Source organism: Nicotiana tabacum, chromosome 19 (genome assembly GCF_000715075.1).
Source record: "Nicotiana tabacum cultivar K326 chromosome 19, ASM71507v2, whole genome shotgun sequence".
Lineage (NCBI taxonomy): Eukaryota > Viridiplantae > Streptophyta > Magnoliopsida > Solanales > Solanaceae > Nicotiana > Nicotiana tabacum.
Window position 1 is genome coordinate 116149949 of NC_134098.1, and position 72089 is coordinate 116222037.

Consider the following 72089-nt stretch of genomic DNA (forward strand, 5'->3'; position numbering starts at 1 on the left):
TTATATCGGGTTCAGAATCCGATTCTAGAAATTTAAATAGCTTCGTTATGCTAATTATGACTTGTGTGCAAAATTTGAAGTCATTCCGGATTGATTTAATATGTTTCGACACAAGATATAGAATTTGAAAGTTTAAAATTCATAGATTTTGATTTGAGGTGCGATTCGTCGTTTTGATGTTGTTTGATGTGATATGAGGCCTCGAGAGAGTCCGTGTTAAGTTATGGAATTTGTTGGTATGTTTAGACCCGTCCCGGGGGTCTCGGGTGTGTTTCAGGGTATTTTCGGATCATTTCGGGTTGTTTCGGAACTGTTGTATCTGGTATTTGATTTCCTTCTTCGCGAACGCGAAGAAGAAATTTTGGGGGTGCTGGATTTGGCCTTCGCGAAAGCAAAGGAGGGGTCGCGAACGCGAAGGTATGTCTGAAGAACTTACGCGAACGCGAGGGGCCAGTCGCGAACGCGAGGGGCTAGTCGCGAATGCGTAGAAGGAAGAGGGGACTGGGCCTGGAGTCATTAGCCTTCGCGAACGCGAAGCAGTAGGACTTGAGGGCATCGCGAACGCGAGAGCTTGAACGCGAACGCGAGAGCTTGAACGCGAACGCGATGCTTTGCATGTTAGGCCTTCGCGAACGCGACGCTGGTCACGCGAACGCGAAGAAGAATTTGAGGCAACTGGGTTTTTGGCCTTCGTGAATGCGAGACAGATGTCGCGAACGCGAAGAAGGCCTATCTGGGCAGAATTAAAAGTCCCAAAAATGGGGGTTTGAGTTCATAACACAAAATCAAATTGAGAGCTCGGTAGAAGGCGATTTTTGTAGAGATTATTGCGTGGGTGTTTGGGGTAAGTGATTCTTATCCAGTTTTGATTAATTTTCATGATTATGCCTTTGAATTTATCATTTAATTCAGATTTTTATAGAGGAAAATCAAGTTTTTTGTAAAATCTTCCAAAAACAAAAATATAAGATTTGGAAGTCGAATTGTTATTGGAATTCGATAAAATTGGTATGGTTGAACTCGTATCGGAATGGGTGTTCGGAATTGATAAAATTTTGTCGGGTTCCGATAGGCGGGCCCCGTGTTGACTTTTATTGACTTTTTGGAATAAATTTTTAAGTCGATGTATTATTATTCGGAATTATTTTCGCTGAATTTTAATGAAGTTATGGAATTAATTTGGATAGATTTGAGCTATGCGGAGGTCAATTCAAGTAAGAAGGCGATTTTGGAATATCGGGATAACTTTAAAAAGGTAAGTGTCTTGCTTAACCTCGAGTAGGGGAATTACCCCTTAGGCATCGAGTCTTATGTGCCATTTGTGAAATGTGAAAAGCCGTGTACGCGAGGTGACGAGTACGTACTTGGGGTTATATGTGCAAAATTCATTGAGTTAAAGTCTTAGGCATATTGTGTAGTAAATTGGATAATTGTTGGCATATATTTAATCATCTATTTGTCGTGCCTAAATCCTTGATGTTGAATCTGTTATTATATGACAATTTGATGTGATTGTTACTTAAAACATTTATGAATTTTCGTGGGTATTGTTGGTTTAATATTTCTTGAAAATTTATTTTAATATGAATTTTTCCTATGTAAATAATTAATTAAGCAAGTTTAAAAAGAAGGGTTAATATAATTATCTAATTTTGGATTAATGAAGGTTTTGCTTTATGGTGAGTAATTTCTATCTCTGCTGATTGTTTTGGGGGTGTTATACACATTTTGTGGAGCCTTCGGCTATCTGTTATGAAATTAATTAATTTGGTTGTGTCTTTGGAATTTTTGTTGTGGCCATCGGGCAATTTGTGATATGAATTGATTTTGTTATGTTACCGTAAAATTTTCTCGTGTAAATTGTTGTGTTGTGCGAGTTATTATTTTGAGGAGATAAGGGAGAAATTTTACCGTTTGTATTATGTGGGTATAAGGGTGGCATTTCACTGTTGTTGTATTTGTTGGAATATTATCTAGGCGGAGCGATAAGGGTGGCAATATGAGCGATAAGGGTGGCTATTGGTATTGTCTGGGCGGAGCGATATGGGTGGTAATATGAGCGATAAGGGTGGCTATTGGTATTGTCTGGGCGGAGTGATAAGGGTGGCAATAGGAGCGATAACGGTGGCTATTGTCAGGGACGATATGTGATGATGTGGAGTTGTGGTGTTGGTGATTTTCATGTGATGTGATTTTCTTGTGTTTATTTTTATACCTTGTGCAAATTGTCTTGTTGTTGGTAAATTGATAATAATCTGATTTATGTTAAAATTGAAAGCATGTGGCTATTGCGAGGCGAATTATAAAATAAAATGTGAACACGAGGTGTTGTGAGTAAATAATGAGGATATTGGCATGTGAATTGTTTGTGCAGTTGTGATACGAAATGTGGGCACGAGGTGCTGTGATTAATTGATAATGATATCTGGCACGTAAATTGTCCATGCAGTTGTGATTAGATTAGATAATAATCTAATCTAATATGTATATAATAGTATTCATAATCTACAATATTGCCGGGCGGATTACAATATGTATATAATCGTGTGTGTGTGTGTGTGTGTGTATATATATATATATATATATATATATAATCATATATAATTAGTATATAATCTACATATATCGGCTAGGAAACTAAACGATAAATATGACCGGTTATTTGCGTAAAGATCCCTGAAATAATTGGGCAATTTATGCTATATACCTGCCTAATATAAAATAATTACCCGTTATTACCTACTCTCAAACTAATTACACTAAATACCTATCCGACCAAAAATATTTACCTGCATACCCAACTTTATAATTTATTCTTATACTGCAACTGCCCTGCACTTATCCCCATCTTTTTCTTCTCCTTTCCTCTTTTTTTCCTTTCTGGCTGAAGCTTATATTTGGTTCCAAACGTTTATGTCCCCTATATTCTTTTTAAAAAAATTCAAAGTAGGCGTTCTCTGTACTTAGTAGCTATGCTGATTTTTCATCTTAATTTACCGGTGATGATTTAGAGTTTTAAAAAGGTCAAACGCATAGACAACCCTCTAAATATGTGCGAATATTTATTTTAGCCATCCATATTAAATTTATAATCATTTGAACACTTAATCTTTATTTAAATTGTGCCATTTAGAGCATGTTTGGCTAAGCTTCTTGAAGGTTAGAAGTATTTGTTTTGCTTATGAGTGTGTGTTCGAAAATTTGGTATTAAAAAAATCCACCATTGAAGGACCTTGAAGCTTGAAATTCATAAATTGAGTTTGATATTATGTAGTTGTTTCGTCTCACTGGAGTGTCTTTGAAATGTCAATTGGAGGTTGTGGCAAAATTTTGAGTCAATTTGATAGAGATTTTGGAGTAGATTTTTCAATTTTGAGTTGAACTAGTGAAGAAGATGAATTTATATTGTATACTAAAATGTTATACTATACTATTTTGGTATAGATTGTGTGTTGAAGTTGGATTTGTTGAGTTTGTGGTTATTTTGATCCGATTCTGACCGAGTATGTTCGAAATATTAATTGGAGGATGTGGCTATATTCTGAGTCAATTTGGCGGAGATTTTAGAGTAGATTTTTAAATTTTGGGTTGAAATTGAGTTGAACTAGCAAAGAAGACAGATTTGTATTGTATACCAAAATGGTATATTATATACTGTATTGGTATACAATAATTAATTCAAGAGTATATAATTAACTACAATAGTATACTGCTTTTTTTTTTTTGAAGGAATGAACCAATCCTCTATATACCAAAATAACATATTATAAACCATTTTGGTTAGTTCAATAGTGTATAATTTATTGCGTTGAACTGGCGAAGAAGAATTTTGTATTGTATACCAAAAAGATATACTATATACCATTTTGGTATACGGTTCATTTCAATGATATACTATTATAGTATACTGTATAATGTAACGGTATACTCTTATAATTAGGTCCTTTTAGAATTTTTTTAATTTTTTATTGACAACTGATATTATTTCAGTTTAATAATTGAATTAAAAAAAATTTAAACTCTTTGCGTACAATTGTATACCCTATTGGTATAGTTATATACTATACTGGTATCATATGTTAGTTGGAATATTTTTGTCACGACCCAACTTCATGTTAGACCGTGATGGCGTCCAGCACCGTTGCTGGACAAGCTAAAAGTGAACAACTTAGTGATTTTCCATTTTTTTTTTGTTTATTAAGAAATTCCAACATTTAGCTTTACTTACCTTTAAAGCATTTAATGAATAAAGAATTTTAAAGGCAAAACAAACGGAAACAACTAAAAGCAGTTATAACTATTGAATTATAACCCAAAAATCAAAGTCCACTAATATGTGCCAAGATCTGGTATCACAAGTGGGTGGGCAACTAGTAGAAAATACAAATGATGACTATCCTACTGTCTGAAACAGAATAGACAGATAAAAACAAAAGACAAACTCCGGTATGCTGGTGAACGGCTCATGAGGGCAACTCACCGTGAAGTCTCGGTCCAAAATCAGGTATGCGCGCCAGACGGGTAACTAGACGCACCAGCCTCAGATCATGTACAATTAAGTACAGAAGCATAGTATGAGTACATAAACAATATGTACTCAGTAAGTATCCCGTCTAACCTCGAAGAAGTAGTAACGAGGGGTCGACTTGACACTTACTAGGCCAATAATAATGTAATTTAAAGCATTATACTAAGCATGGATATCATGAATGATACTGCCAGTTCAACAACAGGAAGAGATAAGTCCTTCTTTCATAATTATAACTTAATTTTAGTAATACTGGTTAGCAACTTACATTTCAAGGCATTTAAGCAGAATAAACCATGGAAAAATTCCAAATAATTAGCATGCGCAATTATGCCGAGGTCGTACGGCCCGATCTAACAAAATATTTAAATTGTGCACTGCCGAGGGTCGAACGGCGTGAACCATAGATGCATCTATTTTTTCGCTCGCGAATCATACATGCGACGCGGTTACACAAAGATTTCATAAATTTTTATAGTGCTCTCCTCTTTTTTTTCTTTCAAAATACGACATTCAAATGAAATTTTTTAAGATCCCATTATTTTTCCTCAATTCCAAATTTCCTTTTGAAATATTTAATAAGCACATTCCATTTTGCCCTTCTCAAGGCAAACAATATACTTAAAACAATAATAATATCAACAAGGCATGGTGTAAGCCTAATACTACTCGGACATAACAGGAATAGTAGCTACGTACGGACTCTCGTCACTCCGTGCGTACGTGGCCCCCCACAAACAATAACACATATTCATTTAGTTTACATATGGGGTAATTTCCCTCTTACAAGGTTAAAAGGGAGACTTACCTCGTCTCAAAGCCTACTTTTCAATTCAAGAACGTGCTCAAATCTCCAAATTTGACGCCAAACGACTCGAAGCTAGTCAAACATTACATAAACTAATCAATCTATGCTCAAAGGTTCATAATTCTACCATTTAAGTGATTACCCAACTTAAATTGCAAGATTCCTAAAATTCACCTCGGGCCCACATGCTCGAATTTGCGAAAATATTTAAAGAAAGTTGTTACCCATAACCTTAGGAACATAAATATATAATTTTTACTAAATTCCATAACGAATTTCGTGGTTAAATCCCAATTTTTATCAAAAAACTAGGTTTTTATCTAAACCTGTAATTTTCACTAATTTACATGTTATAACCTACCCATTAACCATGTATTTAACTCACACTTGATAGAAATTACTTACCTCAACTAGTTGATGGAAATCAACCTCTCTAACCAACTCCAAAATCGCCCCCCAAGAAGAGTAAGAAGTGAGCAAAAGTGCTCAAAGTCCGATTTAAAACATATTGCCCTTCAGCGACTTCCGCACCTGCGGTTAAATTGGCGCACCTGCAGCTTCACTTCTGCGGACAACTCGTCCAGGTGCGGACCAAATCCAGGCTGCCTCATCTCGCTTCTACGCCCAGGTGATCGCACCTGCGGCCATGCATCAACGACAAACGGCGCGCATCTGCGACACATCCCGCTCCTACGATGCCTGTCTTCGCACCTGCGCTTTCGCAGGTGCGGTCCTTCTTCCGCTTCTGCGATGGATGGGCAGCCTGTGCTGGGATGCATCTGCGATCATGGGCTCGCACCTGCGGCTGACCAAGCGCAGGTACGATTATGACAGAAGCTGGAGCTTCAGCTTTGCCTTCCAAATTCCAACTTAGCCCGAGCCTCATCCGATTGACACTCGGGGCTCCCGGGCCCCTGTCCGAACGTACCAACAAGTTTAAAATCAGAAAACGGACTCGCTCGAACTCTCGGAACGCCCCAAACAACATTAAAACTAAGAATCATACCCTAAAACCAATTGAATCAAACTTAGGAACTTCAAGTTCTTCAATTTACTTCTAATGCGCCGAAACGTACTTATACTACTCGGAATGACATCAAATTTTGTGTGCAAGTATTAAATGACACTACAGAACTATTCCTGGTCTCGGAATTCTGTTTGGACCTCGATATCACCAAAAACTGCTCCAAACCAATTTTTAAAGAACTTCTAAAACCTTCAAGAACCAACTTTCACTATTAGGCGCCAAAATGCTCCCAAGTCATCCAAAACCCGATTCGAACATACGCCCAAATCCAAAATCATCATAAGAACCTATTGGAACCGTTAAATCCCGATTTCGAGGTCTTTTACTCAAAATATTGACCGAAGTCAAACTTGGCATTTCAAGCCAACCTTAAGGAACCAAGTGTTCCGATTTCAACCCGAACTCTTCCAAATCCCAAACCAACCGTCCCCGCAAGTCATAAATCAGTAAAAGCATGTACGAAAAGTCTTATTTAGGGGAACGAGGCTCTAGAAAGTAAAATGACCGGTCGAGTCGTTATAATTTTTTGGTTGTATTAGCTACATTTAATTTGTACATTATTTGATTTTTCTTTAGTAATAGTAGAATAGTACATTATCTTAATTTTTTTTTAATTTTTCTTTATGCATGTGTATTATGCAATCATTTTGATTTTTTATTTATGCGTTTATTTTATATAATAGTATTATAGTACAATATCTTAAAATACATTATTATACTAATATGGGTACATTATTTTTTGATTTTTCTCTTTATGCATGCGTATTATGTAATACTAGTATAGTTATATATAGTTGTCTAGAATTAACTAGTAGAACTGTATACCCTATTGGTATAATTATATGTCATATTGGTATCATATGGTAGTTGGAATTTTTTTTGGATGTTTTAGCTGCATTTTAAGTGAATTCTATTCTGAAATGATTTATATGATCATGTTTTGTTTTGTTGGATTTTCTTGTACCTATGGACATAGATTTTGTATATTATGTAATAGTTTTTATAGTTATATGCAGTTGTTGGAACGACCTCGTACAACTATATACCATATTAGTATAACTATATACTATATTGGTATCATATGCTAGTTGAATTATTTTTTGGTTGTATTAGATGCATTTAATTGGTACACTATTTGATTTTCTTTTAATAATAGTAATATAGTACAATATTTTAAAATAATTTATTATATTAATATGTGGTACACTATTTTTTTTATTTTTCTCTTTATGCATGTGTGTTATGTAATAGTAGTATAGTCATATAGTTTTCGGGAATTAACAAGTAAAATTGTATACCATGTTGGTATAGTTATATGCCATATTGGTACCATATGATAGTTTGAACATTTTTTGGTTGTTTTAGTTGCATTTTTAAGTGAATTCTATTATAAAATTATTTATATGAACATGATTTGCAGTGCTGGAATTTTTTTGTGCCGATGGACATAGATTATATGTATTATGTAATAGTTTTTAAAGTTATAGACAATTGTTGGAACGACCCCATACAACTATATACTCTGTTAGTATACGGAATGAGCAAGTTGCTTTGCGAATATTTAGCTTGCAATGCGAGCATATAATTTTCTCATACTTTTATTGTATCTTTTAATGTTTTGGTACAGTAGTATAGTCGTAGATAGTTGTAGCAATATTCTAGAGCAATCATATACTTTGTTGGTATACATATATACCATATTGGTATCATATGGTACTACAAGTCTTTTTTGCTACTTATACTTTTATTGCATTTTCTAATATTTTATTATCATTTATATTCTAACTATTATATATATAGATTTAGTGGCCATAGATTATGTTTTTTTGCTCCATAACTGGTTGTGTTACTGCTAATGGTAGAGTGTGTACTGACATTTGTAGGGAAGAAGATCAAGGTTTGCACGACAATCACGTGTTAGGTTTTTAGAGTCTGATTATGTAATTTATGGTGCTCAGCAGCAGTCAGTGTGATATTCAATGAATTAGATCAAGTGACAACTGATATTATTTCAGTTTAATAATTGAATTAAAAAAATGAAAAAAGACAAAAGGTATATTATACTAGTTATATTAAAAAAAAGGTGAACAAATATTTACTATATCAGTTATTTTTTCTTATTGTATAAAAACAAGAATAATAAAAAATAGTGAAAATAGTAAATAAAATTAGATTATGAAGAGAAAAAAAATATAAAAAAAGAAGTTAAATGTAATTAGACAAGGAACAAGAAATAAAGAAAATAAAAGAAAAAAGAGTTAATAGAATTAGAAAAGGAACAAGAAATAAAGAAAATAAAAATAAAAATAAAAAAATAAATAAAGAAGGAGTAAAAATTGAGTGTGAAATAAGTTATGGTAAAAATAACAATAATACGATTTGGGCAAAAATAAATGAATAGAAAAAGAGAAAAAAAAGAAGAAGAAGAAAACGAGAAAAAAGAAAAGGAGAAAAGAAAGAAAAAAGGAAAAAAGAAAAGAAGAATAGAAATAAAAAAAATTGGAGAAAAAAGAAAAAATTTCCCATAAAAACTATTATGGGTAGGAAATATAATTATTTTAATGGGTAAAAAAATAAATGAGTAGGTAAGGGTAAATAATTTTATTTTTATATATAACTGTGTCATTCACCTTAATTTACATACATTAAAAAAAGGAAAAAACTTCTTTTATATAATTCCCTTTTGAAAAGAAATAATAGCTTTTTAAGATACACTATTTGTGGTGTCCCATATATGAGCGTGAAATGTAAAGTTGAAAGAATATATAATGTTATACGTCTAAAAATAATAATGGGTCAACTGACCAAAAGAAAAGAAAAAAAAAACAATGAAGAAGAGTTCTGTATTGGATTAGAATTAGAAAAGTAGAAAAGAAGAAAAGAAAAAAAAGAAAGAAAAAGGAAGCTCCAAAGGAAGATCAGTTCATCTCAAACCCCAAGCATTGAAAGCATTAAACAAACACACCTCTCTCTCTCGAACTCACAGACTATAACCACACCGATAATTCCCTACAATCTTCTTTCACTCTCAACAGCGAAGAGAGAGAAAAGTGCCCTAAATAGAAATCGGAGCAACCAATTGTATCCTAAATCGTTAAAAGGGGTTTATTTTTCACACCCAAAGCTTCAGTCTTTGTGCAGATTTTAATGAAGTAGGTTGGTTTTCTATCTCTATAATTTTCACTTCTTTAATTTTTTACCAAATCCGAATAGTGACCACACCGTTATTCTTTTTTTGGGTATCTGAATTTAGATAAATTTCTGATTTTTAAGTGTTTGACTTGTCTATAATTGGGAAAGGTTCTCGTTGTTTGATCCGATTTTGTTCTATTTATAATTGAGTAAACAATTGCTTTCGTTATTGATCGTGATATTTTTTGAATTGGGTTCACGGTGAATTTTTTTGGGTGTTTATGGAAATTGATAAAAGATTATTTTATTTGGAGTTGAAAGAAATTGGAGAAATATTGAGGTCGAGATTAAATTCTAAGGCTATAATCTGCTTAGAATAGAGTTGTTGTAAGTTGCAGGTTGGTTCTTGATGAATATTTTGGATATTTGTATGGTCTAAATTAAAGATTTCCTTTTTGGGGTTTAGAGTGATTGGAGATTTTGTCCCGCATAAACAGAATATTAATGCCTACACATTTTTTTGGTTAGGGATTTCTGCAATGCACCGTGTAGCAAGTGCAGGCAACACATCCAATTCGGTTCGGCCTAGAAAGGAGAAGAGGTTGACATATGTTTTGAATGATGCAGATGACACTAAGGTTAGTGATTGTTTGAAAGCTGTCTTTTTTTCTGTGTAAACTATGGTGACTAACTTTTCCGCTGATGTTTATTGTTTCCCTTAGTGTCCTCCGCCCCTGGTTCCCTCACTTTCATCCTTCTCTTATGCGCATTATGTTTTATTTATCTATTCTGAATAGCCGGGAAGCTGAACTAAGCGGAGTGGAAATTGTGATTGCTTCGTTTTTGGTTCAAGCAGCACCATGTGATTGGACAGAAAAGAGAAATTATCTAGTATTGGAATGAAATTGATGTGCATAGAATGAAATGAATAAGGAGAATTCATATGCGGACCTAGACAAATTTGAGATGGAAGGTAGTTAACTTTTTTTATTTTCCAAGCGTCAGTTCTAATAAAACATTCTCAAAGTGTTCCACACTCCCAAAAAGGCCGTTATTCCCTTACTTTTACTGATAATGGTGATATCCAAGTTCGTTCGCGTGCATTTTGATTAATCCACCTATTCTTGCTACTTCCCACTAGCACAATGACTTGGTAACTTTCATTAAGGCTTAGATTGATGTGAAGAATTCACCTGGCATTGCCTCGCCTGAGATTTGAAGCTTGTTCCCAAGGTTGTTACTCCATCTATTCAACTACTAAGGCACCCATTGAGGGCACCCTTACTCCCTGATACCATTGGACGTTCTTTGTTACCTCTCTTTTGGGTGCCTAAGATTTGTATGACATGTCCATGTGCGGGGTCCAAAGATCATAAAGATAGTCAACCGCTTTTCAGGTGGTAGTTTATTTGAAGCAGCCATAAGCTGCATTTTGCTAAAAAAAATGGATGTCCTTGATTTGAAAGTTCAACTGAGCAGAGATCAACCAGCAACATAAAGTGTTCACGCCATATCTTCTTTTGCTGCTAGGAGTTGCTCATTTTTTTATACTTCATCTCCTTAATTTTAACATACAGCCAAAGGTACCGATATACATATGCTAAAATGGGAAAGGATAAAAACAATATGAGGTGTAGCATATGGGATTGGGCTGCATTTTAGTTGGTGTAGAGATCAGATGAGATGGTGCCTCTTTTACTGTACTCGGTTGGAGTGAATGGTGGATGGTTGTATAGAAGCGTGTGTGAGAAAGGGCTGTAGAAGAGTATATCTGGGTTATTAAAGTTACGATATAAATTCCTTCTCAGAAAAAGAAGTTAAGATATAAATTGAATGGCGAAGAAGTATGCTAGCTAGGGATGGAATCTCTCTCTCTCTCTCTCAAGGGCTGAAGGGTGTGGTTGTTTGTACATTGCTTCTACTATTAAAGACAAAAAAAGCTGAGAAGGCTTATCTAGTCCAGCTCTGCCTACGTTGATAACCAAATTTTAAGTGGATGCTCAGTGTACCAGTTATACTTTGACTTGTTAAATATCTTGTACGAATGCCTTAGCATGGATTCCTAAATTATACAATGTTACTTATTTATTGGCGGAGAGCCGTTACACATCCCAAAAAAATAAAATAAAAATGGAGAGCTGTTACCGATAAAATACCATTCTGTATCAAAGTTACCATGTGTTTTGGGGATGTTAAAAATATAAAGTAGTGATTTAAAATATCAATATTAGCTACCAAAATTGTTATCCTTTCCTTTTCTTTTCTGATGATTTCATAGCATCAAATAGGTGCACAAAAACAGTGAAGTACAAGATTTATATACCACGAGTCAACAGGGCTCTTAACTTGTTATCCATCCAATGCAAGCTACGTTAGCTTGTGCTTTAATTTACAAATCATCTTCCAAGGCCACTGTCCTCTTCTACCCCCTTTAGCCATAAGTACATTGTAGCATGAATTCTCTGTAAACATCACATCTTTTCTAGCTTTCTAGTGTAGGACATACTTTCTCTTACAATTTTATTGTGCTTTTGTCTATAGATCAAACACAACTTAAGAGAATATGTGATTCCAACAGTATTTTCTTGTCAATTTTATTATTTTAAGTTTTTAATATTACATAAGTACTAAGTTAGAAATAGTAATTTTCCAATCAAGCTTTCTAAAATACATTGACGCCTGCTCTGAAGAAGCCTATGTATAGTGTAAAATGTTTTAAGTTAGGTAGCAAATTGCAAGATCACTCCCATCTACAATTCAAAGCAATGTAGCATTAGCTGACACTTTCTTCTGTATTAAGCTGAAAAGTTTCTATGCTAACTCAGATTCATTCCTGTGACTTAAGTCATTAATATTTTCCCTTTTTACATCTATATCTTTGAAAGGTTATGCTGTCTCCGTCTTCTCTGTCTATCTTTTGTTGTTTGTTATAAAATGTATTCATGTGAAGGATCCATCTCACCTCCTGTCCTGGCAACCGAGAAAGAAATGAACTCCTTGATGTAGTTTGACTTAAATTAATTTAAGTTCTATTACAAGGTGGTTATCTTGAAGATTGTTCATCTTTCTTTCACTACTTTTTGCAGGTACACTATATTAGTATATATCCATTAAATGCATCAGTTTTGCATGTATACCTTTCATTTTTTGCAGTTCAACAAATACTGATCAGTTACTTTGTTTTTCATCTCTGCTAAATGATTTATAACCGTTGGTTCATGACATTTTTCTGTTTACAGCATTGTGCAGGTGTAAATTGTTTGGCTGTATTGAAGTCATCAGCAGCTGATGGATGTGACTACCTATTTACTGGGAGTAGAGATGGCACATTAAAGAGATGGGCGTTGGCTGAAGATGGTGCCACCTGTTCTGCTACATTTGAGTCACATGTCGACTGGGTACTGGCCTGTCTGGCTTGCTAGTTTTATTTCCCTGGGCTCCTGCTGAAGTTTAATTTCATCTAGTTTTCAATATATATACTCGAGAAGAATATGTGTTCCTCAGATGAGGATCACCAAGTATTAGTTCCTAGCTTCTGCAGTGCTCCATTTTGGCGTGGAATTCAGCAGATTAGATGAGTGAATCTCGCAACCTGGTGCACATACCAGGATGTGTTGTTGACTTGTCCTTGAGATGCTTAATTTAATATTTGGTGATGTAACTATATCCTGTTATATCATGTTTATTGTGAATATCACAGACGTTGAGTTGTTCTTGGGGCTCATTAATTGTGCAGGTAAATGATGCAGTTCTTACAGGCAGTAACAGATTAGTGTCATGCTCCTCAGACACCACAGTCAAGGTTTTATTTCTCTTTTGAACTTTTTATTATATAAATTTGTGTACAACTTTTACAGTTTCTATATAAAGCTAATTTCGAAATTTCTTTTGCTCTGCAAAATTTATGTGGATCATTAGGTGTGGGATGGCTTATCGGAGGGCTCTTGTATTAAGACACTCCGTCAGCACTCTGATTACGTCACCAGCCTAGCTTCAGCAGAAAAAAATGTACAATTTTTCTACAAAACCTTTTAGTATTGATTAATCGTTTGATGAATCAAAGTTATGGCCGAATATTTCGGGTTTAATGTGAGTATTTCCCTGTAATTTCTGATTTGTTGTTACCATAATAACAGAGTAATGTTATTGCATCTGCTGGTCTTGGTGGTGAGGTATTCATATGGGATCTTGAAGCTGCACTTGCTCCGACATCTAAATCAGGTGATGCAACCGAAGAAGACTGTTCAAATGGTGTCAATAGTTCAGGAAGTTCATTGCCCATGACAAGCATCCGTCCTATTAGTTCGAGCAATAACATTTCCTTGCACACCCAGTCTCAAGCATATATTCCTGTGGCTGCAAAAGGCCATAAGGAGTCAGTATATGCATTGGCAATGAATGAGAGCGGATCCCTTCTTGTTTCTGGTGGAACTGAGAAGGTATATTTCTGGTTGTTAGGTTAGTTTTTAATCTTTTGGAATGTGCAGTTAGCTTACTACCAAAGCAGCTGTGTGTATGACTGTGTTCTGATTTTCTTCTAGGTTGTGCGTGTTTGGGACCCAAGAACTGGTTCCAAGACCATGAAGCTAAAAGGTCATACAGATAATATTAGGGCACTACTGATAGATTCTACTGGCAGGTATGTTGGATAAGCGATGCTGTGAAGGCATTTTGACTGCTTTTAGCTCAAGTTGCAATATTCTTTGTTCATCTAAATACCATTGCTTCTAGCTGCAAAAAAGAAGTGGCAAAAGCTAATTTAATTGTCTAGGCATAATAATATATTAAGACTCACAAAATCTTAATAGTAAAACAATATACTATATAAGTTATTATCAAATACATAAAATAAATGTATAAATAAACTGTGATCTCTCAGGCGGCATTGTTCTGTCTCCCAACATGAAGTTATATTATTGGTCCATGTTCCACGTAGCTTTAGAGAAGTACATTTTGTATCCATATCTAGATGTTTTGCACTTGGGTTAAGTTCCTATATTGGTCGAGGCATCCCTAGTGCCTTCAGAGTATGGGTAGTGCGACCCATTGAATTCTTTTGAATAACGATTTTACTCCATTTTTGTAGGTTCTGCATATCTGGGTCATCTGATTCCATGATTAGGTAAGTATCTATTGTTCCATTACCTAGTTTTCATAGACAACGGCTTCCTTTGCGTGGTAGGTGGTTTGGGATTGAATCCTTAAAATCTGGCAAGTTTATGTTAGTGTAGTAAACAGCTTGGCTATGCTATCTGCATTGTTTTGTGAAAGGAGGTCATACATATTTTCCAAATCATATTTTGTGTTCACACTAGTCTGTTTTTCATCTGATTAGAAACTTCACTTTGCCTTCAACTCTTCAGACTGTGGGATCTAGGTCAGCAGAGATGTGTGCATTCTTATGCTGTGCATATGGATTCTGTATGGTCACTTGCTAGCACTCCGACATTTAGTCATGTTTATAGTGGTGGAAGAGACCTCTCTGTAAGTGAACTTGATACAACTTATCCAATATGGCTCTAGCAAAAAAAATGGTTCTCTCTCTCTCTCTTATGTATATATGTATATCTCTCTCTCTCTCTCTAGCTCTCTCTGCCCGAATTTCTATGCTCTCAGAGCCATTGTTCTCTTTGCTAAATTTAATTTGCACTTGCAGTTGTACTTGACAGATTTGGCAACAAGGGAGAGTGTATTGCTCTGCACGAAGGAACACCCTATTTCGCAGTTAGCATTGCATGATGACGGCATTTGGGTGGCCACAACTGATTCATCTGTACATATGTGGCCTGCAGAAGTGCGTAATCCCCAGAAAGTTTTTCAAAGAGGGGGCTCATTCTTGGCTGGAAATTTGTCCTTTTCCAGGGCGAGGGTTTCTCTAGAAGGATCTACGCCTGTGAGTTTCAACCCCTTTATATCCTTTTCTCATGTTATGGTTAAACATACTTGTAATTGCATCTGCCTGGTTCCAAAATAACTGCTAGGTTTAGATTCCTGTTGAGAAAGGATGCATTTTAAAGACGAACATGCTTATGAGAATCGCAAACTGGCTTCTGTTTAACGACTGAGCACATGAAGAATATATTTGGATTTTGAGTTTATGTTGGGTTTTCTTATTTCTCATGGAGTTTACAAGGTGTACAGAAGAAATATTTCGCCCTTTTATGTTCTGTTTGCTCTGTGTTCTCCTGGGCTAACCAAGAAAGTTTCATCAAATTCAAATGCCTATTGTCTATTGACATGCTAACATAATTGCTATATGTAAGACTGTATTCGGGAACTTATTAAAGAGGAGAGTATTAGGATTTATTATTTTTTGTGCTCTCTATGGATCATTTGTATTTCTAAGTCAAAATCTTTTTTTCTTTTTCTTTTTCTTTTTCTTTTTCTTTTTCTTATGTGACTTAGCAATTGTAGTTGATCCTTTGCTTTAAATTCCAAAGTGTTTGAGGGAATAAGCAAGCAATTTATTCCCAAATATTCTTTTCTTTCTTTATTTCTTCACATATTTAAATCTTGAAAAACTGACAGTTGGCCAATAATGTAGGTGCCTGTCTATAAAGAACCATCTCTTAGCATTCCTGGAACTCCAGGAATAGTGCAACACGAGATTTTGAACAACAGAAGACATGTCCTGACTAAGGTAAATTTGTCTTGCCTTTTTCCCTTGTGGCTTCTGACTTATTTTTTTAATGGGTTAAACTATCTTTGAAAGAATATAATCATGTAACCTGATTCTGGATTGTGCTTTTAAAGGATGCTGCTGGTACAGTGAAGTTGTGGGAGATCACTAGAGGTGCTGTGATTCACAACTATGGAGAGGTTAGAATGTAATGTTTCAAGTGATGTGCTAAGTGATAATGACGTGTTGAGAATGCTTTTACTTAATTTCCTTTGAGTTATGATAATTGTCACCTTCTGCCTCTAAGTTCTTTTTTGTTGTGTCCTCTTAACTTCCTTTCACCGTGTTTTTTTTTTCTTTTTTCAAATGTAGGTTTCATTTGAGAAGAAGAAAGAAGAACTTTTTGAGATGGTAAATATCTTTGTAGAATTCTCCAACTTTCATATGCAAATTTCCTTCTGATATTGTTTGCCTCTTTAGGTGAGCATCCCTGCATGGTTCACTGTGGACACTAGGCTTGGAAGCCTGGCTGTACATCTGGATACTCCACAATGCTTTTCTGCTGAGATGTACTCTGCTGACCTCAACATTCCGGGGAAGCCTGAAGATGACAAGGTATTTACTGATACGCTTCATCTGAACTTTTCGATATTTCAGATCTTATTTAGCTGCCATTTTCTTTTTGAAATGGTAAGTATTACTAAATATTTATTCAAGAGATGAACTAACTTCTGTGTTTGGATTTTTTAATACTTAGGTTAATTTAGCTCGAGAAACTCTTAAAGGGCTGTTGGCTCATTGGTTAACCAAACGAAAGCAGAGATTTGGATCTCAAGCTTCAGCCAATGGGGAAGCCCCACCTGGAAAGGATGTATCTACAAGGAATTTGACTGCATCAAGAGTTGAAGTAGATGGTAATGCTGACAATGATTCTGCAGTATATCCCCCCTTCGAATTTTCAGCAGCATCCCCTCCATCAATTATTACAGAGGGCTCTCAAAGTGGTCCATGGAGGAAAAAGATTACTGATTTAGATGGAATGGAGGATGAGAAGGACATGCCATGGTGGGTAATGGATTGTGTGATGAACAATCGCTTGCCTCCCAGGGAAAATACCAAGTAATATTTCAATATAACTGTTTTCTAAGTTGTTCACTGTCCTTGGCTTGCATATTGATATTATATAGTAGCATTTTTTTACAACTAAAAGGCAATCTTTCTGGAGGGCAGTTACATCTCCATGTTATGATCCTTCCTTCACGTGCAAAATTACTTTTTCCACTGACCAGTTTTTCCCCTCTTTCTCAATGGGTTTGCAGATGTAGCTTCTACTTGCATCCATGTGAGGGTTCTACTGTCCAGATCCTTACCCAAGGAAAGCTGAGTGCACCTCGCATATTAAGAATTCACAAAGTAAGCATCTTTTCCTTGAATCTCTGGTTTATTCAGTGTTGTGGTGATCTTCAGAGGCCCCTGTTGGCTACTCACGTCACTTGTTATGTTCTGCATTCTACACTTGCACATTTTTCTTTTCGTGGTTCTCTTACAAATCTATTGCAAAATAATCTACATTATGTAGAGGACGAATATGACAAAGTTGCACTGATTTGTTTTTCAGGTCATCAACTATGTCGTTGAAAAGATGGTTCTTGACAAACCCATGGATAATATAAACTCAGATGGAACTGGAGGACAGGTTACACACCCAGCTCTTGGAGGAGATGGCTTATTTCGGACTGGGTTGAAGCCTTGGCAAAAGCTTAAGCCATCTATAGAAATCTTGTGCAATAACCAGGCAAGTTCAGGATTCTGTCTTCTAGTGTGTGGTATGCTTAACTGGTTAAGAATTAATTTCAAGCACTGTTTTGTGTTTCCATTTCATCTTTTTGTACTTTATGGAAGCTTTGAAAGTCATATTTTAGCATTAGGACTGCCAAACAATCTTTGTATATGTTGGAGGATGTGGTAGATAATTGGTCAATTGGTAATATGTAGGCTCTGCTCACTCTGATTTCTGGTTAATGAACTCCCTTTTGTTCTTTTACCAGGTTTTATCTCCTGATATGAGCTTAGCAACTGTCCGTGCCTATATATGGAAGAAACCTGAAGATCTTGTCCTCAACTACCGGGTGTTGACGAGCAGGTGATAGGATTATCTTTATCAGGTATATTCATCATTTTTTCTTTACCTATTTTGTATCCCCCCTCCCCACCCCACCCTTTTTTTTTTTTTTGGGGCAGTTCAATTGCTTCCATCTTTTTTTCTTTTGGATGGAGCTATTTTGGTGGGTTGGTTGTGATTTAGAGTTGATTAGTTGTTAAGGGATAGATGAGAAGGAGTTAGTTTGGGGCTTTGATGCAGACCAAATACTCATGCTATGTGGTGACAAATAACAATCTTTAGCGCTATTCCATTAGTATGATTTAAGAGTTGTAATTGCTGTTCCTGGTTACATATCCAAACAATCTGACAGTTTCACCTCCAGCTCTGATTTCGTGACAAAACAAACCAAAAATCTTAGTCAGGAGCACTGCTCTATATATCTCAAAGATGCAATCATATGTCCTACCTACGTTTTACTTGATCTCCTGTTTGCTAGCTCACGCTTGTCTGCTTTTGCTTTGATAGCTTGCTGCATTGACTAAACTATTGAGAACTTATGTTTTCCTTGCAAATGGACATTGCTATATTCTTCCTGCTTCCCTTCAAATTGAAAATAATCAAAAACCCTGCCTTGGACTTTCAAAGGATCTGCTAACCAATTCTCTCCCTCCCTCAATCTTCTGATTATTGGCTAGTTGATTACTGTTATCAGGTAATCCTTGCTTCTACTTGTATTAGAGCATGTTCCTTCTTTCCCTGCGTCCCTTTACCAAAACATAAAACCTAGTAAAATGGAGAACTCTTTGGTTTTCATTTGTCCCTTGTTTTCGCTTATTGGTGCTGGTTGTAAAATGAGGAAAAGTTGGATTCTTCCACGGTCGTTACAGCATGTAATGTAGTTTTGAGGTATAGGTGCCATGATATTCTTTTATTTTTAGATGATATGAATAAGTGTTTTCTAAAGGCAAATAGAGAAACCACAACTATCACATGTTTTCTGTTTTTTTATTCATATACAGAGGAAGGCATGCTTGAGCAAATCATATACAAAGGTTTAGCATTCAACTGGCTGCCGGCTGCTGTCATGATTTATTGCTTCCTTGTAGATCTGGGATTCAAGTGGTTGGATTATTAGGAAAATTCACACGAGGACCACTTTGCTGTTTGCACGTCGTTAAGGTGGTAATTAATATCGAATTTTGGTTTTTGGCGCTTTTAGAAAAAATAGAAAGCTTGCATTTGCTAATGGAAGGATTTTTGGTTTTGAGGGTACATGAGACTGAATTCTCAAGAGAAAGAGCTCATGACAATGTCGGGAGCCTGTAGATTTATATATATGAGGCTATAATGCAAATGCAAGGGTTTGGATGTTTGGATTGTCTTCCAACAACCTAACCGTAGGGAAGGTGAATAATCTCCGGAAGTAAAATTTACCTCTTCTGACCAAACTAATTTATATATTTACTTTCTTTCCTGTTTCATTTACGTTGTAAATCTTCTTTGTTATTAGTATTCTCAGTTTTAGTGGGGAAGATTTGATGATAGGCATTTACATAGCAGAGCAAATTGTTTTTACATCGACCTAGCCAGTTCTTACTGACGTTGCTATGATGTTGCTCTGAATTTCGGACATGGTGAAGTTTTGTGCTTCTGTATTTAGAACTATATCTATCAATCATTCAAGTTTTGAATGAAATATTCTGGAAATAATGATGGAAAATAGAAGTGCAGTCCTAAAAAAATAATGGTGTTTGCTGGGATCAGACAAACTTGGATTATAAGGTTCATTGCCACAATGCTAAAAGTTGCAGGATCTCCAAATTTGACACTTTATACTCTAAAGGTTCAATATAGTATCTTAATAAATTCATTTTTTTCCGTTAATGATTCTACTTAAGAACTTTACTACTAATATTGTTTAAGAGCACAAGATTAACAATTAAATTTTGCAACTTAATGCACCATCTTTTAATGATTTTCTCATGATTTAACTAGTATCTTAACTTTCAAGACGCTATTTGGACTATAATAATTTGAAGAAACACACAAAGATGAAATATTTTGAAAACGTTCCATACTATCTCAATTGCTACGCAAAAATGTATCCCGTGTGGACAATTTAATTTAATGAAGAGCTTCCTCCAAATGCTTTAGAGTTTTGTGAAGCTGTTGGCTTATCGGTAAAATTCCTTCTTGCTGTTGAGAGACTTTGATTTTTTTTTCTTTTCCATCAAACAAAAAACATTTCAATTATCCAGCAAATGACATGAACTTTTTAAATGCAAAGATGGAGAAGCCGAATCTGGCAACATCAGTTGAAATTCACAGCACTACAGACCAACACAAAATAGTAGTAGGTAATAAAATGTACTTGCACATTTAGGCACCTATTTACACGATCAGAGTCAGGAATCTCGAGCTCTCCCCTGTAAATTCTTTTCCTTTGATCAGCGTCAATACCACGTGAAGATACCATTGGTCTGTTACTAATCTTTCAAAACTTTGGCGAGAGCATCAAAAACTCCCTGTAAAGTAACATCCTCCACAATGAGGACCTTATCCCTGGATTTCGAACCAGAACCTATAGAAACTTGTCTTCTTTTGACCCCAACAACGGAGCTTATATAATCGATTAGGGCAGCATTAGCTTCACCATCTTTAGCAGGTGCGTCTATTTGAACACCAACTGCATCGTCATCCAAGTCAGTGACGGTGGCGATTTTGGACCCTGGCTTCGCGTGGATCGTGATGGCGACGGACGACGGAGGAATGGCGCGGATGCACGCCGGAATTTTGGGAGTTGAAACAGCCGGCTGAGTTAACTCGCCTGACTTGCTTTTACCTTTGCTTTTCTTCGAGGGAGGCATAGGATACCTGTAATTATCAGAACCGGGGAATTTCAACAAGTTTATTAAGGATTTAACCCGACATATCTAAGAAAAATAATACTATTTCATTTTTTTTCATTAAGTACTAAAAGACCTAGTCATCAGGTTGGACAATAATGGGCCTCACTCATGACCCAATTTGATCGGGGATTTGCATCTATACCCACTTTTTGGGTCACATTTTAACTTATACTCGTTTTGCAAAAACAATTGCAAGCGTACCTACTTTTCGCGTAACTTCAGACATACGGGCCTAAAGTAGCAAAAATTTATGTCTGAAATTTGAACTTCAGAATGTTTTGCCTAAAGTGTAGCAAAAATTCAGATATTTTGCATGATGGCCTAACTTGCAAAGGCAATCACGCAAATTTCAGTTCATAGTGCAAATGGCAAACTTCAGTTCATAGTGCAAATGGAAAACTTCAGTTCAATAAAAAAATATCATGTTTTGGCTGAAGTTTTTGTTTGTAATTGCTGCACTTCAGCATTCTAGGGCAAATGACAAACTTCATTTCAATAAAACAACAGTATGTTTTGGCTCAAGTTTTTGTTTGTAATTGCTGCACTTCAGCATTCTAGTAGCTGGTGATTTATTTTGTATTTACTGAACTCTAGCATGTTTTAGCTGAAGCTTTGTTCTGTATTTGCTGAACTTCAGCATGTTTTAGCTGAAGCTTTGTTCTGTTTGTGATGAACTTCAGGGGTGAAGTTTGTTTTGTATTTGCTGAACTTCAGCGTTCTAGGAGCTGAAGTTTTTGCTTATATTTGTTGAACTTCAGCATTCTTAGAGCTGAAGTTTTAAACAACAATGAATTTAATAGACCATGATTAACAACAATTGATGTTGTTCATTTCAAAGATTAAAGAATGAAAAATATTTTCGATATGAAGAGGTCTGAAGTTTTATTTTTGAGGGAAAAATAGTAATTTTACCGAATCCGTAGGTTAAATAAATATGATAAAACATTCACGCTGTATAAATATATAACTACGCTCCATGTAAGATATTTGAAAAATCGGCGATCTTAAGTTTCAAAAGAGCCAAAATTAATGGAAATAAATAAAGAAAGAGAAAATAAAAGAGGAAGGAAAGAAACTAGATGAATAAGACAGTGGGTACAACTATTAACGAAGGAGGAGAAGGAGGAGGAGAGAGATGCTTGAAATTGTTTAAACAATGGGTACAAGTTAAAATCTTTTTAAAAAGTGGGTATAGGTTAAATGGGGGCGACCAAATAGGGCGCCACGTGCAATTTTTACAATTTGATCCCAGCAGATCCAAGCCCATGCAGTATAATAGCATGTTTGGCCAAGCTTCTCAAGAGGACAAAAGTATTTTTTTTCTTTTTCAAAAGCATTTTTTTCCCTAACTTGAGGTGTTTGGCCAAGCTTTGTTTGGGAAAAAAGTGCTTTTGGGAAGAAGCAGAAGCAGTTTTTGAGAAGCAGAAAAAAGTAGCTTCTTCCCAAAACCAGAAGCAGAAGTAGTTTTGACTTTTATTCTTACAAAAAATACCCTTAACAAAATATAGTATATACCAAAATAACCGTTAAATTTAATACTTAGGATATTAATGTATAATAATTTCTTATTATTTTTAGGATAGCTTTCTAATATATAGTGACTTTAGGGGTGAATGCTTTTATATTTGTTGAATGATTCTTAATATATTTAACTTATATTAAAAGAATTAAGTATTTTTAAATTTTATTTTCATATTTTACTTAAATAAAATAAAAAGATTGAATTATTGCATGTAAGAACAAAATTTTAAGATTATTTTTTTATACTTATAATATTAACTATTAAGCAAATCTATTCATGTCCTTATTCGTAATTTGATACTTAAAAGCACTTTCTGAAAAGCTTGGCCAAACACAAATTATTGGTCAAAAGTGCTTTTCAAAGTGATTAGCCAAACACAAACTGTTTTTCTGCAAAAATACTTTTTTCAAAAGCACTTTTGAAAAAAGTACTTCTCAAAATAAGCTGATTTCTCCTGCTTGGCCAAACAGGCTATAAGAGAAGAGGAAAAGGTAAATGAAATTTTTGGGAAAATAGAAATGGATTTTTGAGCTATTTATGTGTTTTTTTGGGGTGGGGGGGTGGGGGGGGGTGGTGGGGGAGGGTGTTCTCATTTCTATAATGTAATTAAGGTCGGGGCTTTTTGCATCTATACTCGGTTTTGGGGTCACAATTGTAGTTATACCCACTTTGCAAGCAAGCCTACACTTTACGATCAACCTCAAACTTATCTGGTATGGAATTTTAAAAAAATTAACCCGAAGTGAAAAAATTATACTATAGATGCATTTAAGGCCAAATAGGTCTGAAGTGAAACCAATGGTTTCATGCACTTAAGGCCAAATAAGACTGGAGTTCAATAAAACAACAACATGTTTTGGCTGAAGTTTTTGTTTGTAATTGCTCTAGTAACTGAAGCTTTGTTCTGTATTTGCTAAACTCTAGCATATTTTAGCTGAAGCTTTGTTCTGTATTTGCTAAATTTCAACATGTTTTAGCTGAAACTTTGTTTTGTTTGTGATGAACTTCATGGCTGAAGTTTGTTTTGTATTTACTGAACTTCAGCGTTCTAGGAGCTGAAGTTTTTGCTTATATTTATTGAACTTCAGCATTCTTAGAGCTGAAGTTCTAAACAACAATGAATTTAATAGATCATGATTAACATCGATTGATGCTGTTCATTTCAAAGATTAAAGAATGAAAAATATTTTCGACATGAAGAGATTTGAAGTTTTATTTTTGAGGGAAAAATAGTAATTTGACCGAACCCATAGGTTAAATAAATATGATAGAACATTCACGCTTTGTATAAATATATAACTATGCTCCATGTAAGATATTTGGAAAATCGGCGATCTTAAGTTTCAAAAGAGCCAAAATTAATGGAAATAAATAAAGAAAGAGAAAATAAAAGAGGAAAGAAAGAAACAAGATGAATAAGACAGTGGGTACAACTATTAACGAAGGAAGAGAAGGAGGATGATAGAGATGCTTGAAATTGTTTAAACAGTGGGTACAAGTTAAAACTTTTTTTAAAAGTGGGTATGGGTTAAATGGGGACGACCAAATAGGGCGCCACGTGTAATTTTTATAATTTGATCCCAGCAGATCCAAGCCCATGCAGTATAATAGCATGTTTGGCCAAGTTTCTCAAGAGGCCAAAAATATTTTTTTTTTCTTTCTCAAAAGCACTTTTCCCCCTAACTTGAGGTGTTTGGCCAAGTTTTTTTTTTTTTTGGGGGGTCAAGTTGTTTTGGGGAAAAAAGTGCTTTTGGGAAGAAGCAGAAGCAGTTTCTGAGAAGCAGAAAAAGTAGCTTCTTCCCAAAAGCAGAAGCAGAAGTAGTTTTGACTTTTCTTCTTACCAAAAATACCCTTAACAAAATATAGTATATACCAAAATAACCGTTAAACCTAATACTTAGGATATTAATGTATAATAATTTCTTATTATTTTTAGGATAACTTTCTAATATATGGTGACTTTAGGGGTGAATATTTTTATATTTTGTTGAATGATTTTTAATATATTTAACTTATATTAAAAGAATTAAGTATTTTAAAATTTTATTTTCATATTTTACTTAAATAAAATGAAAAGATTTAATTATTGCATGTAAGAACAAAATTTTAAGATTATTTTTTTATACTTATAATATTAACTATTAAGCAAATCTATTCATGTCCTTATTCGTAATTTGATACTTAAAAGCACTTTCTGAAAAGCTTGGCCAAACACAAATTATTGGTCAAAAGTGCTTTTCAAAGTGATTAGCCAAACACAAACTGTTTTTCTGCAAAAATACTTTTTTCAAAAGCACTTTTGAAAAAAGTACTTCTCAAAATAAGCTGATTTCTCCTGCTTGGCCAAACAGGCTATAAGAGAAGAGGAAAAGGTAAATGAAATTTTTGGGAAAATAGAAATGGATTTTTGAGCTATTTATGTGTTTTTTTGGGGTGGGGGGGTGGGGGGGGGTGGTGGGGGAGGGTGTTCTCATTTCTATAATGTAATTAAGGTCGGGGCTTTTTGCATCTATACTCGGTTTTGGGGTCACAATTGAAGTTATACCCACTTTGCAAGCAAGCCTACACTTTACGATCAACCTCAGACTTATCTGGTGTGGAATTTAAAAAAAATTAGCCCGAAGTGAAAAAATTATACTATAGATGCACATAAGGCCAAATAGGCCTGAAGTGAAACCAATGGTTTCATGCACTTGAGGCCAAATAGGACTGGAGTTCAAATTGTGGAGAAACATAAATTTGTTCTTAGAATTTTAACAATCAATATACGATTTAACACCTAAATCTACTCCAAATGAGCTCAAATTTGAAAAATAACCTTCAAATATCATCAAGAACAAAACCTAATCATCAATTTGTCAAAACAACAATAATTCTAACGAATCCATTTTACAATTAAGAAAAAAAAGTAGAAGAAATCCTAATTAGTAGTAAAAATAAATAAAGTGTCACAACAGCTCACCATTGTAAAACACCATAAACTACCTTAAAATATGTTCACAAACACAATATAAATTTATTGTCACACGAAGAAGAAGAAGAAGAAGAAAGAGGAGAAAAAGGCTTAAGTTATTTAAACTTTGGGTACTAGTTAAAAAAAATTTAAAAAATGGGTACAAATTAACATTAAGGTCGTTGTTAACTCTACCCACAGAATTGCTCTATATGAGTTCTGATTTTGTGTTTTCATAGAACTTCTCTACTGTATGGGATAATTGTTTAAAGAAACACAATACTCCAAATAAGTTATACAAATAATTTATATGACCTTAGGGAGGGATCCTTTGGTTTTGAAGCAAGTTATGCATGGATGAAGAAGAAAAATAGTATAGTTTAGAAACATATTATGTACGGATTATAATAGGATATTAATAATACAGTGTTAGTAATAAAGGTATTTTATTCTTCGTTCTATAAAATTTAGGTGGGAATAAAAGCAATTTTATGCAGTTTTAGGCAACATCACTAACCAAATATCACTTCAGATAGGGATGTACTTAACTTTGTCAAACAAGAACACTAATGTAATGATTATTTTTATTTATTATTGCTCAATAATGACAGCAAATCTAGAGAAGATCAATGTTAATTTTATTCATTATTGCTCAACAATGACAGCGAATCTAGAAAAGATTAATATCCACCCAAATTGTTGTATTAAATATTTGATGGGGATAGAAATGAGACGTCACATAAAAAAAAAGTCTTTAAGAAAAAAATTTCTACTCAAATGGATGAATTTCACATATCAAAGTATTTGAAGAGAGAAGTACAAATTTCCCTATTTTGACTATGCTTAAGAGTTTATTACGGGAAAAATAATTACTCCGTTATAGTTTTATTTCAAAGGAAAAGGAAAGAGAAGAAAAGAAAAGAGAAAGGAGGAAACTTTTTAGGTACTTTGCAAATTATAGAATCTGCCACCAAATTCTCCACCAACAGTCACCATCAAACAATTCAAGCTACTTACGAGATTCTCCATTCTCTGCAAAAGTTCTAGCATTTTTTACCATTTTAATTTCTCATTAATGGAGTGTATCTCCCATAAAAAGCCACACATGGGTTCTTCTGATTTGGTAAGTAAACATCCAATCTCACGTCATTTACAATTTCTTAATTGGTTATGAACAGTGCATTTTCTTTTGTTATCTCGAGAAATCTCCAAGAATTTTGTAAAATATTGTAATTGGATGGTATGTTTCAATAGTTCAATTCAACTATTCAAGTAAGGCCACATGTAAAAGTTGTACTTTCGTCAGACCCCACTTGCCTTATTTTACTATATCTCTCTGCACCTTCCACTTTCACATGTTCACTGAGAGGGTTAATTTGTCTGTTCTGGATTAGCTATGAAGTACTAGTGGTGAATTCATTGCTTTATTTTGTGTGTGTTTATTTGTTGTAATAGACCTTTTTTTTAAGACAAGAATCTAACAAAAGTTTGTGTCTTTAAGCTTCTTTAATTGGTCTGTTTGTTCAGATTTCATGTGATTAGAGGAGTCTTGAATTTTCAAAGTTTCTTTGTTTTTGCAAATTAGGTATTCATTTCTGGTTTCTTTTACTTTCACCAGCTATTCTTGTTGTCATTCCTTTTGATGGTAGTGGTGGACAGAAAGTGTTAAATTCGCTTTCTAGTATTATTTTCATAAACATATAGGGAGTGAGAGAGAGGGCTTATATTTTGGAGCCTATTCAGTACTTGTTCAAAAGTTTGAACTTTGCAGTTTGTGGCCATTGGTTGCAGAAACCATGGCTTCTCTTCTGCGAAATTTCTGGGCAACCCCTCGTTTTGCTCTTAACCAAGACTATAAGCCTCAGTGTATAGCTCAAATCAGGTGCTTAGCTAGCAGGGACTCCACGTTATTGTCTTCAGATACTGTTAGAGTTAATGGTGTACCATCTATTGAGGAAAGGGAGAAAGTTATCCCAATAGATGATGTGGAAAACGGTCATCTGTCTTCAAGTATTAAGGAGAAGAGCAAGGAGGATATTCAAGACAAGTTGGAACCCCTTTGGGATGACGGATATGGAACTCAAACTGTGAAGGATTTTCTTGAGATAGGATCGGACATTATTAAGCCCGATGGAGGTCCTCCGCGGTGGTTTACTCCCATATCAGCTGGCCCTCCTTTGAAAGACTCTCCTCTCCTTCTTTTTCTGCCTGGTAATCTTCATAATGAAAAGAAAAATAATGATTGAACAGAGCTTTTCTTATAATTTAGTGGTACAGCTAGGGGAATTAATATTAGTATGGTAGTCGTAAAATTTGAGGAAAAGCCTTCGAATCAATCAGATGTAGCAGTTCATTTCAGCAACTCATGCATGCGATTTCTAGGATACAGTTTTTATTGTTGAATTTGTGGAGGGTTTTCCTTTGCATTTTTAGATGGAGCAGTACATTTCAGCAAGCCATGCATGCTGTTCCTAGGATACAGTTTTTATTGTTGGATTTGAATGACTAACTAGAACGCTATTCGAATGTATAGGAATGGATGGCACTGGGTTGGGTCTTGTTTTACATGAGAAGGCTCTTGGGAAGTAAGTACCACACAATCTTCTATAACATGTAATAATATTCGTCTGTTCTGGTATTGTTCTTTCCCTATTGATGCCGAGGCAGCAATCAGTCAGCTTCGTGATTCCACAAGTGTATGATACTGTAACTTGCTTGTTGCAGAGTTTTTCAGGTTTGGTGCTTGCATATTCCTGTGTATGATAGAACACCGTTTGACGGTATAGTATTTTTTCTTTCTTCTCTTTATTTAGTGCTTTGTGCATCTGTTGGTTGGTTCAATTAAGAAGCCTTCTATTCTGGATTTATGTTTATATTTGCAACACGTATCAATTTTAGAAACTTTACTGTACAAAATCACCAAGCGAGTTAAAAAAATATCATAGGTTCCTGCATTTGCAAGGATTGATAGAAAGAATTTGGGTGACTACTTGAAGAAGGCACATTGGAGGCTGATGGAAGGAAATCAATATAGAAGGCAGTAGTTTGACATTATGCATGTCTCTCCAATTATCTCACATGTTTCTCTCTTTTGAATGATCGAATTAAGAACCAAACTACTTAATCACATGCTTAGGGAATAAAATTGGCAGAGAGAAGAAATTGGAGTTTTATGTTTTCTTGCTTTCTACTTCTTTTTCTTTTCCATATAGTTGTCCTTTGTATGGTTAACCGCCAGCCAAAAGCTTTAAGAACTGAAATAAAAGGTAAAGGTCTACTTTTTACCGTTTTGGAGATTGGGGTTGGAAATTATGAATGATGCTTGAATGTGTTTTGGTTTTGGTTCATCTGTAAGTGAGATTTATCACAGCTGGAAAAGAATATAGTTTATGATTATATTCTATTTGCTTAAATCGTATAGAGCTGGCGGAATATGTCGAGGAAACTGTGAGGATGAGGCATGCTTCATCTCCAAACAAGCCTATTTATTTAGTTGGAGATTCATTTGGAGGGTGCTTGGCTCTTGCTGTTGCTGCTCGTAACCCTAAGATTGACCTTGTTCTAATATTAGCTAATCCAGGTAAGCTATCAGAAAGAGAGCAACTTCTTACTGTAACTCCTTATGACACGCGGTAATAATCCATTGTCTAATTATCAGTTTCTGTATCTTTCAGCAACTTCATTTGGCAGGATGCCTCTCCAACCTCTGCTTCCTCTTCTAAAGTCTTTGCCTGATGAATTTCATGTGACAGTCCCTTATCTTCTGAGCTTTATTATGGGTATAATTCAATCTCTTTCCCAGAATATAATCGTCTGTAACTTCCAAGTTTCTTGGTGCATTTATTGAAATGTTTCTTTGATTTTTGATCTTAACAAGATATGTGTTTCCATTCTTGTAATTTTAACCGTTGCGTGTTAATTGATGGTCGTCATTTTCCTCTTTAGCTGAATAATATTTCAAGTGTTCATAGTGTTGATATTTCTTCTACTAGAAACTTGTACCATACATAAATCTTGATTATACCTTGGAGTAATCTCGGAACTTTATGAGACATCAATCCAAAATTGAGTTGCTTATGCATTCTTAGTTCTTGTTGATTTTTTCCTGTTCGAAAATTGTGTTGAAGAGGATATATTTCTTATAACCCTTTATTTCGTCCTTTTTCCCTTTTACATTGATGAACAATGTGCAGTTGCAACTGGCAAGTTCTTCATATTGTCGACAAAATAATGTGCCATTTCTGCATCAGGTGATCCAATGAAGATGGCGATGGTTAACATTGATTCCATGCTTCCTCCTAGACAAATTATTCAACATCTCTCTGACAACCTCACTGCTTTCCTGGCCCACCTTTCTGTAAGTTCTGCTTGAACTACTTTGATTCTTCCTGGATTTAGGTTTCTCTATTGCTAAAGGAAGACTTTTGTATAGACTGGTTTTAGCAAGTGCTAGTTTCAGTTTCTTCACTTGTTGTCTAGGATAATAACTATGATATTAACCAAAATGATAGTTCTGTCACAGCTTGGATCAAATTAAAACAGTACTCCTTGTATGAGTGACAGAACTTTTCATGTTTAATTACTCTAGAAATTATACTAAGAGAGTAGAAAAGAGAAGAAAAGAGAAGGCCACAATTAGAAGTAGCAGAAGAGGAGAATGTGCATACTAGAAGAAGAAGAACGGCCGTTGTTTAAAGAAGAAAAATAAGAAGATAGATGCTTCTGCTTGGTCATTCAAATGATTTGAAGTTCCATGTCATTTTTCTCCGCTAGGAAATTGTTTAGGGATTCATGTTACAGTAATTGTATCCCTTCCCTTTCTTCAGGGTGTGGCTGATATTATACCAAAGGCAACTCTTCTCTGGAAGTTGAAGCTTCTTAGATCTGCTTCATCTTATTCAAATTCCCGTCTCCATGCTGTTAATGCTGAAGTACTTGTGCTTGCTAGGTCTGATCTCTATTCTCTTTATGTTGTTGTGACTGAAGTTTTTTGTGCGGGTATGTAGGTTAAAGCGTTTTGCTCAATTCTGAATATTGGTACACTAGGCCTTGTAGTTATGCCTCATGGGCCTTTTCTAGACCAATTATCTAAGAATTAGTTTATGTTTCTTCACCTTTTCTCTTTTGGTTTTTATTTTTATTTTTTCGTTCTATCTCTTTTTGGTGGATCATCTCGTGCAGTACGAAGCATATAAGTAGTCTTTGGAGCAAAACATTTAATTCAAATATCTTTCACTACAGCGAAGGTGAAGTTCATGGGTAGAGTCTGTTTTGGAGTAGTTATCATTTGCTTTACGAAATTGCAATAATCAATTTCATTGTTTTTGTCTGGGATAATAACTCATGCAAAAGAAATACTCTCTCTACTTAGGCTTTCATCAGTTGTTATACTTTAGGGGTCATAATAGTTTTTTTGATAAGGTAAAAGTTATACTTTAGGGGTCATAATAGTTAATAAGCATCAATTTTCTTTTTCCATAATAATCATCACCTTCGGTTCCATTAAATTCTTTAACCTTTCTTAGTTGATGTTCTGAAAAGTGAAAAAAATCTCATGGAACCTAAATTGATGTATATCCTTACGAGCATACTTCTGCCTTATGAGGGAAAGATTGCTAATAATGCTAATATCTTCTGTAGGATTTTCTCTCTGTATTCCATGCATGCATGAGCTTGAATTTATTCTGCCTATTGGATAAACATTTTAAAACAAGAAGTGATGTAACTGAATTGTAATGTATAGTGGCAAGGACAACGTGCTTCCAAGTGCAAATGAAGCTCAGAGGCTAGCAAGTTCATTAAGAAACTGCAAAGTACGGTACTTCAAAGACAATGGACATGCTATTTTATTGGTAAGTGGGGAGTTCTTCCCTTTTTGGGCTCTTATCATGCTTCTTCCTTGAAAAAAAATAAAACTAACTGCTTTCTTTCAGGAGTTACTGTCCTTACTATATTTGTGGTAACTTTAAAGTTTAATCAGACGGTAGCTGTAGGGAGCCTCGATAACTTATCATTGTTTTTAAATTTAAGTTTCATATTGATTTAATTCCCAATTGTTTTTCTTGTTTCTCTAGGTGCCCTAGAAATAGATATTAAGATAACACTTCACTCTTACTTTAATTTACCGATCCAAAATAAGCTGCCACTTGCAGCTTGCACTTCTTAGTTTTCGAAGTTAGAACAATTGAATAATTTAAAAGTTTTCTATAAGTACAAGTCCATCTGGACCTTTTAGATTTTTTTTCTCAAGTGGTGTTCGGTGTTTAGATAATAATGGCATTTGAGCATGCTTAAGATTTTATCAAGTTCAAACATGAATTATTATTATTATTATTATTATTATTATTATTATTATTATTATTATTATTATTATTATTATTATTATTATTATTATTATTATTATTATTATTATTATTATTATTATTATTATTATTATTATTATTATTATTATTATTATTATTATTATTATTATTATTATTATTATTATTATTATTATTATTATTATTATTATTATTATTATTATTATTATTATTATTATTATTATTATTATTATTATTATTATTATTATTATTATTATTATTATTATTATTATTATTATTATTATTATTATTATTATTATTATTATTATTATTATTATTATTATTATTATTATTATTATTATTATTATTATTATTATTATTATTATTATTATTATTATTATTATTATTATTATTATTATTATTATTATTATTATTATTATTATTATTATTATTATTATTATTATTATTATTATTATTATTATTATTATTATTATTATTATTATTATTATTATTATTATTATTATTATTATTATTATTATTATTATTATTATTATTATTATTATTATTATTATTATTATTATTATTATTATTATTATTATTATTATTATTATTATTATTATTATTATTATTATTATTATTATTATTATTATTATTATTATTATTATTATTATTATTATTATTATTATTATTATTATTATTATTATTATTATTATTATTATTATTATTATTATTATTATTATTATTATTATTATTATTATTATTATTATTATTATTATTATTATTATTATTATTATTATTATTATTATTATTATTATTATTATTATTATTATTATTATTATTATTATTATTATTATTATTATTATTATTATTATTATTATTATTATTATTATTATTATTATTATTATTATTATTATTATTATTATTATTATTATTATTATTATTATTATTATTATTATTATTATTATTATTATTATTATTATTATTATTATTATTATTATTATTATTATTATTATTATTATTATTATTATTATTATTATTATTATTATTATTATTATTATTATTATTATTATTATTATTATTATTATTATTATTATTATTATTATTATTATTATTATTATTATTATTATTATTATTATTATTATTATTATTATTATTATTATTATTATTATTATTATTATTATTATTATTATTATTATTATTATTATTATTATTATTATTATTATTATTATTATTATTATTATTATTATTATTATTATTATTATTATTATTATTATTATTATTATTATTATTATTATTATTATTATTATTATTATTATTATTATTATTATTATTATTATTATTATTATTATTATTATTATTATTATTATTATTATTATTATTATTATTATTATTATTATTATTATTATTATTATTATTATTATTATTATTATTATTATTATTATTATTATTATTATTATTATTATTATTATTATTATTATTATTATTATTATTATTATTATTATTATTATTATTATTATTATTATTATTATTATTATTATTATTATTATTATTATTATTATTATTATTATTATTATTATTATTATTATTATTATTATTATTATTATTATTATTATTATTATTATTATTATTATTATTATTATTATTATTATTATTATTATTATTATTATTATTATTATTATTATTATTATTATTATTATTATTATTATTATTATTATTATTATTATTATTATTATTATTATTATTATTATTATTATTATTATTATTATTATTATTATTATTATTATTATTATTATTATTATTATTATTATTATTATTATTATTATTATTATTATTATTATTATTATTATTATTATTATTATTATTATTATTATTATTATTATTATTATTATTATTATTATTATTATTATTATTATTATTATTATTATTATTATTATTATTATTATTATTATTATTATTATTATTATTATTATTATTATTATTATTATTATTATTATTATTATTATTATTATTATTATTATTATTATTATTATTATTATTATTATTATTATTATTATTATTATTATTATTATTATTATTATTATTATTATTATTATTATTATTATTATTATTATTATTATTATTATTATTATTATTATTATTATTATTATTATTATTATTATTATTATTATTATTATTATTATTATTATTATTATTATTATTATTATTATTATTATTATTATTATTATTATTATTATTATTATTATTATTATTATTATTATTATTATTATTATTATTATTATTATTATTATTATTATTATTATTATTATTATTATTATTATTATTATTATTATTATTATTATTATTATTATTATTATTATTATTATTATTATTATTATTATTATTATTATTATTATTATTATTATTATTATTATTATTATTATTATTATTATTATTATTATTATTATTATTATTATTATTATTATTATTATTATTATTATTATTATTATTATTATTATTATTATTATTATTATTATTATTATTATTATTATTATTATTATTAGTCTGCCTTTTATAACTTGACATATTTTTTCCATACCCTCGTTAAAAATTTAAAGCTACAATGGTATCTGATATTCATGCCTGGCGAGGGTTAATAAGTCAGTGCCTATTCCTTCTCCATTTCAATTTAGTGTACATCCCCCTCAATGCCTGAGTGTAGTGAATGGAACATCCTATTTTTTGCTAAATGCAGATGTAATTCTATGTTCTCTTCCCCTTTCTGTTTCAGTTTTTTAAATGCCTTTTATAACTTGACATATTTTTTCCATACCCTCGTTAAAAATTTAAAGCTACAATGGTATCTGATATTCATGCCTGGCGAGGGTTAATAAGTCAGTGCCTATTCCTTCTCCATTTCAATTTAGTGTACATCCCCCTCAATGCCTGAGTGTAGTGAATGGAACATCCTATTTTTTGCTAAATGCAGATGTAATTCTATGTTCTCTTCCCCTTTCTGTTTCAGTTTTTTAAAATTGTCTGAAATCTGCAGTAGAAAATCTAATAAAAAGACAGAAAATTAGAGTTTATTTTTGGATTCTTATGTTTTTTGGTGAGTCTGGTGACTGGTAGTTGTATTCCTGTAACATGACCTTATGCTATGTGGATGAATTCTGTTGTGGGAACTTTGAAGCAGTTGGTTGACTGCAGTTTTAATTGTGCAGGAAGATGGTATTAATCTGCTATCCATCATCAAAGGTACTAGTAAATATCGTCATTCAAAAAGGCATGATTATGTCATGGATTTTCTGCCTCCTAGTATGTCAGAGTTCAAGAAAGCAGTCCAGGACTTTCGGTAATTTGACTATTTGAGCATAAGGTGCATCAGGCAAATACTTGGTTGTAGCATATCATCGAGCATAAGCTTATCCCTTTTTTCCTTTTTCTATTTTTCCCAGTAGTTCTTCCTTGTTTCTCTTTGTTCTTTTTCCCTCTTGTTTGCATGATCTTTTCTTTCCCTGTGCGGTCTGTAGTAGAATACATATGTTTGTGTAGTCGAGCATATGTGATACAAATGAGGGCTGATTTGAACTACAGCTTAACATTAATTTAAATTATATGACTAATTGTGAACCACACCTATTTTGACAAAATATTCAAGTAACCTCTATTTGTTACCCTTTATCGATAAAGACGTGGAGAAGCAAATATATATTTAACAATCTGTGATGAATTCCTATGCTGACTTGCATTTAGAACAATAAAATAGTCACTGCCTAACAAAGCTCCACAATGCAAGACCAGACTTTGGTCGACTGCGATTTGTGTAAGGTCATTAAACTTCAAGGGGAAAAGGAGATAGGAAATCCCTGCTGCAATATAAGGAAGGTTGAGTCAATTTGAATCTAGAGATTGGCCAAAGTCTTCACTGATAGACCATCATTGAATGCCCATGCGGTAGACAAAATTACTTGAATAAGTGATTAGAGGAAGGGGTGATTGAACTAGTGGAAACAACCAGGGGAATGACGCTAATTTGTCATCCTTCTCTTTTGAACTTTTTTCTTGGAATTAAGGTTACATTGCACGAAAAGCTCCATTGACATACTAAAACAGCATGGTGAAAACCAAACAGATAAAGTCCTCCTCCATTTTAACCTATAAAATGTATGTATCTGCAAAAAGCTACCACCATAGTTAAGCCGTTAGTGAGCAGTATCTACATCAATGATTACACGTTTCCACATGTATAAAACACATATTTGCTTCTTTATGTGCGTTCTTCCTCTTTCCCGAGTCTCTCTATCTCCATGTGTATATGTATGTCCATGTGAAGCATATGCATGTCCTACTTGCTTCGATGCAGCAATAAATATCTATTCACTTGAACACGTTTTAATTTCTTTCAACTATCTCACCTCTGCTCAGTTGACTGTCACTTTGTTCATGTAGCAGTTCCTTGTTGGCACTTGCTGCAGCACTGATAGACATAAATGACTGACATAGCCATTAGAAGTATTTGAATGATCTTTGGCAATCCTGCCATTTGCACCTTCAGTAATTTTTATATTTTGTTCCCTTTTTTCTCCTCTTCGACCTGCTCATGGTTTTGTGATTTTGTTTCATTCTCTACTTGTGACCAAGCTTGTCGATTCCTCCTTGCAGCTTTGTTGTTTTGGATGAAATACTCTGAAAGTGTTGGGCAAAGTATATGTGTTTTAGTTATGCAACAGATATATCAAGGATTTTCGCTGAGAACGCTCTATGTGATATAATTTGAAATTTTGCTAATGAGAGAAAGTAACATGACAATATTTGTTCAGATGTATGATCTTCATTTCGTGCATGTTCCATCTAGTTATGTAGTGTATTCTTTAATTCCTAACAGTAATTTAAATGCAAAAAGGAAATAATCAACATGGCAAGGGTGTAAAAAGAACACAATTTCATGTGACACAAGTTTATTACCTTATCGCCTTTAGATAATGATAAGACATCATGTATAAAGTTTTAACTACAGCCCTGCTAGGATTAAGGAGTCTGATCCCTTGACGAGAGTGCTTAATTGAATTCTGAACCTATAACGTCCATCACTTTGGGACGAAAACTATCATTATGCAAAAGCTCATGCTCCTTTATTTGGTCAAACCTGTAAGAAGGTAATTGAAGTTGGAGCAATTTATTTTCTAGGAAGGTGTTGGGTCATAGAGCTATAACCGAATTGCATTAGTCTTTCTTTTTTCCTTTAATACGCCAATCAAACTAACAAATTTTCAGCTACCTATTTGATTTATAATGCATGCGTGTTAATATCTTGCACCTTGCGGCTAATATTATGCAAAATGATATTGCAGATGGTATCTCAATTTTACTTGTTCAGTTATGTTGTCCACAATGGAAAATGGGAAAATTATAAGAGGTCTAGCAGGGGTCCCATGTGAAGGCCCTGTATTGTTGGTTGGTTATCACATGCTTATGGGTTTAGAAGTAATCCCTCTTGTTGAACAATATTTGAGGCAGAAAAAAATTTTACTTCGTGGTATAGCACATCCAACATTGTTCACTCAGCTGATTGAGAGTGAAACTAATGAAAGTTCAATCTTTGACATGCTGAGACTATATGGAGCTACGCCTGTCACTGCCAGCAACTTTTTTAAGTTGCTTGCAACAAAGTCACATGTTCTGCTGTATCCTGGTGGTGCCCGTGAGGCCTTACATCGTAAGGTGCGTCATAATCTTCCCTTGGTTAATTCCATCTTCTATATTATTCTTAAATGGGAAGCCTTGTACTATTGCTGTTCATGCCTTCTCCTACAAGTCTGGTAAAATTGTTATCCACTTTAAAATCATTCTTGACTCCAGTTCCTTACCTTTACGCTAGGATGTGAATTACTGGTACTTAATACTGGAATTCTCTGCTTGTAGATACATTTTCTTCTGTAACTAGAGGAATTTAATGAATAGTGGATTCATGGGGGAGTATACCCCTCATATATGCCTAAAACCATAAAGATGGAATTTCCTTGCAACTAAGGACAGCTAAAAATAACTCACTTCAGAAAAGGAAAAGTACCGTTAGCTAAAAGTAAGGCCAGTGCTGAACAGAAAGGCTCACAGAGGAGATTCTTAACTGTTTTGCAATTATTCACCTTAGCCAGTGGCCTCCATTTGGTGGCAAGCTAACCACTATGATATACACTTGTCTAGTTAGTGTGTCTCTTTATATAACATTTCATAGTTGTTAAATGGTGAAATTGATGCAGGAAAACTACATTTCTGCATGTGTATAAATGTCTCTATATGTGTTATTTAATTAAAATGCATAATGTGTTAGTTCATGATTCTTATAAGTTATAACTTGGCTGAACTTCCCATCAAGTTAGTTAAGAATCTAACTGGACATATTGGAAAAGTTTTAGAGATTTAGGTTGTCTGTTACTTCTCGTTAGTTCCATACACTGGAATGTCAAGGGCGTAAAAGAGGACGCTAATTTAACTGGAAAATAAAAAATTATTTATGATGTCAGTGACGTTAATAAGCAATTAAAGCTCATTTTGCTTGTGAATTTGATGAAGACATCTAGCAACGCAAAAATAACAAAGCAATGCTTTCTTGCTGGAAAATAAGAGAAGAAACTTAATGTATCAAATAATTGACGATATGATGAATACATGACACACTTTAAGTATCAACCTCAATACACACAATATTTGTCCATTGTGTGATATATCTTACTTAAGAATTGAATCTTGAAATATTCTAACTCTTATCATTTTAACTATTAACAGTTTACTTCTAACATAAGAACAAGCACCTTATATTCTTGAACTTCGACAGAGCTTATGTAGTCATAGTCTCTTTTAGGGATATGTTACAACTGGTATTCCCAATAACAAAGTGAGAATATCACCTTTTCTTTTGGAAATGTTTGCTTCAAAGTGGATTTAGTATAATTTTCTGTGCTTTTCTGTAACTGCTATTCACAAAGGTAAGTTGAAGAGAAAGGCTGGTGACTGGCTGTCTTCTAGTGTACCTCATCGAAATGACAAGAAAATAACAATAACCTCATTGTCATCAAGTTAGGGTTTTTCCTTGTGATGTTATTTCCTATGTTGATGGTTTTGTATTTGTGATAGGGAGAAGAGTACAAGGTGATTTGGCCTGACCAACCAGAATTCATCAGAATGGCTGCAAGATTTGGTGCGACAATTGTGCCATTTGGCGTTGTTGGGGAAGATGATATAGCACAGGTTTGTTTATGCTGTCTTACATATATTTTCCTTTGTAACATTAGAAGAAATAATGATGCTTTTTGGTTCCTTGATATTATTTCCCTTAAAAGCTTTGGTCACGTATCTGTTAGCTAGTCTCATTTCAATTTGGAAGTTGCAGTGAGTTATTTTCTCTTGGGTATATTGCATTTTCGAATAAATTAATCTTGAAAGAGATTTTCGTAGAAATAGGAGTAGAACAAGGAAGAACTATTCACTTATCCCTTTGATCTGTATATAGTGACTTGTTCATTCTTGGAATTGGAACCAGTTATGTACCATTTCTCAACATATTCTTGCCTGATCTTAGCTGTTCTGATTGCAGTTAGTTCTCGACTATGACGACCTAAAAAAGATTCCTATATTGAGTGATCAGATAAGGCGTGACAACGAACTGGTGGCGAGGATGGGTGTAACAGTCAGGTTCATTCATGGTTCCCTATTGTTTTCGTATCGTTTCCTAATATTTGCTCCTTGCGCTCCTGCCTCTTTCATTCTGAACCATTTATTATTATATCCTTTTAACCGTTCTATAAATTTTTCTGTAGGACGGGTATGACCGGGGAGGTTGCCAATCAAACATTGTATCTCCCGGGCCTTTTACCTAAGGTACCCGGTCGTTTTTACTACTTGTTTGGAAAACCTATTCATACAAAGGGAAGGCAGGACCTGTTGAAAGATAGAGAGAAAGCAAAAGAATTGTACTTGCATATAAAATCTGAAGTTCAAAATAGCATGAATTATTTGCTTAAGAAAAGAGAGGAGGATCCTTACCGAAGCGTCATTGATCGGACCACATATAGAGCATTTTCTGCTACTTTTGATGATGTCCCAACATTTGATTATTAGGTGATGAGTTAGAAGTTAGATTTATTTTTATAGTAGATGATGTATACGTATTCATGGTTCAATTTTATGTTGGTATATTAAAATTTTCTCCCAATATGAGCAAGCTTTCCACCAATGACTAAGGAAAATATCAAATCTTTATCATAACTTGCATCAGTGTCAGATAGAACTTGATCAAGCAGAAACAATTTTAATTTTTCTGCAGATATTGTTCTAATTGTCAAAGATTATGTACATATTGCACCTATGTTCTTAAGGGTCTTTAGATTGAGTACCACTTTGATCCTACTTTAGTTCAATTTTCAAGCTAAGCCACTGACTAGGCTCCAATATGAAAACTCAACTGCAGTTACTATTCCCTGTTAACATCACAACATGTGCATCAACTGCAGCTGATCCACTACAAGAAATTTGACTTTCAGCTACCAGTTTTAGCGAAGGGACATAAATCTGATCGTTATAGATGTATACTTAAAATGACCATATCTTTTTGGGGTCGTTTTCAACATTAGCAAGAGGATAATATACCGTCCTTAAGAAGCATAATATTCGGATTCCGGACTATTTGTTGGTTAGAGCTGAAGTGGGTGGATATAACTGAAGAACTGAGGCAGAAAAAATATATGCTTCATTATCTCATCCAGATAAGTTTGCACCAGATTCTCTTTCAAATACATATTCTCCCTTCCAATATAACGAAGGTTGAAACAATTAAGGGTGGAATAAGAAGTTTAAAGTTGAATTATTTTCAAATATAAAGAGGTGCCAGTTCTTTTTGGAACATACTAATAAGTAAATAGTGCCACGTAAAACGTTAGAATTTTTAAATAGCCAATACTTCTTTCCCGAAAAGTCATACTCCTATTTGGTTTCCTGTAGACTGTAGTGCAAGTAAAAAGTTGAATGTGATCTGTTCCGTTCATATTGATTTCAGTTTACTAATTTGGTTTCCTGTAGAGGCCGATGGACAAGTAACATGTTCCTTTTGTAGTGTGCCACAGAAAATGTGATAAAAAGGAAGTAAAATATTAAAGTTAAATTCCATGGAATAGAGGTTTACTGAAGTTCACTTCAAGTAAAAGTAAGAGATTCTATTCCAATAGCAAATATCCTCATCTAGTAGCTTGTTCTAATTCTTGGAGGCTCAAATTGGAGTAATCTTATTCTTTACTTGAAGAGTGAAATATTCACATTTATCTCTTATACCCTGAACTATTCTCACAAAAGAATCTCTTGTTACCTGTTTCCTTCTTGGCCTTATTAGCCCTCTCACGAAAATCAACCACTGGGAAATGAAAACCTCATAGCCAGGCAAAGTAGGAGAATTTGGTTCTTTCACATTATAGCCAAAGCTAAGAGAATCCAAAGATATAACAGTAGAAACAGAATAAAGAAGAGAATGTATACACGTACAACATGACTCAACTTCTCTATATAAGGAGCAACTTTAACTTGATTAAAACCAAACAAGGGGAAAAAAAAACTAAGCAATAAGCTATAGTCTAAATAATAGTTTATGGCTGGTTATGGCAAGGGTCCAATCATAGTCCGGCCTCATCTCACTCTTTTGAGCTCTCCAAAGTGGAGCACTAAGCCTAGTTGGAGGAGTGAAGATCATGACTCTCCAAAGTATAATGAGCATCACGATTTTAGTGGAAGCCCTCTTCGCAATAAGTTTGAAGGATTGCACCTTCAAGATAATCGCGGATCAAGTCCATATTCGTACAGGAAAGATGGTTATGAAAAGCCTAGCTTCACTCACTCCGCGGATTCTCCCAAGGCTGGTCATTTCAAGGACTATGGGGTCAACAACAAATGGGATTCACCACCAAGATCAAGAGGAATAAGCCCATATAGCAACACCAAAGATGATTATGACAAGCCAAAATTCAATGGAGGTTACAAAACAAGTAGTAGTCCTCCACTTAGCCAGGCCACAAATGATATTGGCACTGCTATGAAGATCCTTGAGGAAGGTAATAACACTTTGGCTTCTCCTACTTATGCACCACAATCACATTTTCCAGCATCTTACTCAACTCCACATAGAAAAGAGAGTTACCCTGAGAGAAATCAAGGTGGAAAGCCTCTGGCTTCACCTGTTTCTACACAACCATCCTATTATCCAATATCAAATCCGACAACCGAAAGGAAAGAAAGTTACCCTGAACCAATAAAAGGAATGAAGCCTCTGTTTTCCCCCGGCTATACCCAACAACCACATTTACCAACTTCAAACCCTCAGCCTCAAAGGAAAGAAAGTTACCCTGAAACAGCGCATGGCGCAAAGCCTCTGTTTTCCCCTGTTTATACACCACAATCGCATTCACCAACTTCTAATCCGACATCTCAAAGGAAAGAAAGTTACCCTGAATCAACGCATGGCAAAAAGCCTCTGTTTTCCCACGTTTATACACCACAATCACAGTCACCAACTTCTAATCCGACATCTCAAAGGAAAGAAAATTACCCTGAAACAGCGCATGGCGCAAAGCCTCTGTTTTCCCCTGTTTATACATCACAATCACATTCACCAACTTCTAATCCGACATCTCAAAGGAAAGAAAGTTACCCTGAATCAATGCATGGCGCAAAGCCTCTGTTTTCCCCTGTTTATAATACACCACAATCACAGTCACCAACTTCTAATCCGACATCTCAAAGGAAAGAAAGTTATCCTGAAACAGCGCATGGCGCAAAGCCTCTGTTTTCCCCTGTTTATACACCACAATCACATTCACCAACTTCTAATCCGACATCTCAAAGGAAAGAAAGTTACTCTGAAACAGCACATGGCGCAAAGCCTCTGTTTTCCCCTGTTTATACACAACAATCACACTTGCCAACTTCAAGTCCAATGCATCAAAGAAAAGAAAGTTACCCTGAGACAGCACACGATGCAAACCCTCATTTTTCCACTGGTTCTGCACAACAACCACATTATCCAACTTCAAATCCAACACCTCAAAATAAAGAAAGTTACCCGAATAAACCACAAGGTGGGAAACCTCTGTTTTCCCCTGCTGATAAGCAAAAACCACACCCTCCAACATCACATTCAACACCTGAAATGAAACAAAGCTACCCTGATTATGAAACACGAGGTTGGAAACCTTCATTTACCCCTTCGTCTCCACAAAAGGAACACTACAGTCCACAAATGGAAGACCATTACCCCGACAAAATCCAGGGCGGTAAGTCTTTTCCATCTCCATATGAGGAACCCCGCTATGGTTCAAGCATCCCACCGAAAGAAACCATCAATAGCAGTGAGGCCAAGAAAAGGTATGCTAACTTAAAACCCGTGTCACCAGCACATATGAAATACAATGGAACACTTGATAGCAGAGAGGCTGTGAAAAAGTACAACGGTGCATTTGTTCCTTAGAGAAATGCAGGGATATTACTTGGCTTATTGAAGATGGTTCCTGCTGCAATGATAATCAAGCACATCATATCTTTTGTTTTCTACTTCGCGAGTGTGGTAATGTTTTCTTGAGTGTTTGTGTTTGAATAAAAGCATGTTATGGTAAGTAGTAGTTGCTAGTCTAGTAGTAATACAGTTTGCTTGTGTACTTGTGATTGCATATGAAATGAGAAAACAGTTGTGTTTATTATGTAAATTTGTTCATGGTTTGGCACATGAGTTGTTTGTTTCCAACCTAGCTTAGTGAACTGGATAATTTGGATAAATTTCTCATTCACTGGACAAACTTAACTTCATCTAATATCGAAAAGTACCATACTTTGATCAAATTTATTACTTTAAATCATCCTCTTGATCAAGTTAATATTGATTTCAGCTCTACTTTAATCTAATTTCCAGTATATATAGTTTGGCCAAAACTTATTTACTTTGAAATAAAATTTTAAAAAGTGAGTGCACTGTCCATCTGCTCCATAGAAATAAAAACCAGGCGGAAAGATCAACAAAGCAACAGCAAAAATGAAAAGTAAAACCAAAATAAAATTCCAATAATGAGGCAATTCATGAGCTAATACGAAAAACCAACTATAAGAAGTCCATCACAAACAACAAAAGGTATGAACTGGAGTGAACAAAGTCCAAAACACGAAATTTGGAACGTCAATCCTGATTAAAAGAAGATTAAGAGTAAGTCAAGCAACAGATGAGGACTTTTCCTAAAAGCTTCCAGAAACAACCACAAATGGATATGAGAATTATCAAAGTTGGAAGAAAGAATTTGACTTATATATAATACAATAGTATGAAACTTACTTTAACTTAGAAAATGGAAAGTCTATTGTTCCAGCCAAACGCACACGCAAGTATACGCGGTCGTCAAGTAATAAAGTGATAAGATGGAGTGTCGAACCCACGAGGACTTGTGATTAACTATTAACTAAATTAGACTATTCTAATTATCTAAACAAGAGTTAAACCTAGAGGTATATGGCTCTGATCTAATTAAACTAAAAAGAAAATAAATAATAAACTCTGAACAAAGGAAGTGTAGATTTTTATGTTATCAATGTAATGAAAACGATCTAGGGTTATGAGCTATCTAACATTCCTATTGTATTCTTCAATTGAATTGACTAACTAATTCATCTAGCTTATTGGTTGACATGGTTAATATTGCTCATAAGAATCTGTCGAGTTCTTACTCGCATATACAAGTTAACCTAACGCTTATATGTCTATGGAGTTAGAACTAGCAATAACGCATTTATAATTCCTGTACATCAACCAAGCAAGTCAATTAGGTATATGTCTATCCTAACCGCGAATCCGTTCCCTGATGTCCAAGTTCAAGAACTTGCTCTACTCAATCCTATGTGCAATCTAGAATTCTCACTTTCGAGTTCAATTCTAGATTCGTAGATAATATTCAATTGGTGATCGAACAATCAAATAATTAAGTGCGAGATTAAATAAATAAACTAATATGATAAATCAAGAAAGAAAAATCAATATTCTAATAACAATAGTCATGAAAGAATCACAACCCTAGAACGTGAAGTTTAGCTCCACATAGACATGGAAGCCAAACAACAAATCATACAAAGAAACATAAAAATTACTAAGTTGGCGGAAAAAGATGAAATCCGGCCTCCATGACGGCTCCTTGCTCTCCCTCGGTTGAATCCCCTTCAAAAAGTGTGTTTTATGCCCTAAAAGAGGCGTTTTGACTTATATATTGCGTACAAAAGTCGTGGGCCAAAGTTTCTCTTTTCCTTTTCCGAATCAGCTTTGGGGATTGATGCTGGGGTGGATGCTTTGCGTCCGCCTCAGCTTGAACTTCTCAGCATCAGATGCTTCCACCCTCTGTTCCTTCATCTCTGTTGTGCCATGGTGCGGATGCTAAGGCGAATGCCTTATTCCGACTTCACTGCTAAGGGTGCACTGTATTGGTAGAAAATAAATAATATACGTGGAATTATATGTGGCTGACATGACATGATATATAGATCGCTAAGAAGATGACAACTGGAGTGTAATAATTAAAAGATGCATGAGTTACAAGAGGAACGAACAAATCACTCACGAGATGAAAGGACGCAGTTGCTCGAGCCTAAATTGTTCAATGAAGAGACACAAATGAAATGAATCAAGACAATAAAAAGGGAAGATTCTTACTGGAATACAATTACTTTCTTTTGTTTTCAATCAATTATTTTCATATTTCTTGTCACGCTTCATATAATTGAGAAAGTACAGAATTTCTTGGTTATCAGTAACTCGAGTTCTTCTAAAAATAGGCTTTGACCGAGAATCTTATTTTTTGGTTAAACAAATTGGTTCCGTTACCGGGGAATACGATAATTTTTTTACTTTCCAAATCTTTCTCTCTCACAACCAAATCATGTCAACTGTCAATGACAACAACCAATAGGTAGAAGGAACTCCAGTTCCATCACCTCAGGGATCTCCACGCACTTCTCGAGAATGAACACCTGAAATATCTGCTACTCATACGAATGAACAACATGGAGATGAGCAGACCGTTGAGCAGGATGCTGTGAAACAGTTGATCGCTGAACACGTGAATAATGCTCTCCAAGCTTTCGTGAGGGGACTGTCAACTGTACCACCAACTCCTCCCCCAAATAATACTGCAACTATGGAAATTCCACGCTCAGGGCTTGCTAATTCAGGAAGCAGAGGAACTCCTAATGAGTCACGTAATGGGAGACCAGATACACCAAATAATTATAATTTACAAACTTTACTACTAACTTTGCAGAAATAGGTGAAAGAACAAAACGACCGCATCGAGCAAATACCTAGCGTACCGCCTGTGATTAAGGGAGTGGATATCGACAAATATTCTCAACAACCCTGGAAACCAAGCGCGGCTCCATTGCCCATTCCCAAGAAGTTCAAAATGCCTGACATCCCAAAATATGATGGAATAACCGATCCACGTGACTATGTGCATTCACCACAGGAGTAAAAGGCAATGATTTAACCAAGCAGGAAATTGAGTCAGTGTTGGTCAAAAAGTTTGGAGAAACACTCACGAAAGGGGCGTTAACATGTTATTATCTTTTACCTGAAAATTCTATTGACTCTTTTGCTGAGCTTGCGGATTTATTTATAAAAGCACACTCGGGGGCTCAAAAAGTTGAAAAAAGAATGGAAGATATCTTAAAAGTGAAGCAAGGAGATACAGAATTGCTCAGAGAATTTGTAGATAGATTCCAGCATGAAAGAATGATGCTACCAAGAGTACCTGATAATTGGGCAGCCATGGCGTTTGCGAGTAATCTAAACGGAAAAAGTTCAGAAGCCACGAGGAGGCTCAAAGAAAGCTTACGAGAATTTCCTACTACAACATGGAATGACGTATATAACATGTATAGTACCAAGCTGCGGATTGAAGAAGACATCGTTGCTTAGTCAAAGGTTGATGAGAGAACAGGATCGAGGCGGTCGGAATCTGAAAAGAGGTCCGGTAAAAATATGTACGAGTTTTATATGGGACCCTTAGGGCGAGACACACGTTCCAAGCCAGAAAATGTACGATCTGACCATAGATTGAGGAACAGAGATTCAGGTTTATCATCATCTAGGTTTAGAAAAGATCGAGATGTGCATGATGGGGATACCAACGCAAATGCAAGGTTTGGAGACTATAGTTTCAATATCAGTACTTCTGAGTTGGTAGCTGTTTTAAGGAGTATGGGAGATAAGGTGCGATGGCCAAAGGAAATGAGATCAAACCCAAATAGAAGAAATCCAGATTTCTGGTGCGAGTTTCATAATGACCACGACCACAGAACATCAGATTGCAGACTGTTACAAGGTGAGGTAGAACATTTGTTGAAGCAGGGATACTTGACAGACCTGTTCAGCGAGAAAGGTAAATAGTCTTACATGAAAAATAGATAAGAACCTCCAAAACCTCCAAAACCTCCATCTCCAAAGAGAACAGTGAACGTGATAAACGGGGGAGAAGAAGTCAACGGTGTAACGTACACAGTTGCAAAAAAGATGGCGAAATTCACAGTAACCCACGAAAAGCCAGTTCGACAAACCTTGGAAGAAGATAGCATAACATTTGATGATGTAGATGCGGATGGATTAATGATTCCTCACAATGATGCACTGGTAATATCTTTACTTATACATGATACTAATGTAAAACGAGTTTTGATTGATCCAGGTAGCTCCGTGAATATTATCTTATTGCGAGTGGTGAACGAAATGCAAATTGGCGACCAGATGATACCAAAAGCACATTCCTTATCTGGATTCAACAATTCAACCGTTATTACGAAGGGTGAGATAATGTTAACTAAATTCGCGGAATGAGTCATCAAAGAGACGAAATTTCAAGTAATATACACGGACATGACCTATAATGTGATTCTTGGGAGGCCATGGATTCATGACACGGATGCTGTGCCGTCTACGTTACATCAAGTTATTAAGTTTCCTTCAAAATGGGGAATTCTACAAATTCGAGGAGATCAACAAACTTCTAAGAATATCAATTCAATGGTGCAGTCACATAAGGAAAGCATTGATACAAATGAGGATTTCGTGGAAGACGTGGTAAATCAAATCTCATCTGAAAATGTATCAAAGCAAATGTCACGATCAAAACCAATGGGCCGCGATGGATGCCCAAGTCCTACCTATCGAACACCCTTAAGTATGCGTCTAAGATATACACATGATTAGTGTACGTGAGGGAAACCTATCCAAAAGACATATATACATAAACATGCAGAATACAGTGGGGCGAGCCGGCAAGGATGCTATAGATAACTATATATCCAAAACTGGAAGCCGGCGAGGCCACATACTATCCAACTATACATACTGTATATAGACCTCTAATAGAATATACAAATGTACAAGGACGGGATTGAGCCACGTCATACCCATACATGTATACAAGCATATCATACCAAAATCAAAAGCATCTCCAGATCAAATGGAGCACGCCAACTCTCGCTGATCAAGGATCCTAAGAAGGGCGACCGTCGGCTTGTCTTCCTGCACCTGCGGGCATGAAACGCAAGCCCCAGGAAATATAGCGTTAGTACAAATAATGTACTGAGTATGTAAGGCATAAAAATCAGTACATAAAAGACATAGATGAAACATGGAATAAAGAATTCCACCTGTAAGTCTAAATAAGTTTGTAAATCCTGAAACATTTATAATGTCATGCATAGGTATAGGTGTACATAATATCATCAAGCCTCTGAGGGCATCCCATCATATCACCTCGGCCACTGTGGGCAAAATCATCCACATATACCAACTGATCAGGTGATGGTGCGTATATAACGCCGTAACCTTTTCCCATATCCCATATACATATATTATACATATATACGCGTATATAACGCCATCTGGTCATGGGTCAATGTAAATGAATGCAATGCATGATAAGTACGTCAATAAAATCTTTCGGAGTGTCATAAGACCATTATACATCTAATTAATATCATAAAATAGACTTTATCAACTTACGTATTTTCTGAGACCCATGAACATATGATAGAATAATAAAACTTATGGGAAAACAAGAATATACGCATCTCTAGCGTTTCTACGAATAAAGTTATTTATGGAAATTGCGCATTTGCTCGTTTCGTTTGTGTCGTATAGATCATGCCAAAAGAAAGAAGGGATAGCCTTAACATATATGAGTCGATTCTCTTGACAATCTTCTAATACACGTTAATTACGACAAAACACGGAACAAGTTGTATGAAAAGCTCGAAGCAATAACGTTGCTTATGCAAAGACCATCTTGGCTGAAACTTTTCCTTAAGTGATTGGAATTAACGTAACTATGAAATGGGAAGCTTGACTGAAGCTCTTAGAAATAACGTTACTAATTTATGGAAAGCTTGGTTGAAGTTCTTTCATAAGAGATTATAATTGTTATCCTTAACCTTTTAGGTGGCTCCACATAATTAAGCTTGGTGTCACATTTCTTTCTCAGAGTGTGACACCTTGCAACCTTTATTACTTAGTCATTAAATGGAAAAAAGGATGCTTGCCACGTTGGGGGAAGGGGTTAAATCTTATCCCACTCTTTAATTAATTGCCCAATAATTAATCAATTACCCACATAATTTAAGAATTATCTTTTTAAAATACTACTCACTTTTAATACACTTTATGTACCATTCTATCATGGTCATGGGGTACCTTGTGTGATACTATTCTATAAATACCGAGTATTATGGCTCGGATTGTATTATATCCCAATTGACCACCTTCGACGAAACTCATTTTCTTTGATTCGTTTACCCTTTAACCTTCACGGCACTTATTTATCGCTCGTTATACATAGCATACATGTGTATAACCTCAAGATAATATCATCCTCGAGTTTACGTCGAATAACTGAAGATAAAACTTTAACGTACGAAAACGCGAGATGTAACAGCAAACTGATATGGATTCGAGACAAGATGTAATTAAAGAACCAGAGGAGAATGAAAACATCAAAACAACAATTGAGGAGCTCAAAGTTGTTGTACTATTCGAACAATGGCCAGATCAAAAAGTTTATATTGGAGAAAAGCTGAGCCCCGGAATGAGAGGTAAGTTAGTTGAATTTTTAAAAGCTAACGCAGATTGTTTTGCTTGGTCGCATTCAGATATGACAGGTATACCTCTGGAGGTGATGACTCATAAATTGAATGAAGATCCATCATACGTACCTGTCAAGCAAAAGAAGAGGACGCAAGGTTCATTCAAAAATCAAGTGATTCATGATGAGGTACAAAAACTCTTAAAGATCGGTTCAATATGTGAGGTAAAATATCCTAATTGGTTAGCTAATACTGTGGTAGTTCCAAAAAAGAACGGTAAATGACGAGTTTGCGTAGATTATACTGATCTAAATAAAGCTTGTCCAAAAGATTCATTCCCTTTACCGCATATAGATCAATTGATTGATTCTACCGCAGGTCATGAGCTATTGAGTTTTTTAGATGCGTATTCAGGTTATAATCAAATAAAAATGGACCCTTTGGATGAAGAAAAAACTTCATTTATTATGGACATGGGGACTTATTATTATAAAGTCATGCCTTTTGGTTTGAAAAACGCCGGAGCCACATATCAAAGGTTGGTGACCAAGATGTTTCAAGAACACCCGGGAAAGACTATGGAAGTAAATATTAATGATATGCTAGTCAAATCTGCACGAGCGGAAGATCATTTCCAAAGTCTTTCAAATACCTTCGAGATCTTCCGCAACTATAATATGAAATTGAACCCAGAAAAGTATGCCTTCGGCGTAGCTTCAGGTAAGTTCTTAGGTTTTCTTGTATCTAATAGAGGTATTGAAGTAAACCCTGCACAGATCAAAGCTATTGAAGAAATTTCTGATATACTCACGAGCAAAAAAGAGGTACAAAGATTGACAGGAAGGATAGCAGCTCTGGGAAGATTTATTTCTAAGTCTTCAGAGAAAAGTTTCAAATTCTTTTCAGTGCTAAAAAAGCAAAATCAGTTCGAGTGGACTGAAGAATGCTAACAAGCCCTCAAAAATTTGAAGGCATACTTATCAAATCCTCATTTGCTGGCTAAACCAAAAGATGGTGAGAGGTTATTCGTTTATCTCGCAGTTTCAGAAATGGCTGTAAGTGCAATTTTGATACGAGAGGACAAAGGTAAACAATCTCCAATTTATTATGTCAGTAAATCTTTGTTGGATGCTGAGACTAGATATCCTCATTTAGAAAAATTGCTTTAGAATTAGTTATGGCATCTAGAAAGTTGAGACCTTACTTTCAATGTCACCCTATTTCCGTAATAACTGCTTATCCTTTAAGGAATATTTTGCATAAACAAGAATTGTCAGGTAGATTACCAAGTGAGAAATAGAACTCAGTGAGTATAATATCATGCACCAACCTAGAACTACAATAAAATCACAAATTTTAGCAGATTTTGTAGCAGATTTTAGCACAAAAATAGTTCCAGAAGTAGAAAAGGAATTACAAATATTCACCGGATCTAATCCAGGTACGTGGACTCTATTTACTGATGGCTCCTCAAATATTAAAGGAGCAGGTTTGAGTATTGTTTTTATTCCACCTTTGGGAGAAAGTATAAGACAAGCAATTAAATGTTACCCTATTACTAACAATGAAGCAGAGTACGAAGCTATAATTGCAGGGTTAGAACTGGCACGAGAACTCTCCATAGAGCAAATAGTGATTAAAAGTGATTCTCAACAGGTAGTCAATCAGATGCAGTGAACTTACATAGCTAGAGAGGCACGGATGCAACAATATTTGGAAAAGGCACAAGAATTGATAAGGCAATTCCAATCATGGAAGATTGTGTGCAAATACCCAGGGAAGAAAATGCAGAAGCAAATGCACCAGCTAATCTTGCATCAGTTGCGGAAATAACAAGTGCAGAAATGCTATCGTAATACATTTATTTCATTCAGCACTAGACCAGGATAAAAACGAAGTAAGTTTCAATAATATGACTTGGGATTGGCGAAAGGAGCTTGTTAATTTTTTGCAGTATGGAACTGTACCTGAAGGCAAAAAAGAGTCTCAGTCGCTTCGACGAAAAGCTGCTCGTTACTATTTAATTCGAGGAAATCTATATCAAAAAATGTTCGGTGGACCTTTAACAAGATGTCTTGGACCTGCTCAAACAGAATATGTGATGAAAGAAGTGCATGAGAGGCATTGTGGAAATCACACAGGAGGTAGATCTTTGGTAAAAACTCTAATTAGAGTAGGATACTACTGGCCTAAAATGGAGGAAGATGCAGAAAGTTTTGCATCAAAGTGTGATAGATGCCAACGATATGGCAATAATATGCATCGCCCAACAGAATTATTACACACAGTTATTTTCCCATGGCGATTCATGAAGTGGGGAATGGATATAGTGGGTCCTTTGCCACAAGCTAAAGGAAAGGTACGAATTTTGTTAGTATTAACAGATTATTTTTCCAAATGGGTAGAGGCAGGAGCTTTCAAACAGGTGCAAGAAAAGGAAGTAATGGATTTCATTTGGCAGAATATTGTATGCCAATTCGGAGTGCCAAAAAAAAATCGTATGTGATAATGGCCCACAGTTTATAGGCTCGAAAGTCACAGAATGTTTTCAAAGTTGGCAAATCAAACGAATAACTTCCTCACCTTATCATCCCGTGGTAAATGGACAAGCTGAGTTAACAAACAAGATTATTAATAATAATTTGAATAAAAGATTAGAAGAATCAAAAGGCAATTGGCCCGAGGTGTTACCAGGAGTATTATGGGCTTATCGAACAACAACAAAGACAAGCACGGGAGAAATACCATTTTTACTTGTTTATAATTCAGAAGCCTTAATCCCACTTGAAATAGGAGAGCCAAGTACGAGGTTCTCATAAGCAACAGAAGAATCAAATGATGAAGAGTTAAGAATGAACTTGGATTTACTCGAGCAAAGAAGAGAAGCATCTCTAATAAGGATGCAACACAGAAGCAAACCATTGAACGGTACTAAAACAGGAAGGCTCATCTCAGATACTTCAAGATTGGGGACTTCATTCTCAAAAAGGTTTTTCAATCAACAAAACAGCTGGAGCAGGAAAGTTGAACCCAAATTGGTAAGGTCCTTATAAAGTTCGAGGTATCTCTGGGAAAGGTGCTTATGAATTAGAAACCATGGACGACAAGATGTTACCTTCGAATTGGAATGCTGTTCTGTAACGACCCGACCGGTTGTTTCGAGAGTTATAGCCCCATTTTCCCCATTTCTACTTATTTTGTGTTATTCAGCTATATTATTTTATATCGGGTTAGTTGGTTCGGGACCAGAGTGGTTTCAATTGAGACACTTAGTCTTTGAAGTAGAAACTTAAGTTAAAAAAGTCAACCGAATATTGACCTATGTGTAAACGATCTCGCATTTGAATTCTAATGGTTTCGTTAGCTCCGTTAGGTGATTTTGGACTTAGGAGTACGTCCAGAATGTGATTTGAAGGTCTGTGGTAGAATTAGGCTTGAATTGGCGAAATTGGAAATTTGGCGATTTCGGTTGGCAGTGGAAAATTTGATATCGGGGTCGGAATGGAATTCCGGAAGTTGGAGTAGGTTTGTAGTGTCATTTTTGACGTGTGTGCAAAATGTGAGTTCATTCGGATGTGGTTTGGTTGGTTTCAGCATCGGTTGCCGAATTTGGAAATTTAGAAGTTCTTAGGCTTGAATCCGAGGGTAATTTGGTGTTTGGGTGTAGTTTTGAGTGATTCGAAGGTTCGACTAAGTTGGTATGTTGATATATGACTTGTTGGTATTTTTGGTTGAGGTCCCGAGGGCCTCGGAGTGATTCCAGGTGGTTAATGAATTTGTCGAAGTTAGAATTTGTAGCTGGAGCTGCTGCTTATGCTATTTTTACACTTGCGGAAGAAATCCTCGCAGGTGCGAGGCCGCTGGTGCACGTGGGGAGTACGGAGGTGCAGCGACGCTGGGCCAAGTCTGGGAATGCAGGTGCGAAGAATTGGCCGCATCTGCGAGCCCGTAGGTGCGAGACCTTGAGCGCAGATGCGGAGATGATAATTTTGGGCTTGTTTCGCAGATGCGCACCAGGGACCACAAATGCGAGTCCGCAGGTGCGAGAAAGGTGTCCGCAGGTGCGGAAGTTGGGGGATTAAGTGAGTTTCATAAGTGCGGCCCCTTGGACCGCAGGTGCAGTCGTGCGGGTGCGAGAAAATGGCCGCAAGTGCGAAAAACCTGGGCAGAAACCATAAATAGAACCCTTCGCGATTTTGGTGCATTCTTCACTATTTCTTTCGGTTTTTGGAGCTTTTGGAGTGAGTTTTGAAGGGTGATTCAAGGGCTATAAGTGAGTTAAGTTTCTTGATCGTAATAGTTGTATATATGGTGATTTTTCCGTTGTTTAATCATGTAATTAGTGAAAATGAGGGGTTAGGGCTTGGAATTTTTGGAGAGTAATTTAAGGATTTGAAGGACCAAACGATGTCGTATTTTGATGAATTTGGTATGGTTAGACTCGTGAGTGAATGAGATTTCTAGTTTTGTAAATTTTGTCAGATTTCGAGACGTGGGCCCGGGGGCCGGGTTTGAGCCAATTTCGGGTTTTGGTCTAATTTTGAAGCTTTTCTTGTGGAATTCATTCCATTAGCGTATATTGATGGTATTGTAATGATTGTGAATAGATGGAGCATTTGGAGGCCGAGTCCAGAGGCAAGGGCATTGCGGGGTAGAGATTTGACCGGTTTGAGGTAAGTAGCTATTGTAAATCTAGTCCTGAGGGTATGAAACCCCAGATTTTGTATCATTCTACTATTTTTAGTGACGCACATGCTAGGTGACGAGCGTGCGGGCATGAACTGTTGGGGATTTGTGACTTGGTCCGTCTCGTAGCAACTGTAAAGTTTCATACTTTGTTGAAACCATATGATACTTATATGTTTTAGAAAGAATTTCTGTAAATTGGGCTGAATGCCATGTTTGGGCCTTGTGCCAATGTTGTTTGGACCCTTAGGGGTTGTTGATTACCATCCTCTCATTGTTTTCGATTGAAAATCTATATTCAGTCATGGTTATACTTGTTTACCGCATAACTCAGTTTTATGACTCTATTTCGATGCATATAAATGTTTTGGGCCGAATGCCCTATTTTACTGAAATGCCCGAGTGGCTTGAGAGGTTTATGACTGAGTGAGGCCGAGGGCCTGATTTGTGAGGATGAGTGTGGATCGGGGCTGCCACCTGCAGCATATTTTATTATTATACCATGTGAGTTATCCGTGCTGCACATGAGTTGTCCGTGCAGATTATAGCGCTTGGGCTGAAGGAGCCCCTCCGGAGTTTGTACACACCCCCAGTGAGCGCAAGTACCTACTGAGTGCGAGTTCCAAATGGTGAGTGACTGGGAGGCATGAGTGATTGTGAGGTATGCCCGAGTGGAAAGAGTGATTGTGAGGTATGCCCGAGTGGCACGAGTGACTGTGAGGTTTGCCCGAGGGCCAGTTTATGAGTGATGTTTTGCCCGAGGGGCTGTTTACGATTTCATCATTTTTGCTCACCTTTGCATTTTTTCTCTGTTCGAAAACTGTTGAAAAATATATTTAAATGATTTTTACTGGAAATGGGTTTAAACGAGATGTTTGATTCAAATCCTGATTTTAAAAGCATGTAGTATTTTACTGCGATTTCCTGATATGAACATTATATGCTTTATTGCTCGTCACTACTGCTCAGTCTTTATTTATTGTTGTTACTTACTTACTTAGCGTACTCACGTTACTCCTTGCACCTTGTGTGCAGATTCAGGTGTAGCTGGACACGGTAGCGGTTATTGATTGTTCTGGTTGCAGATTTTCTTGGAGATAGCAAAGTAGCTGTTTGGCGATCGCAGCCCATGCTCTTCTCCCTCTTATCTTCCTCTAGTTGTATTTAGCTATTTTCCAGGCTGAGTTGGCCTTGATATTGTTAGACAAATTGTAGTAGATGCTCATGACTAGTGACTCCCCGATGTCGAGCTTTTCCTTCCGCACTTTTATTTTTATTGGAACTCCTTTACGAAGGTTTTTATGTTAAATAACATTGAAATTATCTTTGAAATGAAAATATCGGTTTGTTTTGGAAATGAGTCGGCTTGCCTAGTTCCACGATAGGCGCCATCACGATAGAGGTTAGTTTTGGTTGTGACAGATTGGTATCAGAGCCTAGGTTACATAGGTCTCACGAGTCATGAGCGGGTTTAGTAGAGTCTTGCGGATCGGTACAGAGACGTCTGTACTTATCTTTGAGAGGCTACAGAACCTTTAGGAAACATCACATTCTTGAATTCTTGTTGTGCGAATTTGTTGATTCTAGTAACGAAACATCTGTTGTTTCATTCTCTCACAGATGGTGAGGACTCGTGCTACCAGTCAGGAGGTCCAGTCACCAGTACCACCAGCCAGGGCCGCGAGAAGCCGAGGCCACGGTATAGGCCATGGTAGGGGCAGAGGTATAGCCCGTACAACAGTTGGGGTAGTACCTACAGTTCCACCGGTTGTCCCAGATCAGGACCAGGTTCCAGTTGTTGATGCAACAGCTTAGGCACCACATATGCCTATTGTGATTCCAGGCCTTCAGGAGGCCCTAGCTCAGATTCTGACAGTGTGTACTGGTCTTGCTCAGGCGGTCTCTATTTCAACGACCGCATCCACTTCTCAGGCTAGGGGAGGCACTCAGACTCCCGTCGCTCGCACACCCGAGGATGTTATTCAGGGACTTTAGACACCGGAGGCACCACTTGCCCAGCCGGTTAAAGTTGTTCAGGATTATGTGGTTCTTGCTATGCCTGAGGATGATCAATGTAGGTTGGAGAGGTTTGGGAGACTCCAGCCACCACCTTTCAGTGGCACACAGAGAGAGGATGCTCCGGACGTTTTGGATAGGTGTCAGAGGATACTCCGTACTGCTGGTATTATGGATACTTTTGGGGTCTTGTTCACTACCTTTTAGTTTTTTCTGGGGCTGCACTCAGATGGTGGGAGACTTACGAGAGGCGTTGGCCTGTTGGCGTAGCAACCCTTACTTGGCGGTAGTTTTCCGTGGTCTTTTTGGAGAAGTTCGTGCCTCGATCCCGCAGAGAGGAGTTGCACAGACAGTTTGAGCGGCTTCGCCAGGGTGATATGTCTGTGACACCGTATGAGATGCGGTTCTCTGAGTTGGCCCATCATACGATCTGGTTGGTTCCCACAAACAGGGAAAGGATCGTGAGGTTTATTGATGGTCTCACTTATCAGCTACAGTTGCTCATGACCAAAGAGAGGGTTCCGGGCGCTACTTTTGATGAGGTTGTCGACATTGCTCAGCAAATTAAGATGGTTCACGGTCAGGAGAGGGCTGAGAGGGAGGCCAAGAGGCCTCGTAGTCAGGGTGGATTCAGCGGTGCTCCTTTTGGGGGTCAGTTCCAGCACGGTAGAGGTCGTCATTTCAGACAGGCTCAGTCAGCTCGGCCATTTCATCGGGGTGTATCATCTGGCCATAGGTTTTATAGTTCTTATCAGGGCCACTCATTACTTAGTTCCCTCCCAGTTCATAGTTCGTCCTGTGCTCCACATATTCAGGGATCTTCCATGCCAGGTTCTTCTACAGTCATCCCGGTGCTAGGGGTTCCCTTCAGTTTCTGCCGCCAGCACCATGGAGCTGTTTTGAGTGTGGGGAGATTGGGCATATGTGGAGGCAGTGTCCTCGTCGTCATGGAGGTCTATCTCAACAGATGAGTCAGCCTCCGACTATAACATCAGTTATCTCACCACTCGCCCAATCAACTCGGGGTGGAGGTCAGTCAGCTAGGGGTCGCCCTAGAGGGGGAGGCAGATCAGGGGGTGGTCAGGCCCGTTTCTATGCTCTCCATGCTAGACCAAATGCTATTGCTTCAGATGCAGTGATTACATGTATTGTCTCAGTTTGTCACAAATATGCCTCAGTATTATTTGACCCTGGTTCCATGTATTCATATGTTTCCTCGTATTTTGCCCATTTTCTGGATATGCCCCGTGAGTCTTTAGTTTCATCTGTACATGTATATACTCCGGTGGGAGATATTATTATTGTGGACCGCGTATACCGGTCATGTGTTGTGACTATTGGGGGTCTGGAGACCCGAGTGGATCTATTGTTGCTCAGTATGGTTGACTTTAATGTGATATTAGGTATGGATTGGTTATATCCATGTCATGCTGTTCTAGATTGTCACGCTAAGACGGTGATGTTTGCTATGCCGAGAATTCCAAGGGTTGAGTGGAGCGGTTCTGTAGATTATGTACCAAGTAGGGTGATTTCATATTTGAAGGCTCAACGCATGGTTGAGAAGGGTTGCGTATCTTATTTGGCTTTTTTGAGGGATATTAGTGCAGAGACTCATGTCATTGATTCTATTCCGGTGGTATGTGATTTTCCAGATGTGTTTCCTGCAGACCTGCCGGGAATACTGCCTGCCAGGGATATTGACTTTGGTATTGATTTGGTGCCGGGCACTTAGCCCATTTCTATTTCACCATATTGTATGGCACTGGTGGGGTTGAAGGAATTGAAAAAACAACTTCAGGAACTCCTTGATAAGGGGTTTATTCGGCCTAGTGTGTCACCTTGGGGTGCACCGATTCTATTTGTGAAAAAGAAGGATGTTTCCATGAGAATGTATTGATTACAGGCAGTTAAACAAGGTCATAGTCAAGAACAAGTATCCTTTGCCCCGTATTGATGATTTATTTGACTAGCTTCGGGGAGTGAGGGTGTTCTCCAAGATTGATTTGAGGTCCGGTTATCATCAGCTAAAGATTCGGTATTCAGATATTCTTAAGACAACTTTCAGGACCCGATATGGCCATTATGAGTTCTTGGTGATGTCTTTTGGGCTGACCAATGCCCTAGCTGCGTTCATGCATTTGATGAACAGTGTATTCTAGCCCTATTTGGACTCATTCGTTGTTGTATTCATTGATGATATCCTGGTGTACTCTCATAGCCAGGAGGAGCACGCTCAGCATTTGAAGATTGTATTAGAGAGATTGAGGGAGGAGAAGCTTTATGCAAAGTTCTCCAAATGTGAGTTTTGGCTCAGTTCAGTAGCATTCTTGGGGCACGTGGTGTCTAGTGAGGGTATTCAGGTGGACCCAAAGAAGATAGAGGCGGTGCAGAGTTGTCCCAGACCGTCCTCAGTCACAGAGATTAGGAGTTTTCTTGGTTTGGCGGGTTACTACCGTCGCTTTGTGGAGGGATTTTCATCTATTGCATCGCCTTTGACCAAATTGACCCAAAATGGTACTCCATTTAGGTGGTCGAATGAATGTGAGCAGAGATTTCAGAAGCTCAAGACTGCTTTGACCATAACTCCAGTGTTAGTTCTGCCATAAGCTTCAGGTTCTTACACCGTGTATTGTAATGCCTCGAGGATAGGCATTGGTTGTGTTTTGATGCAGGAGGGTAGGGTGATCGCCTATGCCTCACTCCAGTTGAAGACCCATGAGAAGAACTATCCTGTCCATGATCTTGAGTTAGCAGCCATTGTTCACGCCTTGAAGATCTGGCGTCATTATTTGTATGGGGTTCATTGTGAGATCTATACTGATAACCGGAGTCTGTAGTATCTGTTAAAGTAGAAGGATCTTAATTTGCGTTAGCCATGGTTGGAGCTTCTTAAGGACTATGATATCACTATTTTGTACCATCCGGGGAAGGCCAATGTGGTGGCCGATGCTTTGAGTTGCCGGGCAGAGAGTTTGGGGAGTTTGGCATATCTTCCAGTAGCAGAGAGACCTTTGGCATTGGATGTTCAGGCCTTAGCGGGCCAGCTTGTCATATTGGATATTTCAGAGCCTAGTCGGGTATTGGCTTGTGTGGTCTCTAGGTCTTCTCTTTATGATTGTATCAGGGAGCGTCAGTATGATGACCCACACTTGCTCGTTCTTCAGGATAAGGTTCAGAGAGGTGATGCTAGGGATGTGACTATTGGTGATGATAGCGTGCTGAGAATGTAGGGCCGGATATGTGTGCCTAATGTAGATGGGCTTTGAGAGTTGATTCTTGAGGAGGCCCACAGCTCGCGGTTTTCCATCCATACGGGTGCCGCGAAGATATACCAGGATTTGAGGCAGCACTATTGGTAAGGGCGGATGAAGAAGGATATAGTTGGGTTTGTGGCTCGGTGCCTCAACTGTCAGCAGGTTAAGTATGAGCATCAGAGACCGGGTGGCTTGCTTCAGAAATTAGAGATACCAGAGTGGAAGTGGGAGCGGATCACCATAGACTTTGTAGTTAGGCTCCCACGGACTTCGAGGAAGTTCGATGCTATTTTGGTTATTATGGATTGGCTGACCAAGTCCGCGCACTTCATTCCAGTTGGTACTACTTACTCTTCAGAGCGGTTGGCTGAGATTTACATCCGAGAGATTGTTCACCTGCATGGTGTCCCAGTTTTCATCATTTCAGATAGGGGCACTCAGTTCACATCGCAGTTTTAGAGGGTCGTGCAGCGAGAGTTGGGTACTCAGGTTGTGTTGAGCACAACTTTTCACCCTCGGACGGACGGTCAATCGGAGCGCACTATTCAAATATTGGAGGACATGTTGCGTGCTTGTGTCATTGACTTTGGGGGTTCATGGGACCAGTTTCTGCCGCTCGCGGAGTTTGCATATAACAATAGTTATCAGTCGAGTATTCAGATGGCTCCCTACGAGGCTTTATATGGGAGGAGGTGTAGATCTCCGGTTGAATGGTTTGAGCCGGGTGAGGCTAGGCTCTTAGGTACAGACTTGGTCCAGGACGTATTAGATAATGTGAAATTGATTCAGGAGCGGCTTTGCACCGCGCAGTTTAGGCAGAAGAGCTACGCGGATAGGAAGGTCCGTGATGTGTCTTTTATGGTTGGGGAGAAGGTTTTGCTGAAGGTATCACCCATGATGGGTGTTATGAGGTTTGGGAAGAGAGGCAAGTTGAGCCCCTGGTTCATTGGGCCTTTTGAGGTGCTTCAGATAATAGGGGAGGTGGCTTATAATCTTGCCTTGCCACCCAGCTTGTCGAGTGTGCATCCAGTATTTCATGTTTCCATGCTCCGAAAGTATATTGGATATCCCTCCCATGTTTTGGATTTCAGCACGGTTCAGTTGGAGGGTGATATGACTTATGATGTGGAGCCGGTGGCTATTTTGGATCGACATGTTTGAAGGTTGAGGTCAAAGGATATAACTTCATTGAAGGTGCAATGGAGAGGTCAGCTTGTGGAGGAGGCCACCTGGGAGACCTAGCGGGAGATGTAGAGAAAATATCCACGCCTATTCGAGACTCCAGGTATGTTTCTAGACCCGTTCGAGGACGAACGGATGTTTAAAAGGGGGAGGATGTAACGACCCGACCGGTCGTTTAGAGAGTTATAGCCCCGTTTTCTTCATTTCTACCTCTTTTTGTGTTATTCAGCTATATTATGTTATATCGGGTTAGTTGGTTCGGGACCGGAGTGGTTTCAGAGTGAATTGAGACACTTAGTCTCTTAAGTAGAAACTTAAGTTGGAAAAGTCAACCGGATGTTGACCTATGTGTAAACGATCTCGGATTTAAATTCTAATGGTTCTGTTAGCTCCGTTAGGTGATTTTGGACTTAGGAGTGCGTCCGGAATGTTATTTGGAGGTCCGTGGTAGAAATAGGCTTGAATTGGCGAAATTAAAAATTTGGCGATTTCGGTCGCCAGTGAAAAATTTGATATCGAGGTTAGAATGGAATTCCGGAAGTTGGAGTAGGTTCGTAGTGTCATTTTTAACGTGTGTGCAAAATTTGAGGTCATTCGAACGTGGTTTGGTTGGTTTCGGCATCGGTTGCCAAATTTGGAAATTTAGAAGTTTTTAGGCTTGAATCCGAGGGTAATTTGGTGTTTGGGTGTTGTTTTGAGTGATTCGAAGGTTCGACTAAGTTGGTATGTTTATATATGACTTGTTGGTATTTTTGGTTGAGGTCCCGAGGGCCTCGGAGTGATTCCAGGTGGTTAACGAATTTGTCGAAGTTGGAATTTGCAGTTGGAGCCGCTGGTGCGCGTGAGGAGTGCGCAGGTGAGGGTGAAGCTGGGCCAAGGCTGGGAATGCAGGTGCGAAGAATTTGCCGCATTTGCGAGCCTGTAGGTGCGAGGCCTTGAGCGCATATGCGAAGAAGAGAATTTTGGGCTGGTTTCGCAGATGCGCAGCAGGGACAACAAATGCGAGTTCATAGGTGCGAGAAAGATGTCCGTAGGTGCGGAAGCTGGGGGATTAAGTGAGTTGCATAGGTGCGGCCCCTTGGACCGCAGGTGTAGTTGAGCGGGTGCGAGAAAATGGTCGCAAGTACGAAAAACCTGGGCAGAAACCATAAATAGAACCATTCGCTATTTTGGTACATTCTTCACCATTTCTATTCGGTTTTTGGAGCTTTTGGAGTGATATTTGAAGGGTGATTCAAGGTCTATCAGTGAGGTAAGTTGCTTGATCCTAATACTCGTATATATGGCGATTTTCCCATTGTTTAATCATATAATTAGTGAAAATGAGGGGTTAGGGCTTGGAATTTTTGGAGAGTAATTTAAGGATTTGAAGGACCAAACGATGTCGTATTTTGATGAATTTGGTATGGTTAGACTCGTGAGTGAATGATCTTTCTAGTTTTGTGAATTTTTTCGGATTTTGAGACGTGAGCCCAGGGTCCGGGTTTGAGCCAATTTCGGATTTTGGTCTAATTTTGAAGCTTTTCTTGTGGAATTCATTCTATTAGCATATATTGATGGTATTGTATTGATTGTGAATAGATTTGGAGCATTTGGAGGCCGAGTCCAGAGGCAAGGGCATTGCGGGGTAGAGATTTGACCGGTTTGAGGTAAGTAACGATTGTAAATCTAGTCCTGTGGGTATGAAACCCCGGATTTTGTATCATTCTACTATTTTTAGTGACGCACATGCTAGGTGACGGGCGTGTGGGCGTGCACTGTTGGGGATTTGTGACTTGGTCCGTCCCGTAGCAACAGTAAAGTTTCATACTTTGTTGAAACCATATGACACTTATATGTTTTAGAAAGGATTTCTGTAAATTGGGCTGAATGCCTTGTTTGGGCCTTGCGCCAATGTTGTTTGGACCCTTAGGTGCTGTTGCTTACCATCCTCTCATTGTTTTCGATTAAAAATCTATATTCAGTCATGTTTATACTTGTTTACCGCATAACTCAGTTTTATGACTATTTCGATGCATATAAATGTTTTGGGCCGAATGCCCGAGTGGCTTGAGAGGTTTATGACTGAGTGAGGCCGAGGGCCTGATTTATGAGGATGAGTGTGGATCGGGGCTGCCCACCTGCAGCATATTTTATTATTATAGCACGTGAGTTGTCTGTGCAGATTATAACACTTGGGCTGAAGGTGCCCCTCCGGAGTCTGTACACATCCCCAGTGAGCGCAAGTATCTACTGAGTGTGAGTGCCGAGTGCCGAATGCTGAGTGACTGGGAGGCATGAGTGATTGTGTGGTATGCCCTAGTGGCAAGAGTGATTGTGTGGTATGTTCGAGTGGCACGAGTGACTGTGAGGTTTTCCCGAGGGGCAGTATATGAGTGATGTTTTCCCCGAGGGGATGTTTACGATTTCATCATTTTTGCTCACCTTTGCATTTTTCCTCTGTTCGAAAACTGTTGAAAAATATCTTTAAATGATTTTTACTGGAACTGAGTTTAAACGAGATGTTTGATTCAAATCATGATTTTAAAAGCATGTGGTATTTTACTGAAATTTCCTGATATGAATGTTATATGCTTTATTTCTCGTCACTACTGCTCAATCTTTATTTATTGTTGTTACTTACTAAGTTGGCATACTCACGTTACTCCTTGCACCTTGTGTGCAGATTCAGGTGTAGCTAGACAGGGTAGCGGTTATTGATTGTTCTGGTTGCAGATTTTCTTGGAGATAGCAAGATAGCTGTTTGGCGATCGCAGCCCCCGCTCTTCTCCCTCTTATCTTCCTCTAGTTGTATTTAGCTATTTTTTAGGCTGAGTTAGCCTTGATATTGTTAGACAGATTGTAGTAGATTCTCATGACTAGTGACACCCCGATGTCGGGCTTTTCCTTCCACACATTTAATTTTTATTGGAACTCCTTTACAAAGGTTTTTATGTTAAATAATATTGAAATTATCTTTGAAATGAAAATATCGGTTTGTTTTGGAAAAGGCTTGCCTAGTTCCACGATAGGCGCCATCACAACAGGGGTTAGTTTGGGTCGTGACATGTTCATTTGAAGAAATATTATTTCTAAGCAAGGGAAATACCCATGGCCAGGTATCACTTAACTACGATTTTGTTTTGTTCAGTTAAATTATACTAAGAATTATAGATGATAGGCAAAAAGCTAGCCCACACCAAATGATGATATTAGACCTAAAAGACACTCGAGATACAAAATTATTCCCGGTCTGGGTTGTAACCTTTATGATGGAAATAAAAAGGGTTAAGCAGTCATCATCTAAAAATATACCTCCGAGTCCCATATGTATTTTCCTTTTCAGAAAATGGACCACATGGAAGGAATAATCAAGTGCTCTAGATTTCATACTTTAAAGCTCTAACACTTGGGGGACTATGGAAGGCAAAGAAGACTGAAAGTCAAAGAAGACTAAAAGAGTCAGAATTCAAGTCAAGCCTGGATCAACCCAAAAATCAAAAATCAAGAGTTAACCAAGAGCCAAAAAATAAGCCTGATTCAAAAACCTTTGTAATAAGCTTTGATAAAGTGTAAACTCGCGGATGTAAATTACAAGATCCTACGAGTATTTAGGTTAAGGGCAATGATTAGTCATGGGTTGGAAAATATACCCTAGAATTTTATGAAATTTTGTTATAAGGAAAATAGTTATGAAAGAGTTGTAGATGTTGTACAAAAAGTTACTTGAATACATGTAAAGTGTTATATAATTTGAAAGTTCAAAATATGAAACTTCCTCAAATTATTCAAGAAATCTCTTCGAAACATGTATTTTCCTACTTATTTCATATACTTACACCAATATGAAGTTGAGACGTCTTCTTCATTAGTGTCGTTTATAAATGGGCCCTCTTTTATAAAATTTGTGTCTATACCAAAATCACGAAATACTAAAGCATTTTTAAAATGCAAGTCAAAGAGTAAAACATAAAATCAAACGAAATATTATATAATAAACTTGGCTAAAACTAAATATAAACTTAGTTAAAACCAAGGTATTAGTTTGATTACAAACACCAAAACGGACCAGGAGTAAAAACTAGCCAATTATTCAGAAAATAAAAAAACAAAAACAAACAAAACAAACTTCCCATCAAAAGTTCAAGAAACAAACTAAGAACACTATGGGACAGAATCCAAAGCAACACTATCAGCAGCGGGAGAGGTAGAATCCAATATGGCATCATCAACATCGGGAGAAGATTCGACTTGAGCAGAAGAGGCTTGAACACCAACTTCACCAGGAGTAAGTTCATCACCTTCGGGAACTCCGACCTTAGGTGAGGAAAAGTTCTAACTTTGCTGAGTTTTTTCAATAGTTTCCTTAGCTTTTGCAATCTCAGCAGTCAAGTCAAAGCCTTTCTGGCTAGCCTCCATCAATGTCTCGAGGCGCGTGTTCAGAAAAGCCCAACTTATGTCAAGAGTTGATTTATCTTCAAGAGCCTCGTAGTCCTTCTCCCATTGCTCAATTTCAGCCTTCAACTCTTCTCTTTCAGTCAAAGAGGCATCATAAGAAGCCTTCTAAGGGGCGAGGGATCTCTCCAAGAACTGGACCTTATCAGTAGAGGCACAAAGGTCTTCTTGAGCCTGAGTGAGTGTTTGAACAAGCTCCCCGGCATAGGTCTCCTTCTGATTAAGGAGTTCTTCAAACCCCTAATCTCTTCGATAGCTTTGGAAAGTTGCTCTGCAAATGAAGACTCAAGGATGTCTTTATCTTTGCCAACTTGACTGGAAGAGGCTTTTTCAATTGCCATTTCTGCCGCCATCACTCTTACTTGTTGTTCCAAAGCACATTTCTCCTCATCTAAAACTTATTTCTCCAACTGAATACCCTCGTATTGTTCATTCCAGTTGTCCGCCTCCGTACGATAATCGTTGACTAGCTGTTCAGTGTGGGCAATTCTCTTCATAAGCTCCGTACCTGTCAAGTTGATCTACAAAAGAAAAGAAAGGAGTGATTATCAAACAAAGATAAAAAATCACGAGGAAAATAAAGGAAAGAGCTAAGACTTGTACCTTCAAAGATGAATGAACAATATAATTTATCCACGTCAAGGAACTGTGGCTTTCCAACTTCGACTTCTCAACTGGGCCAAGTAGAGGTTTTAGCCATACGTCGGCTTGACCGTATGTTTTCAAAAGATTACCATCCTCGGGGACTCTATGGTAACCTTTTTTATCATCCTATTGCTACTGGAAGTACCAACTTCAACATGAGAAGTGATAGCAATAGGGACAATTGAGGAAGTGAAAACAACCCCGGGGGAGTAGTAGCAGCAACAACAGGAGCGAAAATCTGAGAATCAATAGGAACTGACACTGGAAAAGAGGCAAGGGGTGCTTCTTCAGAAACAGGACCAAAATCTTCACTATCAAAACCACGGGTAAACAATTGATCGGTAGAGTCACGAGGGGCAACATTCATCTCTTCATCAGAACTCACTAAAGTAGCACTTTCAGGCTCATTCACAGGAACTGAACATGGAGGAGGGGTGGTTTGATCATCCGAAATAATGCGCCTACTAGCCCGAGTCCTGCGCACTAAAGGACCCTCTTCTTGTTCCTCTTCACCCTTCGAGCCACGAGCTCCCTCCGCTTTTCTCTTTGATGAAGAATTTAAAATCATCTCTTGAGCAAGGGACAAAGAGAGTCTTGATGAAGTAATAAATGTGGTAATGACACCTCGAATGGGAAACCCTAGCAGAGGAAAAATTTAGTAACCTCCAAGTAAATATAAAAGAAAGGAGGAAAATTAAAGAGAAGGATACCATGAGTCTTGACTTTCCAACCAAACCTATGAGAAAAGTATTTCCAAGACCTTCCTTCCATAGGAGCAACCGACAATAATTTCTCTACCCAAGCACGGAAGTTTGGTATTTCTTCAAAAACTTCCATGGTTTCTAAAAAGAAAAGAAAAAATCCACGAGATCGTAAGTTTCTTCTTCCCTCATAAAAGAAGAAGAGAGATGCTTAAAAAAAAAATTTATATGCAAAATTCCACTTTTCTGGAAAGGGCATGTTCTCCTCACCCACCAAAACCACTTGTGGGAGCAGCAATGAAATGGGCGTACCAGCCACGTTCTCTATCATCTTCAGGGCTAACCAAAACCCTTTTGCTTTTGGCCACGAGAGTAAAGACCCCTGAACGAAATAACTTTGGGGCATAAATATGAAGCAAGTGTTGAAAGGTAAAGGGTAAGGTAGCCAAATTAGATAGGTATCGTAGACATGCAACAACTCTCCATACAATAGGACCAATCTGTCCTAAGCAAACGTTAAAGAAGCGACAAAATTCTATGATCGCCAGGTCAATAGGTGGTCTGAAACCTAAGGTAAAAGGATATGTGTAAACAAAAGAATAACCAGCCTGGTAAGAAGTTATCCTTTGGTTTGATCCAGGAACTAAAACTGAAAAATCAGATTTTCAGTGGCATTCTCTTCGCACAAGAGAAATCAAAACATTAGTAATCTGGGAAGGATAGACATCGGCACGATCATGGGAAGTCATAGAAGTAACTTGGTTCCTAATCGATTCATGATCAGTAGAGAAAGAAAATTCTTGAGGAACGATTTCATCAACTGTTGGTTCTCGAATGGGTTCACTTGATTCCCTATTTCTGGCAGAAGATCTATGGGTTGAAGATGTCCTAGTCCTAGAAGAAGAAGGAGTAACAATGTTGGTTTGGGAAGTAGAACCACGAATAGATACAGATCCTAAACTACGTAATCTACCACCTCTTATACTCCTAACAGGAGTAGTTGAAGGGGGAAGTTCACCTACAATTACTACTCTATGAGGATTGGGGTTTGATGAAGACATGGTTATACAAGAAAATAATGCGTGCTGAAGAACATGAACGATTAAAGAAGAAGAACACTGTAGATTGAAGGTTTTATGAAACTAAAAGCACATGAGGTATTTATAAAAAAAAGCAACTGTCATGTAAAGTAAGTCATGATGGAAACGTCATAATGAAACAGTCACTTCATGACTAACGCAGCCGCAAGAAAGCCCTAAAAACCGATGAAGAGTCGCAGACCCAATCGATGAAGGCCACATAGCACATACATTAAATGGAAGTGACATGCGATGCGTTGGTTCTGAAGAATACGCAATGATACATGGGAAACGACGGCAAAATATTCCCGTCATAAATACGTACCACTTCCCAAATATTCAATTGCAGAATATTTGGCAAGTGGGGAGACTATCTGTATTGGTAGAAAATAAATAATACACGTGGAATTATATGTGGCTTGACAGGGCATGATACGTGGATCATTAAGAAGATGACAACTGGAGTGTAATAATTAAAAGATGCACAAGTTACAAGAGAAACGAACAAATCATTCACGAGATGAAAGGACGCTGTTGCTCGAGCCTAAATTGTTCAATGAAGAGACACAGATGACATGAATCAAGACAATAAAAAGAGAAGATTCACGAACCTCCAATTAATGAGGAAGAAGAATCAGAACCATTACAGAATCTTCATGGACAGTTACGATCGCCAATTATAATGGTTCATTTAATGTCATTAATGCTCATAATGACTCAAACATAAATGGAATGAAACGTTATATTTGTAAACCCCTATATAAGGGAGGAGAATTTCACTTGTAAAGGCACGTTCTGATTCTTACTCTAATACAATTACTTTCTTTTGTTTTCAATCAATTATTTCCATATTTCTTGTCACGTTTATTTTCTTTCATATAATTGAGAAAGTACAGAATTTCTTGGTTATCAGTAACCCGAGTTCTTCTAAAAATAGGCTTTGACCGAGAATCTTATTTTTTGGTTAAACATGCACCAAATACACTTTTTTCCTAGGTTGGGTCGCATCCACCTTCTTCTCCTATAGATGGAGCACCTTTTCTTCATATTTTTGCACTCCAAATATCCTAAATCATCACACACAACTTAATTAGTCATAAAACTAATAATTAACACATGTTGATCATTTTTAACACTAAATAGCACCAAAAAAGGTTAAAATATGGGTAAAGTAATATTAAAACTTATAGAAATATGCCCAACATCATCTATTCCTATATGAATTTGACTACAAATTCTATTTAGACATAAATTAAGTAGCTAGCAAATTTAAAATTCTAAAAAACTATAATTTTGAATTAGTTTTCCAACATATCTTCATTTTGACTTGTTCAATTGTGTTGGAATCAGCTTCACAAAGTCTACAGATAAAGTGAAGAATGAGGGTTTGAAACAAAATGTCAATACAAACAAAGAAGATCAGACCATTTTATCTTAGTGGGTCAAGTTAATCAGGGCAATTTATCAAGTGTTATTACAAAGATTTAATCTGGTCCATTGATTCTTAGCACAAGCTGAACACGTGACCAAGTACAATCATCTATATCTAGAAGCTTCCCTATTCAGATAAAATCAGTGCTACTGTTTGTATAGAAATAATATATTTGTTAAATTCTTTGGATTCTTTTAGTTAATTATGAGCTAAGCAATAGAGGTAGGACACCTCTAGGTGTGAATAACAAATTTTATTTCTTTTGCTTTGTATATATAAATGTACAGTCTTTCAATGAAAGATACAGAGAAGAAGTTTTTTTACATTTTTCTGTTCTTATTCCAATATGGTATCAGAGCAGTAAGGTACTCGATCCAATTCTCCTCCCTCTTTCTTCCTTCTTCCTCTTCTTCTCTAAAGCTTAAGTTGAACCTCTTCAATGACTATTGATGATCAAACTGTTTCACATGGAGTAGTGGACGACACTACATCCAGTGTTCAAACCCCACCTTAAATCACTCTCACTCATGACTCTTCACACCCATTTTACCTTCATCCATTTGATTCCCCAGGGATGATTCTTGTCAATTATATTTTTAATGGAAGGAGCTAAGAAGGATGGCGCAGGGCTGTTCTCATAGCTCTATCAGCTAAGAACAAATTGGGGTTCATAGATGGAACCATATTAGTCCTTACTACATCTGTATCTTCCTTCAAACTTTGGAGCCGTTGTAATGACATGGTGATATCATGGCTTCTCAATTCACTTTTCAAGGAAATTGCTGAAAGTGTCCTCTACTCCAAAACAACAAGAGAGATTTGGAAGAATCTTGAGGACAGATTTGGGCAAAGCAATGGAGCTTTGCTTTATCAACTGCAAAATAAGCCCAGTGACACAGTTCAAGGAAGTTCACACATAGCTGGTTATTATACTAAAGTGAAAAGAATCTGGGATGAGCTTGACAGCCTAGATACTTGTGTTCACTGTAGTTGTGATTGCTCTTGTGGAGGGAAGAGTAGATCTCTGAAATCTCATCAAGATGGCAGGCTCATCCAGTTTCTCATGGGGCTGAATGAGGCCTATTCAGGTGTAAAAAGCAATATTCTGATGGCTTCACCTCTGCCCATCATCAATCATGCTTACTCCCTTTTAATTCAAGATGAAAAACAAAGGGAGATACATGTAGCTCAACACCCCGTTGAATCTGCTTTCATGGCTGCAAGACAACAATATGGAGGTCAGAAGCTTGGATGTTCTGAGTAAAGGGGAAACTATGAAGGAAAGAAGAACAATCTTATGTGCTCCTATTGTAAGAAGCCAGGACACACTGCTAAAAAATGTTATAGAATCATTAGTTTTCCGGTTGATTTTAAATTTACCAAAAACAAGAGGTTTCAAAGTGCTGGTACACATGCAAATGCAACTGTCACAACTGAAGATGGAGGGCATCAGACCTTTAATGCCACATAAAGGGCCATCACTCACGAACATTACAACAACTTGTGTCAACTTCTACAACAGGTTAAGTCTGGATTTTAGGGAGATATGAATTCTGAGGTCAATATCACTGCCAACTGTGCTGGTATACCTAAACATCCTTTCTATAATACTTCAAATTCTGTTATGTGGATCTTAGATTCTGGTGCCTCTGAACATATGACATGTGATTTCAGTCTTTTTTTCAATGTGAAAACACTCACTAAACCTGTTTATGTTAACCTTCCTAATTCACAAAGAGTCAGAATCACTCAGATAGGAAGTGTGTACATCATGTCAAATTTTATTATTAAAAATGTGTTGTTTCTTCCTAGTTTCAGATATAACCTATTGTCAGTTCATAGATTCTGTCAGCAAGCTGATTCTCTCCTCATTTTCTCTGCTTTTGGTGCAATTTTGTAGGCCCTTTCAATGAAGAGGCCAGTGGTTCTTGGTAAACTAAGGAAGGGTATATATCTACTTCACTCTATCAAGCCTAGTGCCAGTCTATTAAGAAGAATAAATGACTCTAATCCATTTCTTTCAAGTTACAATAGGTCTAGCAGTTAGTCTTTATATAGAATCAAGGAGTTCTGTTAATCTAGTTCAAGTTGTGGTAGGACTAGTAATCAATGTTTATTTTTAGTTTTTTGTTCAACAACTATCTCAAGTGATATAACTCTTTGGCACAATCGTTTGGGGCATTTACCCCTTAATAATATGAAAAATATTTCCACTATCTTTTGTTCATCTTTATCTACTTTACTTGATCATTGTGACATTTGTACAAGAGCAAGGCAAGTTAAATTACCTTTCCTATCCAGTTCAATCTCCACAAAAGATATCTTTGAGCTACTTCACATAGACACTTGGGGACCTTATAAAGAGCCTACCCATGATGGTTATAGATACTTTTTGACCATAGTTGATGATTACAGTAGAGGCACTTGGACCTATTTACTTAGTACAAAATCCAACGCATTCACTATCCTAAAGCAATTTTTAGCTATGGTTGAAAGGCAATTTGACAGGAAAGTTAAGGTGATAAGATCAGACAATGCCCTAGAGCTTGGAGAGATTATGAAGTCCTCACTTTTTCTTGCTTCTAAGGGGATAATACATCAAACTAGTTGTGTTTACTCTCCACAACAAAATG

At 36.0% G+C, this 72089-nt stretch overlaps 4 protein-coding genes across 6 annotated transcripts; 3 read left to right on the plus strand and 1 right to left on the minus strand.

The window, feature by feature from the left end:
- The first annotated feature begins 9156 nt into the window (after window positions 1–9156).
- LOC107799253 (uncharacterized) lies at window positions 9157–19938 on the plus strand. 2 transcript variants are annotated; one of them, XM_016622343.2, is made up of 19 exons: window positions 9157–9519; window positions 10024–10133; window positions 12735–12893; window positions 13232–13297; window positions 13414–13503; window positions 13632–13934; window positions 14037–14134; window positions 14582–14617; window positions 14859–14979; window positions 15152–15388; window positions 16040–16135; window positions 16249–16314; window positions 16487–16525; window positions 16595–16729; window positions 16872–17233; window positions 17434–17527; window positions 17733–17909; window positions 18163–18279; window positions 19238–19938. In XM_016622343.2, the coding sequence occupies exons 2-18, from the start codon at window positions 10035–10037 to the stop codon at window positions 18259–18261; spliced, it is 2277 nt and encodes a 758-aa protein (XP_016477829.1). In that variant the 5' UTR covers window positions 9157–9519; window positions 10024–10034; the 3' UTR covers window positions 18262–18279; window positions 19238–19938. The 2 variants fall into 2 exon arrangements, with proteins under 2 accessions (XP_016477829.1, XP_016477830.1); XM_016622344.2 differs by having other exon boundaries at window positions 9160–9515.
- Window positions 19939–20704: 766 nt separating this feature from the next.
- Window positions 20705–21085, minus strand: LOC107799254 (uncharacterized). The gene has a single exon (XM_016622345.2). It carries the CDS (start codon window positions 21083–21085, stop codon window positions 20705–20707), a length of 381 nt encoding a protein of 126 aa, XP_016477831.1.
- Window positions 21086–26518: 5433 nt separating this feature from the next.
- Window positions 26519–40092, plus strand: LOC107764299 (phytyl ester synthase 1, chloroplastic-like). Of its 2 annotated transcripts, none has more exons than XM_075238453.1 (13): window positions 26519–26725; window positions 28136–28187; window positions 28327–28382; window positions 29024–29182; window positions 29277–29381; window positions 29853–29959; window positions 30429–30550; window positions 31346–31454; window positions 35102–35232; window positions 37232–37601; window positions 39015–39128; window positions 39475–39572; window positions 39698–40092. In XM_075238453.1, the coding sequence occupies exons 2-13, from the start codon at window positions 28138–28140 to the stop codon at window positions 39996–39998; spliced, it is 1722 nt and encodes a 573-aa protein (XP_075094554.1). In that variant the 5' UTR covers window positions 26519–26725; window positions 28136–28137; the 3' UTR covers window positions 39999–40092. The 2 variants fall into 2 exon arrangements, with proteins under 2 accessions (XP_075094554.1, XP_075094553.1); XM_075238452.1 differs by lacking the exon at window positions 26519–26725 and adding an exon at window positions 26954–27813.
- Window positions 40093–70195: 30103 nt separating this feature from the next.
- Window positions 70196–70720, plus strand: LOC107796548 (uncharacterized). The gene has a single exon (XM_016619339.1). The coding sequence runs from the start codon at window positions 70196–70198 to the stop codon at window positions 70718–70720; it is 525 nt and encodes a 174-aa protein (XP_016474825.1).
- Window positions 70721–72089: the final 1369 nt, after the last annotated feature.

Excerpts from the sequence above, each read along its gene's own strand:
- LOC107799253 (XM_016622343.2), top strand. The coding sequence starts at position 10,035 with ATGCACCGTGTAGCAAGTGCAGGCAACACATCCAATTCGGTTCGGCCT. Across the intron at positions 10,134-12,734 it reads ATGATGCAGATGACACTAAG|CATTGTGCAGGTGTAAATTG; the intron begins GTTAGTGATTGT and ends TTCTGTTTACAG. Across the intron at positions 14,980-15,151 it reads GTGGTGGAAGAGACCTCTCT|TTGTACTTGACAGATTTGGC; the intron begins GTAAGTGAACTT and ends TTGCACTTGCAG.
- LOC107799254 (XM_016622345.2), bottom strand. The coding sequence starts at position 21,085 with ATGCCTCCCTCGAAGAAAAGCAAAGGTAAAAGCAAGTCAGGCGAGTTA.
- LOC107764299 (XM_075238452.1), top strand. The coding sequence starts at position 27,399 with ATGGCTTCTCTTCTGCGAAATTTCTGGGCAACCCCTCGTTTTGCTCTT. Across the intron at positions 28,383-29,023 it reads TGATAGAACACCGTTTGACG|AGCTGGCGGAATATGTCGAG; the intron begins GTATAGTATTTT and ends TAAATCGTATAG. Across the intron at positions 29,183-29,276 it reads TCTAATATTAGCTAATCCAG|CAACTTCATTTGGCAGGATG; the intron begins GTAAGCTATCAG and ends TGTATCTTTCAG.
- LOC107796548 (XM_016619339.1), top strand. The coding sequence starts at position 70,196 with ATGGTGATATCATGGCTTCTCAATTCACTTTTCAAGGAAATTGCTGAA.